Source organism: Myotis myotis, unplaced genomic scaffold (assembly GCF_014108235.1).
Source record: "Myotis myotis isolate mMyoMyo1 unplaced genomic scaffold, mMyoMyo1.p scaffold_m19_p_59, whole genome shotgun sequence".
Classification (NCBI taxonomy): Eukaryota; Metazoa; Chordata; class Mammalia; order Chiroptera; family Vespertilionidae; genus Myotis; species Myotis myotis.
In genome coordinates this window covers 312025-371289 of record NW_023416367.1, presented here as the reverse complement: position 1 = coordinate 371289, position 59265 = coordinate 312025, and the positions used below count along the sequence as shown (strand labels likewise).

Here is a 59265-nt window from a genome sequence, read left to right as displayed (position 1 = left end):
GAACAGCCAGACAAGGTCTCCAATATTCCTTTCTTTATTATTATTTTTACATTTTAATATATTTTTATTGATTTCAGAGAAGAAGGAGAGGGAGAGAGAGATAGAAACATCTATGATGAGATCGGCGGCCTCCTGCACACCCTCTACTGGGGATCGAGTCCGTAACCCAAGTATGTGCTCTGACCAGGAATCAAACCATGACCTCCTGGTTCATAGGTGGATGCTCCACCACTGAGCCATGCTAGCTGGGCAAGTCCTCTGATATTCTAATGGAGGAAGGCAGACAGGAAAGAAATAAATAAACCAATGTTATATGACGGTAAGTGCTACAGGGGAAATCAAAACCCGATGTTTCTGAGGAACACCGAGGTGGGTGCGTGTTGTAGGGAAAGTGGCCAGAGTAGGCCTCTCAGAGAAGGTGTCGTGGAGCTGAGAAGAAGAGGAACGTGTTCCAGGTGGAGGGAACAGCAATCTCGAAGGCTCCTGGGTGCATGCGGTTCTTCATGGTCTGAGGGTCACGTGGTTGGGGCATGACCTAGAGAGCAAAGGGCATCCGTGCGCTTTCCAGTTACCTCGGACTCTGCACCCCGGAACCTGCGCGACGCTGTCCTCAAGGCCAGATACTGTCCCCACCTCTGCAGGAAGACCCTGTGTTCTGAACCTTCTCCTTTTGGCCATTCAGAACCTGCTCTCTGGCTTCATGCCCCTGGACCCTGCCATCAGGGGAAGACAACCCAGAATCCTTAAAGCCATCTGGGTTGACACCTGGGGAAATAGAGGCCAGGGCTCTTTTGAGAGAATGGAAGTCCTGGCTGTTGTCCCCAGGTCTGCACTCTTGACACATCCCCTCTGCTCTCTAGGCCTCAGTCCAATAGTTGTAAAAGGGCCGACACTCCCTGCCCCACCTTAGATTAGAGGCAGGCCAACAAGAAATGATGAGCAAGCTATAAAACGCTTCCTGCCCTGAGTGCATGGAAAGAGGGCCCTGCGTGGGCACTGCCTTAGGGCATAGGGAAGCTAGGGGAGAGGCAGGCACGCCTGGTGCTGCCTTCGAAGGCGGCCGTCAAGCCTGTCTCTCCTGTGGAGAAGGATGGACGCGCTCACTCCTCACCCTTAAACATGTCCGGAGGGGTCTGCTGAGCCCTTCTCGGTCCCCTAACCCTGTCTCTGGGGCCTGGACTCAAGCCCTGAGTCCCTGTGCTCAGCCCACAGGCCTGAGGTCTGGCTGGGAGGTGCAGGGAGCGGGTGGAACCCCGTCCTGGGTGTTCCGGCCGACCGCAGGGACTTCCCACGCCTTCACTTCCTGCTCTTCAGCTGGGCTCACAGCAGCACGCAGGCCTCTGAGCCAGGCCGGGGACTTCTGAGGCAGCTTCTGTAGAGAAATGCCTGTTCCAATCAGGAACTAGATTTTGTAAACCTGGAAAGTTGGGCATTGGAGCAGCCAGGGCGCCTGCTAGCGAGACACCATGGTGTCTGTATCTGTTATCAGTCGGGAGGGCCACTCTGGGAGGCGGGTCTGGTGCCCAGAGGTTCACACTTAATGCCTCCTGTCTTCCAAGCAACGTCCGTTGGCCATCTCAGTCCTAAGCCACCCCACGAGGTGGGCACTGTCTGAACCTGGTTTCACAGATGTCCTCAGGGTCATACAGACGTGGTCCAGAATGAAACCCAGACGCAGACATGAGGGGGCGGTGGACAGACCATCATGGCTGCTTTGTGGCCCATGACCTTCCTGTTCCCAGTTACAGTCTCTCCTGAGATCCGCTGTGCTTCCTGTCACCATGTCCTGTTTCATAAACTCCCCTTTACAGTAGAAGCTCAAGCAAGTCTGTTTCCTGCAACCAGAGCCGTGCATGAGATAATCCTGTAAAAGCCAACGAGTGGTGCAAGCAGGACTGAGACGTCTGGTAAATGAAAATGAAAATGCAGAGGATGGGCTCCAGGCGGGCACAGCAGCTCCCGCATCTGAGTGCACAGGCCACCCCCAGCTCCCCGCAGGACCCCATCGGTCTGCCTGCACCTGCCTTGCTCTGGAGACCCGCTCCTCCTTTTCTCACTCCCCCTGCCCCCCCACCCCCCCATCCTCAGACAGTGCAGAACAGAACACAGAGCGAGGTCAGAACAATCGACCCTCCCGGTGTCTTGGGAGTTGAGGCTGAAGGAAAAGGTGTAGTGCCTCTGGCTTTCGCAGCAGCCGATGGCAGAGCTGTCAGCTGCAGGATAAGCAGGAGTCACCACAAAATCAATGTGCGCTGCTCCCCACGCACCTGCCAGGTGCGACATGAGACCCTGAGGGGACGGAGGTGAGCATGGTGGGCGTGTCCTTGTCCTCTGGGACTCAGGGTTCACACCTCCAGACACCTCATCACAGGGTGAGGTGGACGTGGATACAGGGCGCACAGAGCAGGAACCCCCAACCTACAAGGCTTGGGGTGGGGTCTCAGAAGGAGATGGGACAAGCCTGGCAAGAGGAAGTGAGAGGAAGCATGCCTGGGGTTCAGGCAGGCCTGAGTCCTCAGCACCAAGGGCATTGGTCAGATCGGAAGGCAACTTGAGGAGCCCACAGGGTGAGGGGCCTGGCCTGCTCACCCTTATCCAGTTACCCCTTCAAGAGCCCTGGACTTGGGGCAGAATAGGGGCACCAGGACTTCCCACAGGGAAGGTGTGGGAACAAGTTTAGCAGCTCTTCAGTTTGCGTTTTTCTGCTTATGTCGTATGCTTCTCTGGGGAGCTGGTCATGATTATGGCGTCTCATCCCCCTAAGAGCAACTGGAGCCATCAGGTGTCTCTGTTGGCTGTTTCGTGTCACAGGGGGATGCGTGTGGGAAGCCCTGCCCCAGATGTCGGTCACCTGGGAATGCTTCCTTTTCTGAGGCCAGGGGCTTTCAAGGGGAACGTCGAAACGTTCCCACCACAGGGTCTTGCGGTGCTTCAGATTCCTGGGCAGACGGCTAGCTACAAGCCTGTCTGTGCCGGGTGACAGGAACACTCTGTGCTGGGTGTCAGGGTTGCATCACTGGGGATAGGAGGCTGTGTCCGGAACGGAACAGCCAGGGGTTGGGCTTGCCCAGGCCAGGAGGCTGCCCCAGCTGCTGGGTCCCAGTGCGGTGCCGGGTCATGGACTTAGACGGGGGAGGGCCTTCCCATCTTGGTCTGTTGCAAGAACATAGATGCTTTTCACGGGACGGGACTCTGTGTGATGGTTCTATGCAAACTCACCCACTTTGTGGTTCCTGCCTGACCGGCAGAGGATGCTTTCAATAGGCGCGCAAGCCTACCATGCCGTGGAGATTAGCATGCAGGGCACTTACTCGGGGCTATTTTGGGATGTGAAGAAGGAATAACGGAGTAGATAGTGAGGTTGAGCTGTGATGCAGCCCAGACATAGACCTCCGTCCATCTGGAGGGAGGGTGGCCCTGGCGACGGGATCAGGCCTTTCCATCCCCACACTGACTGGTCATTGGATGCAGATTCCCTTGGAGGCACGTTCCCAGCAGTGGCCTGTGCCCATGGCCAGGGAGGAGGTCCAGGCGGCACGCTCGGCATCCACAGTAACAATGACCACAGCAGCCGTCATGCTGTCATGCACACACTCACTGAATCTCACGACAATCTTCAGATATATTTTTATTATCTCCCTTTTACAGTTGGGGAAACCGAGGCACGGGGCTGTTTGACTCAGAGCCCTTGTCACCACCATGACGACTCCTTCAGAATGAAGCGCTAGCAGTCAGGACACCTAGCTTTTCCAGTTACTCACCAACAGTGTCTCAGAAAAGCCCTATTCCTCTCTGACATTCAGCCCCCCAAGCTCTGAAATGGGGAAAAGAACACCTCACCTGCCTTTTATCTCCCGTGCAGCATCATTGCCAGGACCAATTAAAACAGGTCCATGAGGTGGGAGTGCTGGGTGAATGGCTAACCCTATACACGTACAAGATGGAATCCTTATTCCACAAGAAGGGCAACACGTGACCTAAAAGGTGGCAGCATAAGCCCACCCCAAACCTTTGAGGATGGCCCTGAGCCTAGACCTTTTGGAAACGTCAAGTGGCAGAGGCTAAATGCAAATGCTTCCACTTGGCAAATGGAGACATGGAGGCAAGAGACAGGGAAGCCTGTGGACAGAACTTAGGCTAAGAATCTGTTTCCAGATTCCATGTCCAACATGGCCTTGCTATGGCTCCGAAGCCACTATGGAAATAAGGCTAGCCCATCCCAGAGCCCGCGGACCTCCTGCGCAAGGTGGGAAAGAGGCAGCCTTTGTTGATGCCTACCTGCGCTCGGCACCCTGCCAGGTGCTTTCTGTGTGTGATGTTTGCCTCTCTTCAACAGCCAAAGGCACTGTGAACCAGCAAATCAGAGGTTTGGACATGGAGGTGACTTACTAAGAGCCCAGAGCCGGGAAGGGGCAGGGCCTTGGCCTTCTGCAGCACCCCTGGCTGCCACCTGCTAGGCGAGATGCTAGCTTCAGTGCTGCAGTCGAGGGGATGTTGGGAGCTTCGTGGGCTGGCCAGCGTGTGAACTGTTTCCATACAAGATCAAGCTGTGGGAGAGAGGGAGAGCCTTCAGCTCTTGCAGGAAGACCTGTTCTTTAATTTGGGGATTGGTGTGAGGCCCGTTCTGGAGCTAATATGCAGGGGCCTGATGTGGGTGATCAGAGCAAGTAGCAGGCTGCTGAGGTGAGGACTGGAGCCCCCGCGCTCAGGAAGAAAGCTCTGGGCCAGGGCCAGGGCACAGAGAGGAGGCTTTCCTATGGCCCCAGCATGGCAGTGGTTCCTTAAAGGGATTCCGAGGAGGACCACCATCAGGCCTGGAGAGGGCTGGGTGTGCCGTGTGCGTGTACCGTGTGCATGCCGTGACTGACCTGGGTAGGTATACCCCGGGGCCTCTTTATTCATTTGCAACCAGGGAAGGTCCACCCAGATCTATCTAAACCTGTTCCACGGTGACTGCGGCCCTATGGACAGTGCCAAGTTCTTCAAGGGAGCTGTGGGCTCAGTGAGGAGGGAACAGAGCCCAGAAGAAACCATGGCCCAGGTCTAACCCCGTCCTCTGTGGGGAAGGCTTCCCATCTGTAAAGTGGGAATGATGCTAGCACTTTGATGAACCCGCAAAGCTTTTAGTAGAGTCACGTGAACATAGTAAGCACGTGCCCCCTGGTGGCTATGGCTCTTCCAAAGTCTATATATGTTGAAGTTTTGGGATGTTTTGTTTTGTTCACAGTTGTACAAGTTCAGTGCCATCTATTGTGGTGAGTTAAATACTTGGTCACTACGAGGTGGCCATCTCCTTCCTGTTCTCAAAGAAATTCTGCTCTGAAGGAATGGATAGGCCCCGCCCCCTGCTAATCAGTGCTTGACTGTGTTCTTTCATCCTTACACTTTCAACTTTCCTGTTTAATATTTTGGGCATGTCTCTTGTAAACAGCATTGAGCCGGATTTTAAAATCCAACCTGATACTCTGACCCCTAAGTAGGAAGCTTAGTTCATGTCCACCTGTTATAATCTTTACTCTATTTGGACTTGCTATACTACTTACATTTTTTTAACCCTTTTCGATGTTTCTATTTCTCCTTTCTTGCCTTATTTGGTGGGGAGGGGGGCAGATGTTATTGTGTTTTTATTTCCCCTACTGGTTTAGAAGTTACATAATCTGTTTCTGCTTTTTTAGTGGTTACTATTGAAATTTTACCAGGAATATTTTACTTTTCATATTACTAAAGGTAATCAATATTTAGCCTTCTTTCCCCAAAAATTCATGGATCTATTTGCATTTTTAACTTCAATCATCTCCTGCTCAACCTGTAAGGCATTGTTGATGGCATTTTAGGTCTGTCCTTTTTCTGATTCCACATTTAGATTTTTTTTTTTTTTTTTGCAGGGTTTGTTTAGATTTTCCTACATGTTTACTAATTTCTTGGCTTACCGTTCTTGCTTTCATCCCAGATCGTGTGTGATAGGCCGAAGAATAGCCCCCAAACCCATCTACTTCCTAATCCCCAGATCTGTTAATGTGTCAGGTTACATGGAAAAGGGGGAATTAAGGTTACAGATGGAATGACTTTGCTAATCAGATGACTTAAAACAGGGGTGTTGTTCTGCATCATCAGATGGACCCAGTGGAATCACAGGACCCTTCAAAGTGGAGGAGGACAGGAGAGGAGTCAGAATGATGTGCGGGGAGGAGGACCTACCCCAGCTGCTGACTCTGAAGAAGAGGAAGGCCCAGTGATGACAGGAGGGAGCCACCAGATGGTAGAAAAAGCTTCTCCCAGAGCCCCCGGCAGCCCCGTTGACACCCCATTCCAGCCTGTGAGCCTTGTGTCAGAATCTGACCTGCAGAAAGGAAAGATAATAATTTTGTCTTGTTCTGAGCCACTAAGTTTGTGGCAGTGTGTTATAGCAGCTAATAAAAAAGGAATATACTTTCATTCTAGGATAATTTTCTTCTTTTTAAAAAACCCTTTAGACATTCTTTTAAGAAGGGCTTGTTGATAGCAAAGTCATTTATAATTTATCTGGAAACATCTTTATTATGTCCCTTCTCTTGACAGATAGTTTTGGTAGGTTCACAATTCTGTATCAACAGTTAATTTTCTCAGCACTTTGAAGGTGGCTTCCATTTCTATCGTGACGTCAGCCATCAGTCACTTCCAAAATAATCTCTTTAACTTCACTTACACATTCATTGCAGTCCATCTGTGCACAGATTTCTCTTTATCTTTCTGGGGATGAGCTACGTTTCCTGGAGCTGTGGATTCATTTATTTGCCAGTTCTGGAATATCCTAAGATGCTAACTCTTCGAACATTGTTTTCTCTCTGCTCTCTTCTTCCCGCTAAAGAGGCTGTGACTAGATTATGCTAGACCTTCTCACTCTGTCCTCACAGTGTCTAACACGTCTGCCCCATACTGACTTGCCCTGTTTCTTTGTTCTTCATGCTGAGTAATGTTTTTGGACTCTCCCAGGGCAATAATTCCTTTTGTAGCAATGCATTCCTTCTACTGTTGAAACCCATCCACTGAGCTTTTTATTTCAGAAACTGTATTTATTATTTCTAAAAGCTCAGTTTAATTCTTCCTCAAAACTGCCTGCTCATCTGTTATACTTTTCTCTTGCTTACTTTTTTATTCTTTTTTTTTTTCCACTTTTAGTTTTTCAAACACAGTAATTTAAAATTTTGAATCTGGTAAATCTTAGGTCTTTGGGGCCTCAATCTGTTATATTTGTTTCAGACTCAGAGGTTCCCATATCACTGAGCCCTTGTCACAACAGGAGTTGGAGGGACTTGGATTCCACATCATTGAGACTTTATCACACCTGGAGTTGAAAGTTTGAATGGTGAGGCCAAGTTCCCATCTGGGACATTGAAGTCCACCCAGCAATAACCTCAAAACTCTCAGGAAAAAAAATAATAAAGAAAGAAAGAAAAAGGAAAAAGAAATAAAGACTAGCCCTAGCCAGTTTTTTTCAATGGATAGAGCGTCGGCCTGTAGACTAAAGGGTTCCTGGTTTGATTCCGGTCAAGGGTACATGCCTGGCTTTTGGGTTCAACCCCTAGTGTGGGGCCTGAAGAAGGCAGCCAATCAATGATTCTCTCTCATCACTGATGTTTCTATTTCTCTCTTCCTCCTCCTTCCTCTCTGATATGAAAAAAAAAAAAAAGAAACCACAATCACATATGTGCGTGTGTGTATACACATATATAAAGAAATAAAGACTACATTGAATTATTTATAACATTAACCTTCTAACAAAACATAACAACTAAGATCTTTGCTCAGACTTGTAAAAAATAAGCATAATTAGCTTGGCTGATGTGACTCAGTGGTTGAAAATCAACTCATGAACCAGGAGGTCATGGTTCCATTCCCGGTCAGGGCACATGCCTGGGTTGTGGACTTGATCCCCAGTCAGTGGCTTGCAGGAGGCAGATGATCAATGATTCTCTCTCATCATTGATTTTTCTATCTCTCTCTCCCTCTCCCTTCCTCTCTGAAATCAATAAAAATATTTTTTTAAAAAATAAGCATAATTAAATGAACATTTTCGTTAAAGCAGTTATTATAGAACAAAGGACCTTGACTGAAAGGGATCTGTGGACAGGCCTCGGGGAGGTGGGGCGGTCCATGAACTCACTTAAATTCTATGCACTAGGTTAGGTTCATTTTGGGGATAAGGAGCCATATCTCAAAAGAATGTGTAGACTCATAAAAGGTTCAGAATCACTACTCTGGAGCTACTTCAAAAATGAAGACAAACTCTTAGCTCTTACTGTGTATGTTTCTTCACTACTCCTTTGCTGTTCTGGCTCCTGGTCCATCTTTATGTAGCTTCTATGAGGGCCTTTTGCCTATTTTCCCACATGGGATTTTGAACTCATACAATTTGAAAAGAAAAATATTAAAATTCTATTAGATCAGTGAGCAAAGGGAAATTTGCCAAAAGTTGAAATCAGGTGGAAAACAAATACAGAAAATGCTTAACTTCTGTAATTAACAAGGAAATCACAGTTAGAATAAGCATTTGCGCCTAATAAATTAGCAAAAATGAGGAAAGGCACATTTCCCAACATTGGTGAGGCTGCAGTGAAAGTTGATGCCAACGACAGGCTACAGTTCCAGCTTTTCAGAAGGTGATTGTGTGACATGTATCCAAACCCATAAAAATATGATGAATCTTTGACCCAATCATCCCACTTCAGAGAACCTTTCAACAGAAGATAACACAAAGTATAAAAGGCACACCATTGTTTCAGCAAAGATGAAAACAACAAAAGACCAAGAGAAACCTCAGCATTCAAGAAAAGGAATATTAATTAATAATGTTGTATTCGAAAACTAGGCAGGTATTTAAAATGTTTAATTGTGAAGACTGGGTAGCCCACTTGAGAAGTGCTTATTACGCACTGTGCCATGTCATCCTCTGGGGCTCAGAAGGAGAAGGAGGTCGCTGAGGTGCACAGTTCTCAGAGGAGATGGAATGAGGATGCAAATTTTCCTCCACTTAAAAACTTTGAGCAAATGGTTGTGCCTCATCACTGACATTGTATGAGTAACAAACCAAGAAGCCTGTGGCTACACGCATAGACTCTACAGTTCTGGGCAAACAAATCCCACCAAAAATGCTACAACATAGTGATCACGAAGCAGAATCCCCAAATGTTCGCCTTCTTGGTTCTGAGGAGGGCTCATCTGAAAGAGTTAAGGGTTTTCTTTTCACAGGATCTTCAGTCATCATCATGCCAATAGTGTCCCCTGAAGTCACGAGTTCTTGACTCATCATGATGGTCACTAATCTACTCACTCTTCCCAAACACGTCCACTATCTTCATGCCTTTGCCCATTTCTCCTTACTCAGAAGATCTTACTTCCGGCCAGAAACCCATTCATCCTGAACTCTAAGGCCAATTCCTCTGAGAGTTATGCCCATACATTCCCCATCAGTGTTAGAGCTTCCCCAGGGCTTCCATGCTCTTCCACTTCTTTCCACGTGGCTGAATGTGCTAGGATACATTTGAGCTTCATCTGCTTCCTCACGGCTACTTCAAGTTTCTTGAAATCAGAACCTTCTTTAATCCATAGAAAAATTGATCAAATATGAGATCTCAAGTTGGATAAACCTGGTTTTTGTTGTTGTTGTTGTTGTTTTAATTTGGGCCACACCACTGACTCTTTGTGACGTTGGACAAGTTATTGTGCTTCCTTGAACTTCTGTTTCTTTATTAGTTCAAAAAAGGTCAAGGAAAACCTGTTTCATAAAGCTATTAGGATATGCTAAGTGCCCAATAAATGTTAGCTATGCATGCAGGCTACGGGCCAAGGGAGAGGACCAAGACCAGGTTCTTTGCTCCCAACTCAGTGCCACACCAAGTGTGTTGGGGGAGGTGTATGAAGCACAGACACCCCAGCTCCCTGACAACAAGTGTCCAACTCTGAGTCTGGAAATTATCAGTTGTTTCTCCTGTCCCCTTGGAGCCCTCAGATGTTGGGGAAACCCCTTCACACACTTCCTCCTGTGCCCATGTTGAGGAGGCCCAGGAATAGATCCCTACAGGGGCAGGAGTCAGGTCCCCTAACCACTGCCCAGCCTTCCACTCCCTCCCTCTTCTGGAACAGCAGAAGGTGGGTGAGTCACTGCTATCATCACTGTGACACCCACTGGTCTGGGACCCTATGACCTCACAGCATGAAGAAACTTTCCTTCTGAGAAGCATTTCCTCTGGATTACCAAAGATCAGTCTCCTCTCCTATGGCCATTGCTCTTAGCTTTACTCACCTATAACTTCTCGAAGTGAGCCCTTAACCCTGACATTAACTGTGTCACGGGGACCTCATCTGTGTTCCTGAGAAGAATCAGGACATCTGTCAGGAACTGCATTGACTTCCTTCCTCAGAACTGCAGTGGAATGATAACATCATGAAATGATAAAAAATCACAGTCTAAAACCAGATTGGACGAGATGTGAACCTCGCTTCTGTCTGTTGCTAGCTGAGTAAGCTTGAGCACATGTCCTAATCCCTGGCCACTTACCTGGGTGGCTTTCCTGTGAAAATCAGACACATGTTGTTTCCCTGAGGGGCTTAGTCCTGAGCTGAGCCCTGAAGAGTGATTTCTTGCCAGGAGCAGCACATGCTATCACTGAGCTTGGGCGAGAGCACAGCGTCCTGGGGCACCCGCAGGAGACTGGCAGTGACTGTGGCATGTTGTGGGTACAGGGAGCCACAGGGTCCAGAATATGAAAGATCTTGTCTGCCAAAAGCAAGTGGAAACCATGGAAGAAGAAAAGGTAGAGGACCGCCCTGATAGAAGTGGACCAAAGTTTTGAACAAGGCAAATGCGGTAAGGAGGCTAGTTGGGGGTTGCCTAGGTAACCCACAGATGAGAAGAAAAGGTCTGAACTATGGAGATGACCATCAGGATGGACAGAAGGCCCTAGAAGTATTTAGGAGGTAAATTCAACAGGACTTAGTGAGAACTGAAGGTGGAGATCAAGGGTATTCTTGTTTATGGCTTAGATAAATGAGGGGTGGCAGCATTTATTGAGAAAGAAGACACAGAAGGATGAGGTTGCTCTGAGGGCAGTGGAGGAAGACAGTTCATTCAATTCAAGTCACGTGTTATTTGAGGTGTGGATGGGATACCCAGTCCAGGTGGCTGCTGAACCTACACACCTGGAATCTAGAAGAGAACATGGTTCAGAAGATGAAAGCTCTGTATGTGACGGGTGAAGCCTGAGGGAGAGAGGGCATGGGTGACATTTTAGTTTGTGCTGTTTTATAATCCTATATAATAAAAGACTAATATGCAAATTGACTGAGCGGCAGAAAGACCAGTAGCTATGACATGCACTGACCACCAGGGGCAGATGCTCAATGCAGAAGCTGGCTCCTGGTGGCCAGTGTGCTCCCACAGGGGGAGCGCAGCTCAACCAGAAGCCCTGAGCCAGGCTCACGGCTGGTGAGTACAGCGGTGGTGGCAGAACCGGTATAAGCCATCAGTCGGACATCTCCCAAGGGCTTCCAGACTGTGAGATGGCGCAGGCTGGGCTGAGAGACTTCCCCCACAAGTGCACAAATTTTGTGCACCAGGCCTCCAGTGTCATTTATAAAAACCATCAGTTCTCCCCACTGGACTATGAACTATCACATTTTAATCTTTGAGTTTATTTTCTACAACAGTATCATGAATAAAGGTAAGAGCTCAGAAAGTTGGAGTAAATCAATCAATAATGAATTAGTTTAGTCATTTAAAGGGAAAGGGCTCTCACTGCAGCCAAAAAACTGTATCTTCCTCATGATCACTGGGAGTAGCACAGGTGAGGAGAGAATGAGGGAATAGGACTGCAGGATGCAAGATGCAGGAGGATTGGGCTGGGGTCATGGGTCCTGCCCTAGTGGCATCTCCGATGCCCTGACCATCACAGCACCAGGCAGCATCACAGGAGCCCAAGCTGCTGATTTCAGGGTCACCCAAGGTGAGGACCCCTCCAAAGTCCCCAGTTCTCATTACCAGACAGTTACAGCTCTGTCCCAAGTATTATTGCTGGTCTCCCACTAACCTTAGCTCGAGTTCTACTAAGAAAGTAAATTTCCTATGCTTACCAACATCTGGTAAAGTAAAACTTCCTTTTCTTTGCCCTAAAAAGGTCTCCTCTAAGCCTCAAGGAGTGTCATGTCTGAAGTGCTAGCCACTTCCCTTTGCTCAACTTCGAGAACCACTGCTTCCTGCACTGCATGCAAGCTGCCCACGCGAGGCAGCAGCGTCTCCTCTGCTTTCCAGTGTGGGACAGTAGTGGCTGGGGTGGCAAGCATCTGTCATTGCCCTTGGGGTCAAGCCGGGTCATGCACGGGCAGCTTCCCTGGGGCCCACGCTGGGCAAGGGCTGCTGTAAAAACCCTGGCCGTTACTTTGCAAAAATCACCTGTCCCACAGCGATGGCTCGCAGCCCCCAACGTGCTTTCCTCCCACTGCGCCCCCGCTCCTGTGGGGACACCCTTTGTGACAAACGAATCCTCACTTCCTCCTCACACCCATCGCTCTCCATCTGAAAGCCCCATTGCTTTTCCTTCTCAGTCTGTATTACTATCCGAAATTATGTTGTGTGTGCATTTACCTGGGTGTTTATGCTCTGTCTCCTGCACCAGAATATCAATTCCTTTACTCTTATTTACAAATATACCCAAAGCACAAAACAGCATCATACACACAGCAGTGCACAATGGTTATTTCATAAATGAATGAATCTATCTTTCCATTCCCAAATATGCACCCCCCACCACCACCCCCTGCCGCCTCCCTGATTCTCAGGTTCTTGCCCTGGCTGGCTCCGGGCCCTCCTCTGGGGACATGCTTTCCCTGCAGCTTCCTCAGGGACAAAGACCTCCCGCCCCAGACGTTTCAGGACAGGAAGCTGGGACCAACACTGGGTCACCTGCCCCCTGGTATCAGACTGTGACCCTTCCCTGCAGCTTCCTCAGGGACAAAGACCTCCCGCCCCAGACGTTTCAGGACAGGAAGCTGGGACCAACACTGGGTCACCTGCCCCCTGGTATCAGACTGTGACCCCTATAAAAATGAACAGCCCATTAAAACAAACCAACAGAGGCCCGGCCCTTTGAAGTTTACACCTCCCTTGAAGCTTTCGCCTCCCGGCCTCCTGTCGCCCCCTCCATGAATTAGTATTTGGTACCCGGAACCACGGCTTCCTCTTTGTCCTAAACCCCAAAGGACCTCTCAGTCGCTTGTCTTTCTCACCTCCAGGGACTTCCACTCCTACCAGCTTTTTTCTCTCCATTCCCACAGCCACACCCTGCGCTTTGTCATCACTCAGAAGTTCTTTTGCTCTAAAAAGTTAAAAATTCTAGCCTGGCCCATGTGGCTCAGTTGGTTGGAGCATCCCATACACCAAAAGGTGGCGGGTTTGATTCCAGGTCGGGGCACATACCCAGGTTGTGGGTTCCATCCCAGGTCAGGAGGTTGGGTCATGTGCTGGAGGCAAATAATCCATGTTTCTCTCTCACATGGATGTATCTCTCTCTCTCAAAACAAAACAAAACAAAAAAATCAATAATAAATATATCCTCGGGTAAGAATTGAAAGAAACATTTTCTAAAAGTTCAAAATCCTACCCTCTGATCATAACAGCCCATCTTTATGGCCCGGACCCCCTCCATCTTCCCTCCCTCCGTTCCTCACTCTTTCTGCATTTCCCCATGTGGCTGTGTCCTGCACCACCAGGGACCCAGTCCTTTGACTTAATCAACTTTACTCTACCATCTCCCGCTGTCTCACTTCCTTCCATCCCCTCACCTGGGCTATCCTTTTGTCAATATTCCACTGCCTGGCCCCTCCACTCTCCCAGTGTCCTACCCGGCCTTGATATTGCTTAGCAATCCTTTCATGTATATTTTTTAAAAATATATTTTTATTGATTTCAGAGAGGAAGAAAGAGGGAGAGAGAGAGATAGAAACATCAATGCCTCCTGCACACCCCACACTGGGTATGGGGTCCAAAACCAAGGCATGTGCCCTGACCAGGAATCCAACCATGACTCCTTGGTTCATAGGTTGATGCTCAACCACTGAGCCACACTGGCTGGGCCCTTCCATGTATCTGTGATTTGCTGGTTGTCCCATCTTCATAGAAAATATTTGAAACGTTCCCAACTTTGTTCAGTCTCCTGTCCCCTCCCCTCTCCCCTCACTTACAGCAAAATAACGTAACTAGTAGAAGGAGACATCCTCAAGTCCCCATCAACCCACATGGAAACCTCCTAAACCTTTTCCTTCTTCCCTCTCACCCAACAGAAGCAGTAGCACACTCTTATCCAAGGTCCCATCTTGTTCAGCCTCTTTGAGGTTCGCACGTCCTGGGTCATTCTCAGTTCTTAGTGAGCATCCGTTGGGCCTGGGCCCCGCTCAGGGCTCTGCCAGCTTCGGCTTTCTCTGTCCTCCCCATAAAGCTGTGATGTGATGATAGCTGTAAGCACACCCCCTCCACTGGCCCAAGTTTACACCCGGTGGGAGAAGTACACTCTATGTGCCTTACCCTCTCCCCTGCGATAAAATGTGATTTCATCCTCTTCTCATTCCTGCGGGAAACATTACATGTAAAGGCCAGCCGTTTGCTTATCATAGGCATGCCATTGCCTGTCGTGCTAGTCTTCATAACGAGGGACAGGCAGTCTCGGCGATGCAGGAGCTATTCCCTCCCCTCTCCGCTCCAGCAGGAGAGATACGGGCCTGCCTCACAAACTGGATCAGACACTAGTTCACACAGACGTTTTGAGAAGCAATAAATTGAGAACGGCCACAAGACTATCGTTTTTCCCCTGTGCCTTATGAAAACCTGTATGGATATTCATTTCTATCCCCAGCTTTTCTGCTCTTAGATAAGATAAACATGCCCTTGCAAGTATTGTTTAAACAAGAAAGTCATAGAACACTGACGGCTTCGGGAGAACACCCTGAGGAAGCCTGTCATTGTGATGTTTTTGTCTACATTGGCAATATGTTGCTATTGTGGCTTTAAAACAAGCCCACACATTCTTTGAGGCTTTCTCACTGAGAGGTGGAGTCTGATTTCGCCCCTTTTGAAGGTGACTGAATTAGTGACGCGCTTCCAATGAACGGAGTGAGGAGAAGGCGATACTGAATCACTTCCCAAGTCAGGTCATCAAAATCCCACTGGCTCTCTCCCTGCAGACGTGCACTCTGGGAAGCCAGCCCCTGCGCTGTGGGGAAGCCCAGCTTCCTGGAGAGGACGAGGGTTGGTGTTGGGACCGACAGACCTCCCTGAGGTCCCAGCGCAGAGCCAGTGTCACCTGCAGGCCTGTGAGACAGCAGTGGCTAAGAGATGAGGTGACCCCACCAAGTCCCGGTCAACTGCAGACTCACAAACAGATATAGTTTAAAGCCGAGAGGTTTCAGGATGGTTTACTTCACAATAATAGTTGAATGAAACCGTTTCCTTGGAAATAATGCTGAGCCAGCACTTTCATATCCTTACATGGTACTGGCACTAAGTCTAAAGAAGGCCATTGGCTCTTTTTCCCCAAGTGCATCATGGAAAGATAAAAGCTTAAGACTCTGCTACACCTAGAATTCTTTAGTATTATTATTATTTATTATTATTGATTTCAAAGAGGAAGGGAGAGGGAGAGGGAGAGAGATAGAAACATCAATGATGGAACCATGACCTCCTGGTTCATAGGTCGGTTGATGCTCAGCCACTGAGCCACACTGGCTGGGCTAATTTTTAAATATATATATTAGTATTAATTGATTTCAGAGAGGAAGGGGGAGAGAGGGAGAGAAACATTAGTGATGAGAGGGAACCATTGATTGGTTGCCTCCTGCACTCCCCACACTGGGTATCAAGCCCACAACCCAGGCATGAGCCCTTGACCAGAATAAACCCAGGACCCTTCAGTCCGCAGGCTGACACTCTATCCACTGAGCCAAACCAGCTAGAATTCTAAAGGTAACTAGAGTGTGTCTATTTCATTCTATTTACTCAAATAAGAAATGGCAGAGTGGAAACTTAAGCTCAGATAACTTTTCTCCACAGCCCATGCACTTAACTTCGGACCCCTAGGGCAGCCCCCCTTTATCCCAACCTTCCCTCTGCTGCTTCCTTCCCATCAACTTTACACATGTTTAAACCGGTTACGTGTTGAAAAATTCTCCCCTAGCCTTGTGTCTCCCTCTAGCTACACTCATGTCTCTCCCCCGACCTTACAACCAAATTTATTGGAAAATGATCTACACTCAGTGTTCCATGTCCTCGCCTTCCAGGCACTCCTGAACACCCTTCATCTGGCCCAGCCGCTCCCCTGGAAACACTCCAGGGCCTCTCAGCTCCTGGATCCCACGGACACTCTGAACTTGGCCTGACTGGCACTGCGGTGTCCGCACGCTGACTCACTTTGAAGCCCTTGCCTCCCTAGACGTCCACACTCCACATCTGCTGGTCCTCCTTCTATGGCCCTGCTTTTCAGCCTCCACGGAAGGCCCAGCATCCTCTGCCCGACTCTCAAATACCTCTCCATCCTGGGCCATCTGCTCTTTCAAACAACTCGGTCTTCCCATTTCATCCACCCCACAAGCCCCATGCTGAAAACTCCAACACTGGTCGTCAACCCCATTCTGCATATAATCACCCAAATCTGCCAACTCTATCTTCGTCCTGTGCCTTGTGTCCACCTGCCTCTCCCAGCTCCCCTTCAGCGGCCACTAGACACTTGGTTCCATCGGCGCTGGAGGCGAGCAGACAGGGACCAGGGAGCCGCCAGAGGCTGTGCTGACACGCCTTCTCTGGGCAGCAGCCGGCGCCGCTAGTAGGAGGCTTATTGGACCTGTCACTGCCCTGCTTGAAATCACCCAGGGCCCCCACGTTGCCCTCCTGCTAAGGACCAGGCCGCTAACATGCCCGAATCTTCCTCGGAGCCACGTCTCTCCCTCACCCCCTTTCTTTGTTCGCTTTGCTCCAGCCACCTGTGGCCCCTGGGAGTGAGTCACAAAAGGCTTCCACTCCTAATTTTATTTTCATCGGCTAGAAAGTCATTAGACGTACTGGCTTGTTAGCACAGGGCCCTTGTTGCCAGCTGCCTGTCATATGTTGCCATAATACACATTCAAGTCTGAATCAAGACATGGCGGCCCCAGAACCCGGCAGTGGGACCTGCACGTTCACACGTGGATCCTGGCAGCGCTGTGCTCATGTGTGAGCAGCCGGTCTGCCCCTCATAACGCCATGAATGGGACGCTGATAAAAGGCCAGCGCCCTCTCTGCCGGCAGAGTCCGTGTGAACGGGGGCTTGGCCACCCCATGTTCTCTCCTCAGGGTCCCTTTAGAGCTCCCATCCCTTTGGCTTAGTGACTGGCCAGCCTGGGAAGTGCCCCCACAACAAGGTCAACACCATAGAGAGACACCCAACCTCCAGAACAAAACAGAGGTCACGTCACCTACGCCATGACCCTGCTGCCCACCAGCCAGCCCCGGCAAAGCCCTCCTGCCCATTGGAGTCTGCTCCAGGGGATTCCAAAAATGGAGCCCCTGGTTTTCCATGCGGTGACCCCTGTGCCCCCTCAGGGTGTGGGGATGTACCGCTGACAAGCAGCCTGTGAATGAGGGTGATGTTCCATGATCTTCGGTGACTAACAGGCCCAGCAGAGGTGACACGCTGGTCACATTTGCAGCACATGCTTTCTGTAGGAGGGTTATGTTTTGATTGTCAGCTTCCTGTTTTAGTGATTCCCTTTGTGTCATGGAAACAGGCATCCCAGCGTCACGTACACTGACTGGGCTCTCTTTGCCGTCGGCTGACCTGGAGGAGGTGGAGCTCAGCGCACACTGCGGTCAGAGTGTGTTAGCACGTGATCGTGCCATAGGGCACCCAGGGGTGCAGAGACGCGGAGAGGGGGGTGTGGGACATGTTAAGTGATCAGAGCAGCCTCATGGAGGAAGTGAGACTTCCAGACAGAAGGCTGATGTAAAGGCCTTGGGTAGCACCATGCCTGCAATCTCTGGGGAAAAGTTAGGAGCCTGGTGTGGCTGAAGCAAAGTAAACAGGTATGAGGGTCCCCCCAAGAATCAGCAGCAGGTGTGTGTGTGTGTGTGCGTGTGCGCTAAGATAGATAGGTAGGTAGGTAGGTAGATAGATAGATAGATAGATAGATGATGGATAGATAAAGTATAAGAAGTTGCTCACTGTTACAAGGTTATGGAAGCCAGAAGTCGCAAGGTCTGCTGTCTGAAAGCTGAAGGATCGGGAAAGCAGTGGTAGAACTCAGTCTGAGTCTGAACGCCCTGGAACCAGGGGCTTTGAAGTCTGAGGACGGGAACAAATGGACATCCCAGCTCAAGAAAAGAGACCAACCTCGCCCTTTCTCTGGCTTTTTGTTCTGCTGGGGCCCTCGATGGACTGGATGGTGCCCACCCACACTGGAAAGGTGTCTGCTTCACTCAGTCACTGATTCAAGTGTAAGCTCTTCCGGAGACACCCTGACAGACACACCTAGAGACAGTGTCTGGCAGCCACCTGGGCATCACTTAGCTGTCAAGTTGCTGCATAAAAATTAACCACCACAGTGACTCATTTTCCCCATTAACCCAGGAGCATTCCCTGGAACCCTGTTCCCTGGCGTCAGTGTGGGAAGTGCTTGATTAGGAGAAACCGAGTCTGCGGTCCTCTGAGCACATGGGTCATGTGACCAGCACTGCTCTCTGGAGCTCCAGAAAACGTCATGGGAGAGTTCCAGTGCAGAGCCTCCTTGGCCTCACCTGCTATCACAGGCCCTGGACCCATGTCCCAAACTCGTCGGAGGGGACAAGGGTGGGAGGACTCACTGCAGAGGATGTACTGCAGACTCACGGTCACAGGAGGAGGGGTCAGGCAGGTTTGCTCCTCCACATACAGGCAGGAATGTAAGAGAGTGTGTTTACATTTCTCTGCCCTCCCAGGCTCAGAGGTCTGCTCCTCCTGTGAGGGGTTGCTAGGAATCTGCTGCTGTGGGAAGGGAGGAGTTGTCGTGGGATTCAGATCTGCACAGCGTGAGATAGATGCTGCTACTGTGAGTGAGGTGGAGATATGGGGTAAGGGGCTGACCCCCGTGACACTAAATACAGAGGACTTCATCAAAATTGCTCCCCAAAATGCCGCAGAAGTTGATCTTTGTCGCCACCTGCAGACTGGAAGCAGAGCTGCAGGTTCCTGGCCTCAGAATAGTCTTTTAGGGGCAGAGAGTGGAATTTGCTTGGGGGTAAATAGACTCTGTTTTGGTCAAATACTAGCAAACCCTTTATTTAGTTACACAAATGTAAAATCCAACAGGAAGTGAGCTCAAGTAACAAACACCAGTGCTTCTGACCAAGACAAACTTCTCTGTTGGTGCCCATTTCGTTCATTTCTGTCATGTTCATTTCGGAAATGGTTGTATGTTTTCGCAGAATGGTATCCAGGAAAAGCTGGGTCCCATTAAGTTTTCTTTCTCACTTTCACTCTTCCTCCCTAAATCTGAGTGTGGACCTGCCTGGAGCTGCCCTGAGTTGTGCAGACAGTGGCCAACGTTTTGAGCAGTTGTGTGTAGGGCCTGCAGTACCGGTGGTGGGATCACGAGATAAAAATGTGCTCAAAGGGAATGTTGGAGTGACACCCGGGTTACAGGAGACCCTGAACACATCACCCTCTGTATGACGTTGCTCCAGAGCTTCCTGGAATAAAAACATGGGCTTTTATGTATCAACCACTGCCCATGTGCGGAACCCACAATACGTACACACACACCAGACACTCATGCACACACATAGTTCATGTGCACACAGGTGGACACAAGTACATGAACACATATACCCACACCCAGACACTCATGCACACACACAGCACATACACACACCCAGACACTCATGCATACACACAGTACACATGCACACAGGTAAGTTCATGCATACACACACACACACCATACACACATGTGCACACATACCTGCATGCACTAACACACACACGGCCACACACAGCACCTCCTTCAGGCCTATTTTGGGCCGTCTCCTCCGCCGGGACCATCCTGCCCTGCTCACGCCTCCCAGAACCTCAGGAGCGGTCACCATGCGCTCTGAGCACCAGCTTACTGTCTCGGCTCTGACCCTCCAGTTCACTCTGAGACGTGAATAGTGGGTAAGACCCCCAGTGAACCTCTCTCAGGAATGTCTGTGAGGATAGTGCTGAAGGGCTGGTTGTGGGATGAAGCCTCTGGTGTGGTCACCGGAGAGGAAAAGGCGTTTAAGGGACAGCTCAGGAGGTGGCACCTCTGAACTGCACCTGTCAGAAGGCACTTCAGGTCTCCCTCTGAAACCCCCAGGACCAGAGCCTCCATTGTTTCCCCAGAGCCCTGCAGGCTCCCATTGGCACTGTGTCTTTTAACTCTCACGGAGCCTCTCGCTCTCCTGAGCATGAACACAGAACCGGCATACGTTAGGTGCGCAAATGGTGTCTCACGTGAGTAGAGAACTTGATCCAATTCACTTGGCTGGCCCTTCTCTTCTGGGCTGTGCCCACAGCCACCAGGCATGCCACGTCCCCTGCCATGAGTGGGCTCTGCTCAGGTTGGGTCAGGTGAGTTACCGTGAGTGAAGGAGATGAGGGGCTGTGGCCAGAGATGGGTCAAGCCAGAGTGCCACACTGACCCCAGGGCAGTGCCCAGCAGAAGGCCTGTGGGTGCGGAGGGGAGAGCAGGAAACCGAACTGAGCTGAAGGGGCAGCAGCAGGTGGGTTTGGTGTGGACCTTCAGGGCCCAGGCTTAAGACCCAGGTCTGACTCCTCCAGGCCTCCTACATGAAGTCTAACCTCCCTCCAAGGCGCTCACAGTCAGGCCCCACCTGTCTCCTCAGCCACAAGCCCTGGGCCCCAGCCCACAGGTGACTCCACGCACCGGGTGGGCGCTCCATCATCACCTCCCTGAGTCATTCTCTCTGCCTGCAGTGCCCCTCCCCACATTCCCTGTTGGGAAAAGTCCATTTTCTCAGAGGCGCAGGTTAAAGGCCCTGCCCTCGCTAAGCCTGCCCCCACCGCCACCAGCTCCAGCTCCAGCTCCAGCTCTAGCTCCAGCTCCAGCTCCAGCTCCAGCTCCAGCTCCAGCTCCATCTCTAGCTCCAGCTGCAGCGGCACCATCCCCTTGCTGCCCCAGCTCCTCAGGCTGACCCGACAGGAACCAAGTGATCATCTACAAAGTTGTTGGAGATTTTGCATTTGCTCAGCACCTCCCACTGTACCAGCAGCTGCTCTGGGCACTGGTGAACCAAACTTAAACAGAACAAGCCCTCAAAAGGCACAGGGTAGTCCCAACCAGAAACACCAGGCCATGGACAGGCAAGGGAAGAACCTAGACAGGTCAGAGCCATGGAGCCCAGCATGACTATCCTCTGGCTTCCCTTTGCATCTGAAAATGAACCAAAGCTCTTACTCTGCCTTCGAGGCCCTCTGACCAGTCCTGTGGTCTTGCTCACCTCCTGACCCTCCGCATCACTCTCCATGCTGCAGCCCCCTGGCCTTCTGCTGCTAAATGAACACCACGCCCCCTGGGTCCCAGGGCCTCTGTGTTGGCTCCTCCTCCCCGGGATCACTCCTTGCCCACTCCTTCCTGTCCCTCAGTCTCAGCTCATGTGTCACCTTCTCAAAAAAGTCAGTCACCTCCCTGTCCACCTCACTGTTACCACCCTCTATCAGGTCAGTTGCCCTTGTTTGTTTTCTTATTTGTTTGTTTATTTGTTTGTTTAGTGTTTCTCACACTCAATTATCAGCTCCAAGGACCTTGGCTCTGTTCCTCATTCTACCCCAGCTCCTGGAATAAGAGTGGAATACACTGTGGATGGCCATTGGTGTCAGATGCTCCATGTGCAGCGCATTATTTCACTTCTCTCGGTACAGGCTCCTCGCCTGTCAGAAGGAGGTCAGGAGCCCCCCTGTGGGTCGCTCTGGGTGAAATCATAGTGCTCTGAAACTCCTTGGCCCATGGCACCTGTTGCACAGATGTGGAGCGGTTTTACAAGAGAGGCATGGTGCCAGCAGCCCACCTGCTCTGAGCCCGGCTCCCTGGGCTCTGGCTGGCGCCCTCCCACACATCCTCTATGAGTGGAGAGAGACCGAGCTCTGAGAATGAGTGTCAGTTCTGGCTGCAAACTCTCTAGCCTGTATCCCAGCTGTAACAAGTCACCTCAACCTAACAGTTCCACTGGAACCTTAAACTCATCCCATCCCGTAGAAACCCACTGCCCATCCTTCGCTGCCCCTCCTTGCTCCTCGCTCATCGGAACCAGCAGACAAAGGTTGAAGGAGTGATACATTGCGAAGTATCTCATAAGAAAGTTGTAAAACTTGAACTAAAACTGAAACCGTTAGCTGCCCAAGGCATTGTCCGTGAACAGAGGAGGACAGCTGGGTTCTCCCTGGAGCGTCTTGGCTGTTCTGGAAGCTCTGGAGCAGAGAGACTAGAGGAGCAGCCATGGCCAGCCTTCTGGGGACTCCTCAAGGTTCCCCTGGCATTGGACACAGCACCGGGGCCTGAGGCCCTGTATCAGTTTCCTGCAGCTGCTGTAACAAACCACCGTACACGTGGAGCTGAAAACAGCACACATTTAATATTTCGCAGCTCTGGATGGCAGGTGCGGGAAATGGCATCATGGGATTAAAATCAGGTAGTCGCAGGGCTGTCTCCTTCTGGAGGTTTTAGGGGAGAATCGTTCCCTTGCCTCGTCCAGCTTCTGGACCACGTGCATGCCTGCCACAGCCCCTTTCCATCTTTAAAGTTAGCAGCACCGCCTCTTCCCATCTCTCTCTGACTCTTGCCCTCCTGCCTCCCTCTTATGAGGACCCCGTGAGACATTGCCCATCCACCCCCCCGCCCCATAATCCAGGATGGTCTCCCTATCTCAAGACCTTTAACTTACTCCCAGTCCCTTTGCCTTGTAAGGTAACATATTCCCAGGTGCTGGGGGTCAGGAGGTGACATCGCTGAAGAGCATCGCTCTGCCTACCACTGGCCCCGAGCAGATGGGCCTGCTTTGGGGGCCCCAGGCTGGACCTCTGCCTGCTGCCTTCCTACCGACTCTGTTCAAAGTAGAACTCAGTGCGGGCGGAGGGTTCAGTCTCCTCGGCCAGTCGAACCGGCTGCTGGGGCTCAGCTGGGCCACAGAGAAACCAGCCCGGCCAGGCTGCAGCCTCGAGCCTGAAGGCGGAGCCCAGGCTTCTCTGGAAGAAGGTGAAGTGTGTGGCCTGCTCGCCGGCCTTGTACAGGTCCTCGATGCTCACATCCTGTGGGGGAAAGCAGCCGGCTGTAGGGTGAGGCTGTGGAGGAGGCCAGGGCGGGACTGGGCAGGGAGGGTCTTTACTGGGAACGGCCTCCTGAGGGCTATGGGGGTTAAGGGTCTTGGCACTGGGTGCAGAGGGAGATGGCAGAAACCTGCTGGAGAGGGACATGTGGACCTGGCAGGGCACCCACAGGTGGGAGCAGAGATGCCAGAGTGACCTGGAGGACAGGCGGCTTTGCAGGGTCCCCTAGAACAGGACGTGTCTCACCTCCAGCTTCAGGGCAGGCCCCTCCCCTGTCTCCACACAGGCCAGGCAGCGCCTGCCTCCCTGGATCCCCAGGAAGATGGGAAGTTGGGTGCGGTCCAGGCCTCTGTTGGGAAGTATGCAGATCTTCTCTGGGAAGGAAGAGAGGAGAGTGCCAGGGCTTGAGCCGACCCACATCACAAGCTCTGGATGAGCCTCGTTTGGGCAGGAACTGGACCAGGGCCCAGCAGGATGAACTGGGACGACTTCAGGGTTATGCCCTCTTACTAGGAGGGGTCTCAGTTGTTCCCTGTCTCTTCTCACTGTCTCCAGAGGCAGGAGGGCAGGGAGAACATGTGGCAGATGGAGCCTGGGCGGGTTCCAGCAGCGGAGGCTCAGGGCTCACCTGCACAGCAGTTGTCCGCATCAGGGTCTCCCACCAGGAGCTGGTCGCCTCTTATGTACAGAGCCTTCTGGTCGGCATCCTTAATTCTGGAACAGATGGCAATGCTGATGGCACCGCTGAGCCCCAACCCTACAATCTGATTACATACTAAGTATCTGGGGGTTTTCTCCTCCTACAGGTGAGAAGGGGCAGATAAGGACCAGGTCATCTTAAGGCAGAAAGGCCTTCTGGATCTCGTCAGAGGCTGCACCTCCTCCCTTTACAAGGCTTGGGCTCTGTCAGGCCTTCAGGGCATTGAGGAGAGCGGGTGCCATCTCACTGTGCGGGTAGAGAAGTTTCTGGACGATGTAGCCCTTTTCCCCTGCCTTCTGGAGAAATCTCCTCAGGTGTCTCTTGAATACAGTGAGTCTTCTCCTGGGTTTTCTGGGCCTGCCTCAGTTCTTCACAGAGGTTTATTCTCTTATTGAAGGAATCAATTGAGTGTATATTGAAGTTGATTTGCTTTTCAAATATTTAAACACTTTTTAATAGAAGAAAATCCATAAATTGGGGAAATAATTTTCTATGTGATGGTAAATAAGGTCCCCTGTACCGAGCAGGTGAACTCTGGGGCACCCATGTTACGGGTGCCAAGTAAGGAGGTCAGCAGAAAGCTGGAGCGGCCTGATGACAGCCACTGGGCTTGGCCGTGGTGGCGATGCTGGGCCTGGGCGGGTGACTGTGCCTGGGGCTGAGAAACTGCGCTGAGCGAGCGTGTGCAACCTCAAAGCCGTGCGGCCATTAGCTCAGTCGCCTGGCTGGTTTCAGAGACGTTTGTCAGCCACTCTCAGGCCGGAGCAGCCTCCTTACTTTCCAGGGCAGAGGCTCAGGGCCAACGCCGCTGCCTCCAGGAGAGCTTCCTTTCTCAGTAACAGCTCATCACAACACCCTTAGCTAATGACTGTGTTTAAGGCAAGTTCACTTACACAATAAAAAAATAAGCATCTGAGGATCCTGGGCTTGCCAACTGGTCCTCCAAGGCAGTATGCAATGCGCCCGCCGGCAAGAGTCTATTTGGAGACCTGAACCCAAGCCAGATACCCCAAGGTAGGCACCTGTCTTGTCATTTGCATGTTTTGTGCATGTGTCTCGCCTTCCAGCCGCGCCGTGACTTCCTGGGGCCCTGACTGGCTCATGTCGGGACAGGATGGCCATGCGGGAGCTGAGGACAGGCACCCCAGCGGCCAGTGTATTTTATTCATTACATCCCATCACCTTCCCTAAGGGCCGGAGGTAATTTACATAAAAAGTCATGGACAGTAAAGAGTAAAGTGTAAGTGAACACCCAAATGTCAAACAAGATAAAATGCAAGCAAGATACAGAAACCCGGGTTAGGAGTGAGGCCACAGAGGCCAGCATAGAGCGGTGTTGTCCCTGAGACGCAGAATGGTCCCTGAGCTTTCAGAGGGAGGATGGAGCAGCACAGAGAGTGTGCAGTCTGGGCCCTGGCTCTGGGTGACATCCAGGAATTTGTTTAACTTCTGAGCTTGTTTCTCGATCTGTAAAATGGGCTTAGTAACAACCTCTCATCGATTTCTTAGGATGGAGACAAGGCAGTACATGGCTGGCATCTTGCAGATGCTCAGGAAAGAGACTGTTGTTATCGGGGTGGCGATCACACTTAATTACAGGGCATTTGAGGTTTCTAGGGTAAGAAGGAGGCTTGCCCTTCTGCTTCGGCCTCTTTCCTCTCCCGCGTCATCCCCAGGCTCCTGACAAAGAAAGGGAGGACTTACATGTAGTATCTTGCCATGGGGAGGGAGCACATTCCTGCAATCCCAGGTGAATGGTCCTTGTTAAGGGAAAAGAGAGAAGGGCTGTCAGAGGAGGCAGTGGAGCTGGGGGCAGACACCCCATGAGCCCCAAATCCCCAGTCACAGGGTGGAAGGTCCCACCAGGCCGCTGTTCCGTAACTGGCCCCCCGAGTCCACCGAGGTCTCCCTAGCCCTGTACACTCCAGGCAGCACTGGCCCCTCTCATTTGGGCATCTGGGAACAGGTCGAGCTGGCTGGGGTGTGAGCTTGAGAACGTGCCCTGGTGCCAGCCCTGCGAAATCAGAGAATACGCTCCCCAAATGGTTTCTCCAGGAGCACTTCCCATGGCTGAGCCTGGGGGGGGGGGGGGGGGGTGGGAAGAGGGCTGGAGCGTCAGAGCTTGAGGATGGGCTCCCTGGAACCTTGCCCCACTTCCCAAGGACATAGTCACCACAGCTGCCCTCCCCCACCGAGCAGGAGGTGCGGACCCCGCCCTGCAGAGTGAGACAGCTTGTTCCCAGGGACTGGTCGCCTTACCCAGACTGTGGAAGAGAGACCATCCAAACCCTGACCTGACCAGCTCCCGCAACGACACCACGTGGAAACAGGACAGGCTCGAGGTAGAGACACTTGTGTTTTTGAGGATGAGTGATCGAAACTGAAGCCAGTGTCCCCATATAAACCCCAGACCACAAAGCCTCTCCTTTCAGCCAGGTTATCTGCCCCAGAACTTTGCCCTAACGTGACCTTCCAAAGGGCTGGTCTGGAATCTAGCTTGAAAAGAACCAGAGCAAATCAGGTCCTGAGTGTGGTAAGAGTTAGAAAATAGCCCAGAAAAGCAAAATGCAAGGATGGCTAGGGCTGAGGTGTACCGAGCAGGTAAGATTCTCACCAAGAAGGGGAAAGGGAAGAAATAAGGTAGGAGAGCAGAAAATAGAGGGGGTGGGAGAAGAAAGGCGGTAGAAAGGAGCAAGGCTCAGAGAGGGAGAGGGAGGCACTGAGGCTGCGTGGAGGCAGATGAGAGGACAGGTTGATGCTGATGGCGGGCTCAGCCAAATCAGCAGCACCGAGCTCCTAGGCCTGCATGTTAGAAGGAGGTGGGGCCGAGACAGCTTTAGTGCTGGATCTGCCTCAGTCCATTGGACAGCCCATTTCCTGTCTCTGGGCTTTGCAGTCAGAGTGAGGGTTGGTGGGAGTAAAGGATAAGAGGGCACTGGGCAGGACTGCAAATTCTGGGTGATATTGGTGATGTGATCAAAGCATTAAAGAAGTCTTCGTGCTTGGCAAGTTCATCCATTGCTCTTATTCTAATGAAACATAAGAGATTGCCCAAACATGCAATCACAAAGATCTTCACTACATCACTTTTCACAATAGCAGGAAGTTAGAAATACTCTAAATCTATACTAATAAAGAATAATATGCTAATTGGACCAGGTCGACTGGACGTCTAACTTCCGGACAAAGCCATGGTGGTGGGGGCTGAGGCAGAGGTGGTTAGGGGCGATCAGGCCAGCAGGGGAGCAGTTAGGGGGTGACCAGGCCAGCAGGGGGGCAGTTAGGGGGCAATCAGGCTGGCAAGCAGAGGCAGTTAGGGGTGATCAGGCTGGCAAGCAGAGGCAGTTAGGGGCAATCAGGCAGGCAGGCAGGAGAGCAGTTAGGAGCCAGCAGTCCCAGATTGTGAGAGGGATGTCCAACTGCCAGTTTAGGCCCCATCCCCCTAACTGCTCCCCCCCCTCCCGTGCATGAATTTCATGCACTGGGCCTCTAGTGTTCAATAATAGGCCATTGGTTTAAAAATTATGGCAATCTAGTAAATAAGAAAGTATGTGTACATTAAATACGATATTGTAGGAGATTTTATTACATAAAAATGTTCCAAATATACCAAGTGAAAAGTGCAGAATAAAAATAATGCATAAGTTATGATTCCACTGAAATCCACAAGCATTCAAAGACACAGAAGCAAAGGAGCCCACATCACTATAGCACTGACCTGCAGTAGCATGAGTGATTTTTATTTTTTTAAGATGTTAACATTCTTCCTATATAAATATGAATTTTAGTTTTAATATAAAGTAAGTTTTAAATTTTTTTTAATCCTCACCCTAGGATTTTTTTCATTGATATTTTTAGAGAGAGTGGAAGGGAAGGGGAGAGACAGAGAGAGAGACAGAAACATTGATTGGTTGGACCCCAACCTGGGTCCAGGGATTGAGCCTGCAACCAAGGTTCGTGCCCTTGACCAGAATCTAACCTGGGACCCTTCAGTCCAATGTTTTAATTTTTTTAAGTGAGGCGTTCAGATAAAGTCACTGGCTCCCAAAAGTGCCTGCCCATTGAGTCACCTGGGGGTTCTTGATGAGTCTTTCCTGAGCTTGGCGTGATCCCAGTGATCAGCCAGGCTTGGACCGCTAGGCTAGCTCAGTTCTCTCTCTGGTGAACATGTAATTCATTTGCAGCTATTGCTAAAAGCAGATTCTGATTCCCTTGGTCTGGGGTGGGACCTAAGACTCTGCATTTCAAACTCACAACCAAGGGACAATGCTGCTGGTCCCTAAGCCACACTTTGAGTAGCAAAGACGGGAAGATCCCCCAGCCTAGAGAGGCCCACAGCAGCATGGCCTCGACGAAGCCCACCTGACGCTGTGCTCTCTCAGCCAAACTCCGGGGGATCCTTTGGTTATGGCAGCAGAAGTATGCGCATCCAGGTAGCTGTGCCGTGGTCTGGCTGAGGCAGACCCAGTGGAAGGCCCTATGTGAAGCTGGACCAGCAAGACTCCCACAGTCAGTATCAGCTCAAAGAATGGGCAGAAATTCAGGGCAGCTGAATCTCCTGAAGCCCCAGAAGCCTCCAGGCCTGGCATAGCCCCAAATCCCAGTGTCTCCCCTACAGGCTCCCACATCAGCCCCTGCCTGAGTCCTGGCTACACTGTGATGGAGTGAGGAGGAGGGAGAAGTTCATGTCTAGTCCATCAGGGAGCCCAGGGGCTCGGTCCCTCCCAGTGTGCCACACACTCCATCCCCAGAGCCTTTCCTTCTCTTTTGCCCCCAAGTGGCCTTTCACTGGACTTTGTCCTGTACCCCTCCCTGAACACCATCTCTGGCTGTCACAGAGCTCATCAGTCCTCCTGTCCTGGATCACATACCAACACCAAATAGACCCTGACATCCTCCACGCTATTTGCACACCATTCCCATCCTATCTGCTCCTCCGTCTCCTACACATGAATATGTTTTCTAAGACGCACATTAGCTTCTGTGGCACCAAATCTAGACTCTTTCTCAATCCTCTGATAGTTAGCTACTGCCCCTGGGGACCCTTGGTGTTGACTGCCTCCCTTCACACCTCTCCACGTCCTCTTCTCAGACGTTGTAGAGTCTCCCTTCCTTCAGGAGTGTCCCTAACACTGGAAGCCACAGTCAAAGTCCTAAGCCCTTCTCTTTCATTTCCCAGAGAGTTTCAATTCACCCGTTTCCATAACTGCAATGATCATGTTAGTTTACACCCCCAAGTCCAGGCTGAACACCCCAGTTTATCTCCAGCAGCTACAGGACACCCCCTTCTGGACATCTTGCCATCACATCCAACCAAATATCTCTAAGGTCAAATTGATCATCTCCTGCCCACCACTCCCAGCCATTCTCCCTCCCAATTTCATTTCTCCCACCTACAAAATCTTCCTCCAACTAGTGAGATTCAAAAACCTGAGGGTCATTGACCATTTCTCCCACATCTCCTGACTCTATGTTTGATTTATCAACAAATTCTGATAGATTATTCTTTAAAATGTAACTTTGTTTTCTTAACAGCCATTAGACCTTGCCTGTATTCCTGGTTTTTCAATCCAGGAATCAAGACCAACATAGACCAACAATCCAGACCAACATAGACTCATCTTTTAAGCACTGCTCTCACACATCCCCACCCAGCTCTGCAATCCACAGTGGCTGCCCTTTCACCACCCTCTGGCCCAGATCTACTTGTATGAGCATGTCTCACTTCTCCGTGGACACTGAGCCATCCCTCCAAGCATATGACTTCTTCCTACCTCCCAATGGGCACACTCAGGGCTGTCTTTGCTTCCCCTGCCTCAAAAGTCATTCCTCCTCACTGCTGTCCACTATGACCTATGGCATTAGGGTCACTGAACATGGAATCATTATCTATAGGTTAAATGTCTAGTTCTGCCAAATTAACTGGCAGCTAAAGTCATACAAGTTCACTTAACCGCAACCCTCAGTTTCAGCATCTATAAAATCATGAAGTTAGAGTATGTGGTTATTAAGAATCAGATCAAACTATCTATGATGCCATGACTCAGAGTTTAATAAATCTTTCCTTTACCATCGCACCCTACTCTGCATCCTATTAAATTTCACTATATTGTTTATTGTTCTAGCTACAGACATTTGTTTCCATTATAAAAATTAACACGATCTTGCAGCCATAAAGCATAGCTTATAGCTCCCTCCAACCTCCTCCTGACACAAATGGTGCTCATGGGCAGGACACAGAACCATGCAGCGAATTTAAATGACAAGGTGGGCTCAAGATCTAGTGCTGTTGCTCATTCGTATTCAACCTTGGGTAGTCCCCTTTGTCCTGGGCCTCCAACTTACTATCATTGGAATGAGAGGCTGGCCCAGGCAGTACTTTTAAAAACTAAGTTTTACACTGAATTTTTACACAGAAACTTGAAAGTAAAATGGGTAAAGGGGGCCTGCTTTTGCTGAGTCAAGGTGTGATGAAGACACCAGAACATGCGAGCATTGCCCTTGAGCACTAGAGTAGGCACTGGGGTATCTCTAAAGAGCCCAAACCTCACCAAGCACTACTGAACACCACTGGCCTAGAAAATTCCTCTGGCATTACATTCTAAAGTCTATAGTTCTAAATAATAGCATTACCTTGATTCAACTTAACCTATAGTTTCTCTTCCAATTCCTTCTATATTCCCTGGGACTTACCCAGCATCCCATGGTGTTCTGTGGATAGAACATCTTGTCATCCAGAGAGTTGCCAGGAGCAGTTAAGGAAGGGGCCAGATTGGGGATATGGATAGAAGGGAGAAGAAAATAGAGAGAACACTGCCTGCCCACCACTGACCTTCAGATCCTCGGTGCCTGGAACCACCAACTGACTTCTCCAGGGCACCTGCCTGGCTTTATACTGTCTGATCTGGTGGGTTGGGCCTTCAGCATCTTTAAAATTGGCTCCAGGATGGAGAAGAAGAACCTGGGGATTTCACAATGTCTACAGCAAGTATGGGTAATGAGAAGGTGGGGGGATTAATGAATGTTTGCAGAAGCCCAGCGCTGGGCCCCTGCTCATAGCTACTGTCATTGACACTGTTATTGGTGGTTTGGGCCACTAGATAAACAATGCTGGAGTCAGATGTCCTCATGTTGCCTTCCCTTTGGTACCCATGGGCTCCATTCCAGGCTTAAAGGTGGCAGAGGCAAGAGGAGTGAGTGCAAGGGGCCTAAGGGCAGAACGACCTCTGATGGCTGGATAGCTATCCACTCACAAGGTGCAGAACACTTAAGTGTAGTGTTCTCTGGGGACCAATGCCTTATTGTACTTCTTCATCTCAGGACATTTGCAAAGTTCCATGCAGGGCTCGGGGAGGAAGTGGGAGAGGTCAGTCTAACACCCAGATGCCTGCAGAATGAGACATAAGAGAAGATGGGCAGGAACAGGACCAGATTTCTGTTTTCTAAAGCCAGCAGTCATTCTTGACCCCCTCTCTCAATCTCGTGCCCCTCTGTGTAAATGGCCAGAGCATGGGGTATGATTCCAGGCAATCAGTGAATTCACACTGCTATGTGACAGACATTCATTACATGGTCCCTGTTAAGTAACTTTACAGTCCAGCTGAGGAGCTAAGTCATAAACACTTGAAAAGACAATTAAGAAGACCAGACTCCAATCTGTGGGGCAAGGGCATATTGTGTTGGAGACAATACAAATAAACAGTTTCCTTGAGTGAAAAACCAAATTTATTACATAATTTTAAGAGTCTTAGACATGACATAAGGGGTGCTACAGCATCCCTGAGTAATAAGCTAAGCAGGCTCTACTTCAATACCTCCAGGGCCAGAGACATCACAACCTCTTGGAGAAACTATAACAGTGTGTGTTGTCCTTATGGTTAAAATTTTCAGGCAAAATAGCTCTATCCATTCACTGGTCCTACTTGTGTGTTCTGGGATCACATAGAATGAGTGTGTTCTCCTACTGACAGGTCTTGGAGTGCTTGAGGAGGGCTCTTCCTGTACATCTTCTTCAGGATATGAGCCCTCAGCACCTCTGCTGCTCCCCTGAGACATGGTCTGGGACCCTCTCTGCTCTTCAGGACACACTATTGTCCTCAGTGATGACAACTGGCACAGACTACATATGTCATGGGTATATACCGCTGTAAATACTGGCCGAGTCTAGAGGGCTTGTGCTGAAATGGAAAAAATCTAAAACCATGAGACCTGTTTCATTTGAAAGTCATGATGCCAGGGCCTTTTCAATCAACATGTCAGCTTGTAACCAAAACCAAGGTTTGGCTATTTGGTGCCATGAAAGCCAAACTCGTGAAACAAGTGCTGGTGAAAAAGGAAAGAGGTTTATTCAAGTGCTAGTCACCTGAGAAGATGAGGGACTCTTGTCCATAGCCCATCCCAACATCTCAGTGCAGACAGCATTTGTATAAGGAGGGAGAAGGAAAGTAGAACAAAGAGATCAAGGAGATGGTGTTGAAAAGTCCTCTACATGCAGACCAGTACAGTCCATTCCAATAAGGATCTTGGTCAAGTGATGGTCTGGTGTGCATCATCCTGGTTTTGCATCATCCTGGTTTTACAGTTGAAGGTCAGGAACAACTGAAGGTTGGAGTCTGTATCTTCTAAAGTTAGTTCCTAGGATTCTTATACAAACATGCTGTTTATCTACAAGCAACATACTAGAGTCAGCATTTACAGAAACAATGTCAAAAGAATGGTGGGGTGGTTATAATTCCCCTGCTACATGCTCATCCCTGTTAAATCCCTCTTGAGTTTTATCATCCTACAAATGATAAAGAGCCACTTCAGGCTGTAGAAGCTTGAAGGGATTTCAGCTGCTCCCTGAGGGTGGAGCAGCTGAAATTTAGATGGAGGAGGAAAGAGAATGTGCCAGAGTAAGAAATGGCTTCCACATCCCACTCACTGGATTCCAATTGCCAAAGATTATGCAAGATACTTGGAAACAAGCTGATGCAGCCTTGACTTTGAGGTCAAATTAGGGACCAGAGACCCCAAGTCAGCTTACTACAATGAGGGGGAGGTCACATAGAGGAACACGTAAGACAATGTCAGAACAGATGACCAGGGGTCTCAATTCAGCAGAAGCTCCTCAGAAGAGGTGACAATTAGGGACCATGGCTGGGCCTGTGGGCACAGAGTGTGAGCTGGATCTACAGAAATAGCCTGGTGCCTGGAGCCATGTTCTCAGCACTCAGGCCTGGGAGGCTGTGGCTGAAGGTCTAGGAGGCAGACCCTCTGGCCTGGTCACCCCTTGTTAGTCCTCAGTGAAACCATGCTGGTCTGACAGGTGAGGAGCAGGTGCAACACCTGGCTCAGATTTGAACCCCTCCCTGGCCTCTGCTCTCATCCCCAGGGTTTAGGTGGGAACACTGGGGTCACAGTCCTGGCACGCATGGCTGGAGGTACAAAGGTAGTCAAGGAAGAACTAAAACTTGCAGAAACAGAATATTTGGCAAATTTTATACGATCAACTTTTAAATAGAACGTTTAAGGATGTAAAGGGGCCAACATTCACTTTGAGAAGGAAAATGAAAATATTGGAGAAAATCGCAATCATAGTAAAATAAATGCATTTACTTCTCTTCCCTGTGTATTAGTCATCTATTGCTGCCTGACAAGTGACCCCCAAAACGTAGTCACTTAAAGCACCAGATATTTATCTTCTTGCTTGGTCTTGGGGGAGGGGGGGGTGCCTACAGCAGCTTGGCTGTGTCACTATCCTCCCAGGTTGCAGTCAGCAGCGTCATGGCTGCCTGACCAGGGCTGGAGGGGCCATTTCCACGCTCCACGTAGCTCTTGGCAAGAGGCTTCATTTTTCACCACTCGGGTCTCTATTGGCTGCTTACAACATGCAGCTGCTTCCCCAGCTCAAGGGAACAAGGAAATGAGAGAGAACAACGTAGAAGCGGTGGGAGTTTCAGAAGTGGCACCGCGTTCCTTCTGCCATATTCTACTGGTCACAGAGAGGGCTGGTGCAATGTGGGAGGGGACGCAGTGTGTGGACCCCAGGAGACTGGACTGTTCATTCTCCAGGGCTGCCATGACCAATTGCCACAGACTTGGTGGCTTAAAACACCAGGGAAGTGCTCTCTCTCAGCTGGGGAGACTGGCAGGACAATACCTCCTCCTTGTGGGTGCCTCGGCCAAGGCGCTCCTGCCTTATTGTAGCTCAACTCCAGTCTCTGCCTCAGTCTCCACACGGCCTTCTTCCCTGGGCCTCCTGTTCTTACCAGGACAGCAGGCATATTGGGTGAGGGGCCCATCCAATACAGCATGGCCTCAACCAATTGCACCTGCAAAGGCCCTATCTCCAAATAAGGGCACAGTCTGAGGTTCCCAGAAGGACACGAATTTAGGGGGACATACTCAACCAGCACTGGAGACCCTGGGAGGCTGAATCCCATACCCTGAAATCTCAGGGACTGTGGCCACTCCCGGTCAAAGTGCAGGGTGTTCTCTCTGTCGGTTCCCTCCCCAGGAGACTCCAGCCACAGGCACCCACCAGGCCCTCCTTCCCAGCCTGCCGAGATCTGACTCTCACTGCTGCCGACCAAAGCAGCAGAGGGCAACCACCCGATCTCACTCCCGGGAAGTGGGAGCCGAGGACAACTAGAAATGATGTCTGCTCTGCTCACCTCGAAATTAATTCTTCTGATCATGACACAGATAATCCATCTTCAGTGTAGAACAATTAGAATATACAAATAAACAAAAGAACAACAACAAGAGTGTCACTTAATACCAACAGCCTGACATTGCTAAAATTGAAGTAAATTCTTGAAGACTTTTTCCTATATTTTTAATTAAATATGTATTTTTAATTAAAATGGAATTATAAGCTACGCCACTGTGTAACTTGCTCTTCTCGCTTACTGTGTCGAGAGCATCTCCATGTGAACAGATACCAGCATCTTGGATTTTAATTGTACCTTGGGTTTCAAAAGTAGTGACTGCCTGCCCATCCTCAGTCTTCCGAGCTGGAGCCACGCCCTTGGGCACCACCACCCTGCTAGGCCCATGGTGAGAGCGTGATGGTGGGGATGGAGAAGGCATATATGATGGCAGCTCAATTAAGGGAAGGGGAAGGAACTGGGCCTTGGGTCCCTAACCCTTGACCCTGCACAGGGGTGGTGATGGGACCCCATGTGGGCAGCTGGTGGCCCTAATAGGCTCAAGTTGGGACGGGGCTGGCCTGTGGGGTTCAGGGGCACTGGGAAGCATGAGGATTCCCACCACTCCCCTTTTTTACCTCGTGTCATTTTTGAAAGGTTCCACACCTGGAGCGCCACCCAGCGGGGAAAGAAATGGAACTAATCGCCAAATCTAGAAGGATTTACCCAAACTGGGAACTAGGAGAAGGGAGAGTGGCCATGTGCCGAGTCAATCAAGTGGGGGCCCAAGAACAGAGGAGCGGGGTCGCCTGGCCCTCCTCCTCCTCCTCCACTCACCCCTGCGGGCTCTGCCCCGGGGTCCTGGGAGGTGGGTTGCCCTAGTCACATTGCTGGAAGTAGAAGTCCATGATGGGGTGGTCCCAGCTGGCATCTCCCGGGAGCTGGCTGAGCCTAAGAGGCTGGTCCGCTTCCGGCACCGTGCAGAGGAACCAGCCCGGGAAGGCAGCCGATTCGAACCTGGAGGTGAGCCCCGTGTCCCGCCTGTAGAAGGTGAAGCCTCTGGAATCCTTGGGGCTGCGGTAGAGCTCCATAATGTCCACTGGCTGCAGGCAGAGGGCACGGCAGGCGAGGGGTGTGAGTGGAGCGACCAGGAGGACTGGGACAAGGGCTTGGGACACAGGGCAATAACAGAACCTGGTGGGAGAGGCGCTCAGGAGCCCAGCTCCAGGGGTCCAGCATCGGCTGCTCAGGGGAGCCCACAGGACTCACCTCTAGTTTCAGAGTCGGTTCCTGCCCCATCCCACATGACAGGCACTGGCTCCCTCCCTGGACGCCCAGGATGACTGGAGAAAGGCTGTCGTCCAGAAACCGATTGGGGACAACACTGATCTCCTCTCCTAGAGGAAGGAAGCCAGATGCAGAGGCCTTGCCTACCTTCCCTCCCACTTCCCCTCCCACGTCGTGGACTTTGGGGAGCAGGTCTCTGTGAGGCGTGCTGTCCCCAGGCTCAGCAGCTGTCCTGTGGGGAAAGGTGCTCGCCTGCCAGCTGGCCTGAAGACATCAAGGTACACAGCACATCCCATACCAACACCCACCCTCTTGCCCACGATCAAATCCTCAAGCCTCCACCAGCCCTCACAGGACATCTGACCTCCCCCTTTAATGCCCTTCCACACTCAGCCTCTCCTCAGTGACTTGGGCATCTTTCTACCCCCAGTGAGATTCCCAAGAACAGGAGAGGGTCTCAGTCCTCTGTGCCATTCCCCCCACATGCACACACGTGTGCACACAGGCACTCAGAGATACATGTGCATGCACACACACAGCCTCGCAGAGGGTCTGCCTGGCCCCAGGCCCAGGGAGTGTGTCCCAGGCTGGCAGGTGAGGGCTGTTGCAGAGAGAAGGGCCTGCTGCTCGCAGTGTGTGGCACAGAATGAGTAAGCACCAAGCCAGGGGTGCCACCAGCTCTCAGGGTCTTGCCACTCTGAGTGACCAGGGGTCCCCTGGCACAGAGAGCACCCAGGGCAAAGGGACAGAAACCCACCCCCTACGGGAATGAAGGCCCAGGGAGCCCTCCTGGTCCTCCCAGCACTGCTCCCAGGGAAAGGATGTGTGGCCTAAGTCCAGCTGTGAGGGCAGGACAAAGCATTCGTCTTGGAAAACAGTCCCACCTTTGCACAGCGGTGCCCAGTGGCACTGGGACACGTGTCTGGCGTTGCAGGGAGGTGGCACTCTTTTTGTCCTTGCGAGGAGCCTGGCTTCAGGATGCCCTGGCTACTGTGTCAGGCCTGGGTCTCACAAGGCCATTCTAAGCCTTCCCAGCCCCTCCCCTCAGAGCAGAGCCCTAGGGAAGAAGGGTCTGTGGCCACCCACCTTTCACGGCCTTCCCTGCATGCACCCCACCGGCCAGCAGCTGGTTATCCTGCAGATAAAGCACCTTCAATGCTGCATCCTTCATTCTGGAACATCAGGACAATGACACTCAGTCAGGGAAGGGGGGGGGGGGTTGTCCAGCTTGCCTGGCTCCAGAGTCCCCCAGTGCCAGGCACTGTCCCTCTCTGCCCACTGTGCCAAAGGAATGGCACGACCTTCTTCCAACCCCACTGGCCCCACAGCCTCCCACTGAGTCTGGGGTTCTCTCCTTCACCCTATTCAGTCTTTCCTACACCAAGCAGCCCCTCGTGTGTCATGTTGGAAAGTCAGAGTCCCGGGTCCCCATCCTGCTCCTGCTCCACCACCACGGTTGCTGATTCACAGCAGACAAGCCGCTCGCCCTTGGGTCCGGTCTGCCCATCACAAGCTAAGACGGTGAGTTAGACATGCCCGGGTTCTCCCAGATGAAATCCCGACCTCAGTCATCACTGAAGACATCAGGGGCTTCTGCTCAGACACAGATGCCCTGCTACCGTCAGAATGTCTTTACATGTAAAATGCTTTCCTTTTCCTTTTCACATGTGGTTCTCATCTGTGAGCTCAGCTGATTATCTGGTGTCCTGGGAAGTGAAGGTGTGTCCAGCAGGGGTTCCCCAGACATCACGTGGAATAAAGTGCAGCGTGTACACCTGGCTCGGTATCGGCTAAATATGGACAAATCTCTGCCTCAAAGTTCCTCAGGTGCTTCCCCTCATAAGGAACCATAAGGAGCATGTCCCACCCTCACTTTACGGGGGAGCCCCCCGTGTACAGCGGCTCGCAGGACTGGGCTCCACGGAACACACTTTGGGAAAAGCTGTCGAGGCTCTGAGTGCAGTGAGAGCGAGGACAAGTGTCATTCACGCTCCGATGTCCAGAGCATGGCCGAAGGCCCGGTCAGCGCACCCCCGAGGGCAGACAGGCTGCCTGACAGTCGTCTTGTTGCTGTGGTTGTTTTGTCCTGAAAGCAGCAGGGACAGTGGGGCAGGGGCCAGGGATGCCAGGCCACGCACTGGGCATGACAGCAGGGCTCAGGCGGTCTCCTGATTTCCTCTCAATATGGACGCAGGAGGCTGCAGCTCCACACAGGGAGCCCCCTGTCCCTCTGCCCACAGAGGAGCCCCCTGAGGGACTGCCCGATGTGTCTTAGGCAGCGGGGCGCTGTTCCCAATGGCCCACTGCCCACCTCACGTGGGGAGCTGGAGCTCCACTGGGCCAGGCCCGTCTCTCCCGGAAAAGGCTGGACAGCAGGCACCTGCGCTGTCCCCTAGGACACGGCCAGCCCCGAGGCTCAGATACTCACCGGAAGCACAGGGCCCCGCTCAGAACCATCCTGCCCTTCAGCGTGCAGAGCAGACGTCCTGTCGTGAAATAACTGGTGTTAGGAGGAGACAGGCTGAGCTGGCAGGGGCCTGGGGAGCAGGCAGCCTCCGACCTCCAGCATGTGAGCAGCCCCCACAGAGCAGGGGATCCTGGTCTGGGGTCAGGAGAGAACCCCAGTCCTGCTGGGAGGATGGACTGGGCTCCCGAGGACACCTGAGAGCACTCCCTTCTCCCGCGGAGCCACCGTGTCTGCCTGCTCTTGTGGGGACCAGGGCAGCACGGATGCCTTGCCTTTAATAACATGCCAGGGAGGGGCCTGAAACTGCCCCAGACAGGATGAGCAGGGTTCCCCACATGGCTTCACACCCCCCTCTCTCTCCCAGGGAAGGAAAGTTCTGGAGACCGTCTTCCTCCCAGCAATTCTGAACATTTCCGGGGTTTCCGGCTCCCCCTGAACACTGGGTTCCTGGACCTCAGGCCCTTCCAGACCCAAAGGTGTTAGTGCAGAAGCAGCTCAGGGAAAGTAGACTAACAATCCCCCCCTCCCTCCCTCCCTCCCTGCCTCCCTCCCTCCCTCCCTCTCTCCCTTCCTTCCCTCCTCCCTCAATCCCCCAGGCCTATGGAAGGTGCTGGAGGTGGGGCTCTCCTGCTTAGATGTTTAAGTCTGCATATTCATTGTAGAAAAACTTGAAAATCCAGGTCAACAAAGAAGAAAAACGTGTGCCTCGTCTTGGCTACCAGAGCACGACCAGAAACCCCATGCGCACAGCTTTTCCCCTGCACATGGGGAGCTGTCCACAGCCTTCACATGCCTGTGTCACAGGCCCTACCCTCCTTTCAACCTGCTGCTCATGTAGCAAAACCCCAGAGTACCTTGCTATACCCAACGCAAATAATGATGTCATCGCATTAAACAACTCTTTAGTACTTCATTGTATAGATGCAGCATCACGTACTTATAGTAATCAATCATTATTAGTCCTTTGTATTGTTGTTATTGTCATTTGCTATTGGAAATCATGTTGTGACAAACATATTTGTATCAGCTTCTTGGCTCATTTGTCTGATGACTTCCTTAGGAAATAAAATCTATCTCATGCTCTCTGTGATTGATCTTTCTTCAGTCCCTAACCGGTAAAATAATATGTGATTGTGTAATGATTCAGGCAGTGTTCACTCATCCATACACTCTCTGTGATCGATCTGAATGAAAGGTAAGGGTCCGAGCATAATAATAAACAGTTTAATTATGTCTTGAGTACCAGTGATAATCACTGACTGTTAAGGCATAATTTTTTAAAATTGTGTTCAGGCTTATGGGCTAAATGATCCTTAAAGTACAGTATTCAAGGATAAATAAAACATGAAGTCGTTCAAAAGTTAGAAAGTAATCTTCTATCATTCATGTAGGACCCCTAATGTGATAAACCCCTTTCAGAAAAATAACAGGTATAGAGGTTACCTTATTACAAAATTATTAAACTGACCAAACCAAAATGACGCTGAAATAGTGCAAAAAGTAATAAAACCAGAGAGAAATTCCAGAAGGCTTTGGTCTACAGGCAAAGTGACTTGAAGCAAACAGGCTTTTGTTTGCAAAGTGACTATAGAGAAGTGAACATTATTTCACCTAAAAAGGTAAAATGCCATCTGCCCAGGCTGCCTGCTCTAAGCCCGGGCCCCAGTGAATGGCACCGTGTGCCCAGGACACGCCATGGCTTCACTCTCTTCCCTCCTCTTGCCTAGAAAGGAATGATGCCAGTGCTGGCCTTGCCTGCAGAGGGGGCTCCCCAAGGGCTCCCTGAGGGCACCACAGGACACAGGATCTCTGCCCCCCACTGTCTACCCTGCAGCGCGACTCCATGGAGACAAATACAACAAATGGATGAGCTAAGAAGGTGGAGGTGAGGAAGATAAAACAAACCCTCTGTTAAGAAAAGTTCTCCAAACCTGAAAAAAGACAAAGTGATGGCTGCACGTGCCTTCAGTGTCGTACTGGAGTGTGGTCAGGCGGCCTCACCAGAAATCACTCAGCTCTCGAGGAAGCACGCACCTTTGTTTGACTTGATACTTTGGATTAGCTTCCAGATTCTGTGACGTTAGATTTGAACTAAGAGAAGATTGACCATTTGCACATTATTGTTGCCTGATAGAAAGATAGCCCCAAAGGGTGCAGTTTTACTGCCTTGCAATTTAAGCAGGTTGTGTGTTTTTTAACCTAAGTTAGCTAAACTATTCTCTCCCTCTGTTCCTGACTTATCTTTTTTTAAAAAAAAATATATGTTTTTATTGATTTCAGAGAGAAAGGGAGAGGGAGAGAGAGGAACATCAACAATGAGAGAGAATCATGGATTGGCCACCTCCTACATGCCCCACATTGAGAATCAAGCCCGCAACCTGGGTACATGCCCGGGCTGAGAATCGAGCCATGACCTCCAGGTTCATAGGTTAACGCTCAACCACTGAGCCAGGCTGGCCAGACTTGACTTATCTTTTAAATTGGCTTTATCACCCTTCATTTATTAATCATGATAAATCTTTGACACGTGCTCACTATGTGCTTGCATGGGCATCACGTTTTAGACTTCATGAAAATTAAACTGGCACTACCTACGACAATGTTGTTTTGCCCCAAATTCACACACCCTGCGTGGTGGTTTTAAAATGTGTCCACACATTCTAGGATACTCTACCTTCAAGAGGTGGAGCTTGCGTCCCTTCCCCTGAGCGTAGGGAGCTTGGCGACTCGCTTCTGAAGAACATGCTGATCATGTTCATAAAGGCACTGCAGCCACCTTCTTGCTCTTTCTGAGATCACAAAATCAGGCTCTTGTTACCTCATCCTTTGGCCACCTGTGCAGGACCCCCAGACCACGAAGGCCTTTGCTCCCCCCTCAGAGCCTTTGCACTGGCTGTTCCTCTGCCTGGAAAGCTCTTCTCCAAGATACACACAGGTCTCACCTCTTCCCTCCTTAAAGTCTTGGCTGAAATGTCACCTTCTCAGTGAGACCGACCCGCCTTCCCATGCCTCTCCTCCTGCTCCCACATCCCTCACTGAGCTCTACTTCTCTCCAGACCTCACTATTCGCACATGTATAACTTAGCTGTGTATTGTGTGAACTCGTGATAAATATTATTCACCAGCTCCCAGCCCGGCTGTGCTGGAAGTAAGCTCACAGGTGAGGGCCTTGGCGGCGGGGGGGTTCCAGTCTGTTTCGTTCAAGTGTAGAAGGTAGTGCCTGGTGTGAAGTCTGTCTTCAATAAACAATGTTGCATTGACCTGAATGAACTGTACACTGTCACATGGACAAGGCCAGAGAACTGTCAACATTTTGTTCACAATTATGATTTTATTTCTCAGACAGCTTTGGTGCTTTTGGGTCCTCACCCTCTTAATGTAGAATTAAGACCATGAGTGGACACACGGTGGCTTGTAGGCTAAGACGGACCCACTGTTTTATAAATGAAGTTTCATTGGAACACAGCTAACACAGCCTTGCTCATTTGCTTACATAGTCTATGGCTGCATCGGTGCGACAATGGCAGGGTTGATGTTTGTGACAGAAACTGCATCGTTGGCAAAGCCTACGGTAGTTAGTACACAGCCCTTTAAAGAAAAAGTCTGCTGAATGCTGGTCAAGACTATCCTGGTTCAAGTCCTAAGTCTGTCACTTATTAGCTTGTGTCTTGGGTCAAGTAATTTAGCCTTTCTGTGCTTTGCAGTTGTCTGTAAAATGGGGAGAGAATAGTATTTCCTCAGGGGTTGTTGTTAAGATTAAGTGAGTTGCCCTGGCTGATTTTTCTCAGTGGTTGGAGCCTTGGCTATTTTTTTTTTCATATTATTACTTTATTTTCCTTAAAATGCAACATTAAAGTCATCCAACATACAGAAATTCCTATGGCTCTTTACACATTTTGTTCTCTAAAGTTAGGAATTTTAGCTTTGAGATGAAGAAAATCATCCCGTTTAAAATGGCAACATTTCTGAGAAACAGGTTTCCTATTTGTGATGGGAAACTGACTTCCCATCTACTTCCCCCAAAACCCCCCCAGTCCAGAGCTACAGGAAGACAGTTCACAACCCTGGCTAACATGTGGTGCCCATGCCGAGAGAGGGCCCTGAAGCAATAAGCACTGTTAACTTTAGAAACAAGCATCTTCTTTATTGTACAGCATAAGAATACTGGAGAAAAGCATCATTTCCCTTTTAACCCTTTTACTGTTTTGCCTCCACCCAGGTTACTAAAGGGTCACGGGTTCAATTCTGGTCAAGGGCACATGCCTGGGTTGCAGGTTCAATCCCCGGCCCTGGTGGGGGCATGTGCGGGAGGCAACCAGTTAATGTGTCTCTCTCACATCGATCTTTCTCTCACTCTGACTTTCCCCCTCTATTCCACTCTCTCAAAAAAAGAAAAAAATCAAGGGAAAAACTATCCTCAGGTGATGATTAATAATAAAAAAAGATTAAGTGGGCTGTGTGAAGTGTGTAGAGCAGTGCCTGGCACATAGTAGGGGTTTAAATGTCAGCTAGAGCATCATCGTTGTCACCATCAGCTGGGTGGCTTGGGAAACGTGCTTCATCTCTCTGATTTGATGATTTCTCTTGCCTTGTTTTTGTTTCTCCCTAAAGAGGACAGTACTGTCCCACTCACTGGGCTGTCATGAGGCCAGGATGAGTCAGAGGCGGTAAAAGGCAGGGTCAACACTTAGCACAAACCCACAGACACCTGCTCCCTGCACCCCATGTGTCCCCTCCTCCTGCACCCCTCCCAGGTGTGTCCAGAGGACACTGAGAACGTGGCAGAGACCAGGTTCACATTGACCTAAATCTGAGGCTGGTTCAAGACCAAACACTTGCTAACACATCTCGCCAGCCCCAGAGGGGGAGGAGGTCGGCCCGCTGGCTGCAGGACTGAGGCATATGTGGTGGAGCTTTCAAATTACTATCGTGTGCGCACACTCACTGGCAGGCACTGGCTCAAAAGTGGTGCCGACGCTGTGCCACACACAAAGTGCGAGGTATTCTATTCTCGTCCCATTTCACTGATGAGACAAAACGAGACATGGAGAGGGTAAGTCACCCAAGATACAAACGAGTAACAGATGGAGCTGGTGTTGGAGGCCTAGCAGTTAAATTCCCACTGAGTCACCCCACTCCCCACTGCGAACAAATACACCATGGCAAGCTTAGAGATTCAAGCAGCAGAGGGTGAGGGCAGACCGGCCGACCTCCCTGCCTGGAGTCTGTGTGCAGGAAGGACCAATGGCTCCCTGAGGACAGGCTTCAAGAAAGACCATGGAACCAACAGAATTGGGCCAGAGACGCAGGCTCCACCAAGACAGAGAGGCCACCTCAGGGCACAGAGAATTCTCTGCTCCTTGCGGAGACTTTGTTGGTGGGCATGGGAGAGATGGCGGTGATGCAAGGACACATGGCCTCCAGGGAGCCGTCAGCAGACAGGGACTTCCCCCTCCCCAGTCCTAGCCCCAGACACAGACTGGGTCACTGTGGGGAGCGACAGAGGAGGGGTGCCACTTTGCTCACAGCACATTTGCGAAACACGGGATCCTTGTGAAATTACAGGGAGCTGTGGGTCAGGGCTGAGGGCTGAGCCCAGATGTGTTTGCTTAGTACCATGGCATCTTCCTGGGTGGGGACTGGGGAGGGCTGCTCTACAGGCTGGGATGGGGAGCTGTGTGGGTAACCCACAAGGCGGGGCGAGGCTCCCGTGTGTCACACCCACAGGCAGTTGCTCCCAGCTGAGTCATTGAGGGCAGGGCCAGAGCCACCCACAACCTCCTCACCTCAGACTCAGGTGAGAGACCCTCCAGGGCAGGTCCAGGGGTTCCCTTGGCTGTTCCTCAGAGGCCTCCAGAGCCCAAGGACTTGCCTCTCAGAGTTATGAGGTTTGGCTGGACCTCAAGAGAGGACTTGAGCATCTCCTGGAGCTGGGCATGACATCAGAACAAGCCCAACATGGAAGGTCAGCGGGCTGGTCAGACTGCACTCTCCCTTCCTCTCCACCAGTGCAGGTTCTGTGTGCCCGGCTGTGACCCACCAGAGAGGGTGCTCTCCGCCAGCCTCCAGGGGGCGGGCCACACAGAATGCATGTCTTCCTAACAGCTACCAGGTCTTTCCTCCTGCTTCCCATCTCTTTCTGCGAAAGAGCAGGGAGCCCCACTCCACCCCCCCCACCCCCCCCACCCCCCCACCCCCGACAGCAGCACCACACAGGCACAGAGAGCTGCACAGGCTCCCCCAGGGGGCCCAGCCCTCCTTCCTCTGTGGGCAATGCTGGCACCGAGAGGTGAGACCATCCTCTTTCATGAGCTCCTCCAGATCAGGGACTGTTCATTCTTTTAAAATTAATAGTGTGTGTGTGTGTGTGTGTGTGTGTGTGTGTGTGTGTGTGTGTGTTTGATAACAATTATCACAAAGGTGTTTGTACATATGTATTTTCTAATTTATTATTATTACTAGAGGCCCAGTGCATGAAATCATGCATGTACAGTCCCCAGCCTAGCCTGTGATCAGGGCCATCTTCCCCAGCTGCAGGCAGCCGGCCCTGCCCACCACCGCCACCCACCCTGGTTCCCCGTTGGCCATTCAGTGATGGGAGCCTGACGGCCAGGGGAACGACCGAGAGGTCGGCCTTTCCCACCCACTCGCTGGCCCCAACCCCGCCACTGGTAGCCCTCTGTGTGTAGGGTGACCACTGGGGTAGGGGTCTTGGCCTGGCACCGCCCGCATCCCCTGCCACCCAACCCGGTTCCCTGCTCGCCATCGGCAGCAATCGGAGCCTGTGGGCGGGGGGAAGGGGGAGGGAGCAAGAGGTCAGCCCATTCCGCCCACTCACCAGCCCCACCCCCACTGCCAGTCGCCCTCTGTGTGTGGGGCAACCAGCGGGGCAGGGGCCTTGCCCTGGCTCTACCTGCATCCCCTGCCACCCACCCCGGGTCCCCATTCGTCATTGGCGATGGGAGCCTGCCAGCCAGGGAAAGAGACCAAGAGGTGGTCAGTGCACCTCATAGTGACTGGTTGAGCAGTCGTTCTGGTCGTTCTGCCATTGTGGTCTCTGGGCTTTTATTATATAGGATATTTGGAGTAAAATAAACATAACATTATTTGCCGTCTTAACCATAGAGTTCAGTGGTATTAAGTACATTCACACTGTTGTGCAACCATCACCACCATCCATCTCCAGAAGCTTTTATCTTGCAAAACTGAACCTCTGAGCCCAGTCCCTGGCACCCACCATTCCACCTCTGTCTCTGAATTCTACTACTCTAAGTACCTCATATAAGTGGAATAATTCAGCCTTGGGTGTACGTGTGACTAGCTTTTTTCACTCAACAAAGTGTCCTCACCCACGTGGTAGCCAGGTAGCATGTATGGGAATTTTTTTCCTCTTTAAGGCTGAATAATATTCCATTGTATGGATAGACCACACCTTATTTTCCCTTTTTTTATGTACTTATTTTCTTTGTTTTCGTTTCTTTTTTTCTCCTTTTATTTATTGATGGATACTTGAGTTGCCTCTACCTTTTAGCTGTTGTGAGTCATGCTGATATGAGCATAGATATTCTAATATCTGTTTGAGTTCCTGCTTTCTATATTTTGGGGTATATATACCCAGAATTGGGATTGCCAGATCATATAGTAATTCTATTTGTAATATTTTTAAGAACCATTACACTGCTTTCCACAGTGACTATATTTTACAATCTCACCAACCATGTACAAGGGCCCCATTTTTTCCACATTCTCAACAATGCTTATTTTTTTTTGTTTTGTTGTTTTTAATACCCATCCTGACAAGTTGAGATTGTGTCTCATTGTGGTTTTGATTTGCATTTCCCTAATGACTTGTGTGTTGAGCACTGATTCAAGTTTTTATTGGCCATTTGTATATCTTCTTTGTTGAAATTCAAAGGACTATTCAAGCCCTTTGCCGGTTTTTGAATATGGTTATTTTGTTGTTGCTAAGTTATAGGAATTCTTTATATATTCTGGATATTAACCTCTTATCAGATATAAAAAAGACGCCCCATCAGTGGAAACTTTTTCATTCTTTCATGTAAAAGAAATTTAATAGTGTCTTTTGATGTACAGAATTTTTTATTTTGATGTAGTCCAAAAATTATTTTTATTGTCCTTTGGTGTCATATCCAAGAAATCATTGCCAAATCCCATGACACGAAGCTCTTCCCCTATGTCTTCTTCTAAAAGTCTTATGGGGTGGCTCTTACATTCTGGTCTTTGATCCATGTTGAGTTAATTTTTGTAAATGGTGTTAGGTAAGGGTCCAACTTTATTCTTTTACATGTTGATAGCCAGTTTTCCCAATACTGTTTGTTGAAAAGATTGTCCTTTTCCTATTGAATGGTCTTGACACTCTTTTGAAAATCATTTGACCATATGTGTGGGTTTATTTCAGGGCCCTGTATTCTATTCCACTGGCCTATATGTTTATATACGACAGTACCGCGGCATTTTTGGTTACTACACCTTTGTAGTAAGCTTTGAAATGTTATTGATTTCTAGTTAATTCACTTACGGCCTGAGAATACACTTTGTGTCATCTCCATTCTGTTGAGATTTATTGAGATTAGTTTTACTGCCCAGAATATGATCTACCTTGGTGAATATACTGTGTGTACTGAAAAAGAAAGTGTATTCAGCTGTTTGGGAGTGGACTGTTCTATAAATGTCAATTAGGTCAAGTTGGTTGACAGTGTTTTTCAGGTCTTTTATATCTGATTTTCTGTCTACTTGTTCTAGCAATCATGAAGAAAGGAGTGTTGAATTCTCCAACTACCATTGGAGGCAAGTCTCTTTTTCCTTTCAATCCCATCAGAATCAGTTTTTGCTGCATTCTGAAGACCTGCTATTAGGAGCACACACATTTGAGATTATTATGTCTTTTTGGAAAACTGACCTCTTTATTCACACACACACACACACACACACACACACACACACACACACACACAGGTTTGTTTGCAATGCTACCACCCTGTAGTTTTGTACAACCTCCATGCAATCTTAATACAGAAATATTCCATCATACAAGTCCCCCTTTATAGCCAAATCGGGCCTCCACCCAACCCCTAATCCCTACCAACCACTGTCATCATTTTAATATGTCCCAGTTTGCTGGGAACAGTTTAGTCTCACTCCTGTTATTTCAGCATAAGAATTAAGAGTGTGTCTTCACATGTGCTTTTTAAAAGTGTGCCACTTTGAATAATAAATTTAATCCATTTTCTTGTTTGGGGATTATTAGCATATTTGGGCTTATCCTATCATTTTATTTTCGGTTTTCTGCATATACTCGCCTTTTCCACTGGGTATCTATCTGGTTCCCAGTCCAAGTGGCACAACTTTGATGTCATTTTTCTCAGAATGTGGGGTGGGGGTTTGAGGGATGTTGTTTTGGCTCTGAGGAAGGTGTCCCCTTCTTGATACCAGGCCAGATGTTGGGGACAAAACTCGAGGAGAGGAGAGGCAGAGTTCTTAGGGGCTGTGGTGAGGATCCGCACTCTCTGGGGCATGCTGGTCCCTCTGATTTCAGGAGGTGGGTGTGTAGCTGTTGAGCAGTGTGTGACCACCAGTGTTACTTGCCTCTCCTGTCACCAAGCGCCCCCAAGGGGCCTGCGTTGTGCCCAAACTCTTTCCAGGTTGAATGTCTCATCACTTAACCCACTGATCCCTTGGAGCAAAACGCCATGGTCCAAGCATTCTGCCCACCTCAGGCTTCTCCACGTGGAGTCACCAGAACCTTGGGGGTTCTCTCCCACCGACCCTGAGCATAGCAGTGCTCTGAGTGGGGTGGGAATCTCCATTCACTGCTTCCCAGGATGGCACCCACACTCCATTTAATCTCTGCTGGTGGAGGGAATGCTGGAGCCTCTATCTTCATAAACCTCCAGGACACCCCACACTTTCCAGGCACTGGGGATGTGGAAAGCTGCAGGCCAGGCTTCTGCCCTGGAGAACATGCCTCTCTCTTCTGGATCCCTAGCTGAGGGCTGAGTCCGCCTTCAAGAGCCCCGAGGAGCCAGGACCAGAAGGTGGAACACCTTCACCAGACACCTTCATCCAGCCCTCAGATCACTCCCTCTCCCCTGCCCCCCTCCACCCCTGGCCCCAGGCAGCTGCCAGGACCAGACAGCACAGGGCCCAGGACCTGACTCAGGACGGCCCTACAAATCCTCCCTGTCATTTCCTACCTTTGTGTTTACTGTTGGGAATTTCTTCCTTGAGTAGTTCTAAGGAGTCTGACCTGTGCTGCACGGTCACTGCCCCACCCAAAGCCCCACCAGGAAGCCACTTTCCAGAAAGAGGAGCTTCCACATGCTTTTGTGGCTAAAGGCTCAGAAGCCAACCCTGAGCCATTCAGAGCACAGGGGTCCATGTCCCCGGGAGCCGAAGACGCTGATCCACACCAGGGTCTGGCCCTCTGAGCCCAAGCTCTGCTGTGCCTTTGACCTGTGCCAGCATCGAAGGGATGGATGCTTCTCACTGGGCAGTGGATTGCTGGGACTGTATGTGCTCCTCACAGCAGGGCTAGAGACAGAGAAGATGGGCATCGAAAGAATTTGGCTCTGAAGTGGCCTTGGGCCCTCTGGGAGCAGACAGGCCCGGAGACACTGAGCTCTGAGAGAGGACAATGCCATCCCCCTACTTGTCGCTTGCTGTCCTGAGTGGGACAGGGAGGTGCTCATCCAGGGCAGGGACAAGGCAAGTTCTAAGCACGTGGACCCACTCACCTTTTGTGATGCTCGCCTCCCTGTGGTTGAGTCCAAGGAGCTGGTGATTGGAAATGCCTTGGGGTCCTTCCCTGGTCTTGCAGGCTGAGAGAGCCCATGACTGCTGGTGGGTCTGCTTTCCATGTGTGTGCTCTCCCAGGCCCCTTAGGTCTTCCTGAGCTTCATGTTCCACTCGGGAATAAGAGGAGAGCTCCACTGAGAGACGTCGTGGGCAGTGAGAGCATAAACCCTCCCAGCCGTTCATGGGCTAGTTGGCAAGACACAGACACAGCCAGCAGCACATGAACAGGAAGCGAGGCTTCTCCCAAGAACGGGCCAGACGCGCCACAACATCTCCCTTCTTTGAGTGTCTGCTACTTTCTCAGTTTCTAAGAGACTTTGTTCTTTAAAACCATGGACTCTCTGAAATGTGGTGTTTGAATTATATCAGCAAAAATGAAACATTCATTTTTGGCTGAAGAATGTGAGTCCCATGGACACATAAGAGCAGCCTTGATTCCACCCTGAGCACAGGTCCAGGCCTCGGTCTGGGCACAGCCTTCTATGTCTACCTTGCTTTGTGCCTTCAGAGAACAGACCTGGGTCCTTTCACACTCTGACCTGACACCACCCCTTTCCACACATCCCCTCTGCTTTGGGCCCATTGAAACACTGCTTTAAATTGTGCCTAAACATTACTGTTGCCCCAGTTCTGACAATAACTCTCTCTTCCTTTGTCTGGTGAAACACCCTCTTGGCAACAGTCTCCCTTATGGCAACCTGACGCTGCTGACCTGCGGAGCTCTTCCTGGTGGTTTAGGCGGAGGGGGCAGGGACAGGTGAGAATCAGTCATGGGACCTTGACAGTTGACCCTGACAGCAGATCCAAGCAGATGTCATGATATTCCAGATGCGTGCTCAGTGTTCGTGTGGCTGCCTGGCTTATGTCCAGCCTCCCCTTCACCAGTGTTGCCCTTTCAGGCTGGCCCCAATGCAAGGTCTCTCTGGAGTGGGACACCCATTGATACCAATGACCTTGGCAGTGAAGCAAAAACAGTTTTTTGTCCATTTTAGTTGTTTAAGAGGAGGGGTAATAAATACACCGTCTTTCCCACTTGAGTTATGAACCAATTGAGGATTAAGACAAAGTCTTGGGGGAAGGGGACCAAAGGGGGACATCTGTAATACTTTCAATGATAAAGATAAATTGTTTTTTAAAAGACAAAGCCTAATGTTTATTGTTGAATGGTAAGTTTACCATTGATAAAGCTGATATTGGAGAGTGTGGATTCTTTTCTGCAAACCAGTGAAGCACAGAGTAAGACCATGAGACTCGCTCACACCCAGTGACAGGCAGCGGGGCTGTCACAGCCTCCTCGTGCAAGGATGAGCCTTGAGAACCTGGGTCGCAGAGGAGCAGAGCACGATGCACACTTTCTTCAGTTCCGTCGGCTCCCAGCGGAAGGCAGGTAAGAAGCAGCTGGGCCACACCACCCCAGGTTCTAATAAGTAGGATGAGCACATAATTTATCACCAAGTGTGGCACCTGTGAGAGGGGAAGGACGATAGGTGTGCACCAGGATGTGTGGTCTCCCTTGCACTAGGTCGATGGGTGAGGGCGGGGAAGGAGGCCAGGTGTGTAACAGAGGGGAACATGAAGAGTGGGAAAGCACTCTTCTCCCTCTTTGGCAGTTTCTGTCAGAGGAGAACGGACATTAAAGAGGGCCACAAGAGCCCTGGCCGGTGTTGCTCAGTGATTAGAGCATCAGCCCACATACCTAGGCATCCCAGAGCAGGCAGAGAGAGATAGCTGCTGCAGCAGAGATGACTTCTCAAAGCACAGCAGTGACTGAGGAAAAGGAGGGTAGCAGGATGTAAGGTGAGGTTCAAGGGTTATCCCCAACAATCCTGAGCAGTGAAGCAACAGGAGGTAATGCCAGAAGGACAGGTCTTGGAACAGATTATGCTTGGCTGAGAAATGCAAACTTAGTTATCAATGATCACACTTGTCATGTACAAAGAAGGGCAGGGTCTCCTGAGAGGAGAGCCCATTACACGCACATTCATGTCCAGGATATTATAGTAAATTGCAACTTATATGTGATGGGTGTCATGAATTTCATTGCAGGCTTTAACTAAAGTCACCCTCACAAAATGGACAATGGACTTAAAAACATCCCAATAAAGAAACTGTGATTGAAGGTTTTAGTAAAATTCCAAAAAATAACAAGAAAGTGTCATGGCTGACCTACTTCCAGACACTTTAAAAAGTAACAACAAAGACAATACAATGAGTTTCAAGACCTTGCTGGAAAAATAATTCCAACTGATATAAGTGATTCTTTGAAACATGGATTGATTTGCATTTATATTGTTAATTTGCATTCATATGTTAACAATTCACCTTTAACCAAAATATATACTATGTGTCAAATTATTAACTAACTAGAGGCCCAGTGAGCGAAATCATGCAAGACCCAGACCTACCACGCCATGAGAGCCATCAATGCACCTCCTGGTGACCAGTCATTTGGTCATTGCAGCGTTGCCGTCACTGGCTTTTTATAATATAGACTAGAGTCCCGGTGCACAAAAATTTGTGCACTCGGGGGGGGGGGGGGTCCCTCAGCCCAGCCTGTGCACTCTCGCAATCTGGGACCCCTCGGGAGATAACAACCTGCTGGCTTAGGCCTGCTACTGGGTGGCAGAGAGCAGGCCCAATCCCTAGGTGCAGCCCCTGGTCAGACTCAGAGCAGGGTCGATTGGGGAGTTGGGGCACCTTCCCCTGTCATGCACAGAGCAGGGGAGATTGGGAGGTTGCGATGCCACCCTCAGTCACGCTCAGGGTAGGGCCGATTGGGGGGTTGGGGCACCGCCCCCTGTCACACTCAAGGCAGGGTCAATAGGGAGGTTGCGGCGCCACCCCCTGACACGCACAGAGCAGGGCCAATCAGGGGGTTGGGGCTCTGTACCCTGTCAAGCACAGAGCAGGGCCGATCAGGGGGTTGAGGAGCTCCCCCCTGTCACTCACAGAGTAGGGCTGATAGGGGAGTTGGGGCATCGCCCCCTGTCACACACAGAGCAGGGCCGATCAGGGGGTTGGGGCACCGCCACTGTCACACTCAGGGCAGGGCCAATGGGGAGGTTATGGCTCTATTCCATCACACACAGAGAGGGCCCATGGCAGGGTTGGGGAGCCATACCCTGTCACACACAGAGCTGCAGGGTGATCAGGGGGTTGGGGAGCTCCCCCCCTATCAGTCACAGAGCAGGGGTGATCAGGGGGTTGGAGCGCCTTCCCCTGTCACGAACAGAGCAGGGTGGATAGGGAGGTTGTGGCCCCGCCCCCTGTCACACACAGAGCCGCAGGGCTATCAGGGGGTTTGGGCTCTGCCCCCTGTCATGCTGATCCTGGTGCCGGGAGGCCTTTCGGCTCCGCTGATCCCAGTGCTGGGAGGCATATTACCCTTTTACTATATAGGATAGAGGCCTGGTGCATGGGTGGGCGCTGGCTGGTTTGCCCTGAAGGGTGTCCTGGATCAGGGTGGGGGTCCCCACTGGGGTGCCTGGCCAGTCTGGGTGAGGGGCTGAGGGCTGTTTTCAGGCTGGCAGGTGACTGAAGCTCCCAACTGGTCCTTTTTTTCTTTTTTTTCTTTTTTATTCTGGGCCAGTTTTAGCTCTGGCTCCAGCTCTGAGGCCTCTGCTGCTGAAAGCAGGTATCTGGTTTGTTTGGGTTCTATAATCGAAACATTGTATCAACTCCAGCTCTGAGATCCCGGCTGGCTGAAAGCAGGTTTCTGGGGTTTTGTTTAGCTACTATATTTGTAACAATGTTTCAAACTTCAAGCTCAGAGGCCAGCAAGGCAGGCAGGGAATGTTGGTTTCCTCCGTCACTGAAGCAAGCAAGCCTCATGTTAGCTTCAAGCTGCCTGGCTGCTGGCCGCCATCGTGGTTGGCAGTTAATTTGCATATCGCCCTGATTAGCCAATGGGAAGGGTAGCGGATGTACGGCTAATTACCAAGTTTCCCTTTTATTGGATAGGATGGTATTACGAATTCATAATGAGTATGAACATGTAAAATTTTTATTTCATATTTATCCTATCCTTTACATTTTTCTTTGGGAGTAAGTTTCCAATATTTATAAAGAACATGCATAAAATTAATAAATAGTATTTATATTGAAAGAGTGGTAAGAAAAAAAATGTTTGCAATTCACATCTTTAGGCCATGGGTTGGCGGGAGGAATAGGAGATGGTTGTCTACAAGGAGCATGTGTGATGTGGACTTAACTAGACTTGAGAGCAAAGTGGAGAATAGGACAAGATCAGGAAACAATAAAAAGTGACTCTAGGGTTTGATACTGGAACAACATTCCAGTGGGAGGAGTGTTGTGCCAGTGCATGTCTAGAGGAGGTGGCTTTGGGTGCTGAGCATGAGGTGGGCTGTGGATGGACAGCAGTGTGCAGTGGTCTCTTACCATGACCTATAGGTTCTCTGTCCCAGAATCAGCCACCCCCAGCTCAGGCTGCAAAGAACTGAAATAGAAGTTGGTGTTGTAAGTTTTGCCCCTGTCGTTGGTGAGGGTGACAGGCTGTCCCACCTGCGAGGAAGTGGCGATGAACCAGCCGAGGCAGGCGACGGACTGGAAGGTGGAGGTGGAGCCCTCTATGCCACGCAGAAAGAGAAAGGACTTCTGCGCCTTCTTCTCCTTGTACAGTTTCATTATGCTTTCCTTCTAGGAGCAGAAAGAGGCCTATCAGAGAGGATTACTGGGAGGAGGGAGCTCAACTAACTCAGCCTCAGCAGTGATTGCTTTCCCAACAGGGAGGAGCATGGCTGATGAGAGGAGGATGCCAGGTGTCAGCACAGGCAACGCTTCGGTTCCCAATAGCTTGGCTGCCCCTGAGATCCCACAAAACCAGGCACTTCTGATTCTTTGAGACAACACCATCTTTCCCAGAACAGAGTGGGGCTCATTGTGTCATGGGTGCTCCTGCTAGGCATCCATCCACAGGTTCAGATCATTCTCACGAGATTCACAGTCTCCAGTGGGTTTGCACATTGCAGCGTCTGTCACAGCAGAAGGATGAGCTTCATGACTGTAAATGCTGCTTTCAGTGCAGGGACCACTGACATGAAATCTGCAGCATCCAGACTCACAACCTGCCCTTCCCTGCTCTGTGTGCAGTGGCCTGAGCTCACATGGGAGTGCCCCACATCTCAGAGGGTTTCTGGGAGGCAGTCGAAGAGGACGAGGAATGGAGAAGCTGCAGTCCTGGCCTTCCTGAAATGCCTTTGTGGTGTCCTTTCTGGCATTCAGAGGATGCTCTGACATTAAAGTAAGTGTTGCACCCATTCCAAAGGGAGCAGGTATTGATTTGGGGACTATCTAGGTCAATTTTCCTAACAATGAATAATCTAGGGTTGAAAAATGTTGTTTTTACTCAGTAATATATTAAATTAAATTAAAAGTCACAGTACTTCTCTCATTAGCTGCACAACCACTCACCTTAAGCTGCAAAGTAGGCCGGCCCTCAATTTCTGCACAGAACAGACAGAGATCTTCCTTGACTCCCAGATATATTGGACTGCCTTTTTCATTAGAGATGTCGGGGTCTGTGCATGGCACTGAGAAAATAGTAGCTGGAAATAGGGAAATGGGGACAGGCATCAGCTCCAGGAGGCAGCAAGGCCGGTCCTGTCGTCAACACTCTGTTGCTCCTCCCAGCCCCATGCTGACCAGCCAGGTCTGCCCAGAAGGCTCCCCCAATTAGCCAGGGGGTAGAACTGCTCCATCAGAGATGGGTGGTGGAAACCCATTTCCTTTTTCCTTCCTTCCTATCAGAGCCCAGTTTCCCCAAAATAAAAATAAAATTCGCCACCACACTTGCAGCGAACTTTGACCAGACCTTAAGTTGTAGCCCATGAGCTCTAAGTGGAAGTGTAGTGTGGGATTTCCAAGAATGACCTTTAAGGGGCGCTCACTCAGCTGGAAGGAGCACCTTTTTTTGTTAATTCTCACCCAAGGGTATTTTCCCATTGATTTTTAGAGAGGGTGGGAGGGAGGAGAGACACAGATAGAGAAACATTGATATAAGAGAGACACAGATTGTGTGCCTCCCACACATGCCCTGACCAAGGCCGGAGATCGAGCCTGCAACTGCGGTACATGCCCTTGACCTGAATCGAACCTGGAAACCTTCAGTGAGTACACGGACTCTCTATCCACTGAGCCAAACGGGCTAGGACTGAGCTCCTTCAATATATCATGTGGCTTCCTTCACTTAGGTGACATTTGGCATAACCTTGAGATTCATAAGGCAATATGGGCTCATCACACTGGCCTCTGGTTGGCATATAGCATGGTGTGTTGTATATAGGAAAACAGAACGATGGTAGGAATGAAATGTGAGCATCAAGAAGAGCTTTTTAGTATTAAGCTTGGAAATATTATATCAGAGCATGTTTGTCAGTGACAGAAAAGACCCAATAGATAGACAAAGGTGGGATATGCAGGGGACAGAGGGATGGGATCAAACACTGAATCCTAGGGGAGGGAAAGAGCTGAGTTGCACTGACTTCTTCCCACAGCCTCATGAAGCATGGTTGACCCTTGATAGGAGGAAGACATATTCTCCTGTTACTAGAAGAGAGGACACCAAGTCAGAAGAGTGTGCAGGTTTGGTGGTGGAAGGTGAAGTAATTTAATCTGAGGACATGGATAGCAATGGATGAAATTTAAGGGAGAGAAGCTCTGAGGAAAAGGTTGGGTGCTGACTGAATGGACAACCCCATCTCCTCGAAGACATTTTCTTTGGTCAAGGAGAACTGCCTATCCCTCACTCCTCATTTCTAGGTACAGGGTTTCCTTTGCAGGAGGGAACCGCCTTGTCCTTCTTGCCCTCCTGTGGACATGAGCTGGTACCCAGAAGTAGGAGAGGCCACAGCTGAGCTCTTACAAGGTCAGCCCCATCCCCAGTGGAGGTGGTATCCCTTTAAGAGGCAAACATTGTCACTCACCAGGTTTGACATTGTTGCTAGAAGGAACTGCAATTAAAGACTCTCCCTCCAGCACCCACACCATCTGTAGAGTATCACGAATACTAAAGGTTCCTGGATGTCCCACCCCTGCCAGGTGACGGGGGGAAAGCACAAAGCACATGGGAGGTTACTGTCAACATTCAGGACTTGGGCTGCATCCTGTAATACAGTGGTTTCCCCACCCTCCCCTTCCTATTCACTGTTTTACTTCCCTCGATTTCAGTTACCCACAGTCAACTGTGGTCAGAAAATATTAAAAGGAAAATTGCAGAAATAAATAATTCTTAAGTTTTAAAATGCATACCTTTCTAAAGTTGTGATGGGACCTCACATCACCCACTCCATCCCACCCGGGATGTGATTTGTCCCTTTGTCCAGCGTGTCCTCACTTTATACAGTCCCCACCCAGGAATCACTCAATAACCGTCTGAGTTATCAGATCTACTCTTGTGGTATCACAGTGCTTGTGTTTCAGCCACCCTTATTTTACTTAACAATGACCTCAAAGCTTAAGAGTAGTGATGCTGGCAATTTGGATGTGTCAAAGAGCAGCTGTAAAGTGCTGATGTGATGTGTAGGAAAAAACTTAATATATGTATAAGGGGTTTGGTACTATCTGTGGGTTCAGGCATCTGCTGAGGATCTCAAAACATATCTCTCTGAGATTGGGGGGTGGGAGCCACAGTTCTAGCTTATAAATTTCTAGGGTAGATTTACTGTTCTAAGAGTGGCTTTAAGGAGAAAGGGAGGGGACCTAAGACAGGGGCTGGTTTGTGAATCAAAGCATCTGAAATCATGGTCCACAAAGATTTTCAAGGGCTGTGAATAACTTGTCCTTTTTTGATTGACAGTCTCTGAGTACAAAAAAAAACCACAAAAATGTTAAAATTGGTCATCAGTATGTTTTTTGTCTTTTTCTTTGCCCTCTTTATCAAAATAAGTAAACAATTCTAAACACACATAAGATGAGAACTAAATGCTCTGAGATTTTCAAGTGCAGCTTTCATGATGTGAGTATTTTAGCAAATACATCTGTAGCTGAGCAAATGAGAGAACCTGGTGCCCTATTGTCCTTGGTGAGGCCCAGTGGAGACCGCCATGCTGGTTTGTAATTTGCCACTTACTTAGTGGGGTTTCCGCCTTGTCTTTAGGTTTTCTGTGAAGAGCATAAGGCAGATCAGATGGTGGCGAGGAGGTTGTCATCATCTGGCCTTGTGAAGGAAGGAGGGAAGAAAAACACATTATTCATTGCCCTGCCCTTCCCCTGGAAATGGATGGAAAACTTGTTTGGAGGAAGCTGCCCTGAGATCCTGTCCCAGCTGCACATGTGAGACTGAGGATGGGAAGAGCATGTTCCCTGGCCAGACAACCTCAAGTGGAAGCTCCCATCTCTTTCGGGACTGTTTGGTCCTGGCTCTCCAGGCAGTGATGGGCCTGGGGTACTCTCTACCTACCACATCTGGGGTTGCTAGGAGGTTCCAGAGTACCCCCAGGCACCTTCTAAGGATGAGTTTCTGGGTTTAGAGAGGGTGTGTTCATCTCTGTTTAGTCCTGCACAGCTGGTAAGTCACCAGTTCTCCTGACTTCAAGTCTGAGCATCCTAAGTAAGTGGCAGCAAGCCTGTCTCTCTGCCCCCAGCTCCCCTGTTCCCCACCCAAACAGGCATCTCTAAGGACCCTGCTGTGGACATCCACAGGCTCCAGGTCACAGGAAACATATCTCTGGGCTTCTGGTCCGGGCAGCAGTCAGCTCCCTGAGAAGACCACAGACTCCCCACAGTGAGAAGCAGTTGTTCACCACCCTCCTTGCCTCAGGACCCCCGGTGCCTGATTCTACAGTTATCCCTAGAGAGGGAGTAGGCAGCCACCCACACTCGTGGAAGCAGCCCAGCTCCTCTGATGCCCGGAGCTTTTGACCCCGGGCCCCTCAGCCCCAGAGGCTCCTCAAGGCTAGACACAGGGCCCTGAGAGAGCTGCCCACCACATGGCTTCTGAGCCTCAGAAGTTACCTTTGCTCAAAGAGATGCTCTTGTCCCTGGACCAACACAACCATAGGCTCCACCACATGCAAGGGCTCCTCAAGAAAACAGATTAGGACTCCCAGCCTTCTAATAGCATTTAAGATCTGGGTCATTTCCTGGTCTGGGTGTGCCCACGTTGTCAAGAAGGCTGGTCTGGCACAGAGGTCCTGTGAGTGTCACTGGGTGACTGGGAGGCAACACAGGTGTGGCCGTTCTGGGGTCCCAGTGAGACAAAAGCTGGTCAGAAGCCAGGGAACAATGGTGAAGAAACACGGATGAGGCCAGTGCTTTGTAATCAAAAATTCCTTGGGACCGCCTTGGGGACAGAGGTGTGACATGTCACTGACAGAGCCACACCTCGTTCACACCTTTCAGGAGTTTTACACAAGCAATATCCAGAGTTTATTCCATGTTGATAAGCTAAGGGAAGTACCTGATTAATCTTTTAATCCTCACAACAACCCTTGAGTGGCCATTAATCTTTACTTCTTATGCAAAAAACAGAGACCCTGAGAGATGACAAGACTTACCCAAAATCACATCATCAAGTTACAAGCCCGATGTGTCTGTTCTTAACCACTGGGGGGTACTTTCAGCAGCTGAGACGTGTGCCTGTGGCCCATGGTGGGTGCTGAAACCTGCACTATGTCCAACGCAGGGGACTGACTCGTGGGCCGGAGGGACCTGGGAGGCCTGTGGCTTCCCAGATCTGACGGGATCAGACTCGGCCTCAGCAATGGCATGGAAGGGAATCATTACCCTTCAAGCCCGATATTGTCGGTCAGCCCTAAATGTTAAAAAATACTACTCCTTCTCTGTCAAAATGTGCCTCCATGTAAATTCACAACCATGGGCTTCAGTTCTGTTCTCTGAAATCCACTGTTAAATCTCTCCCCAGAGTACTGCCATAGCGCCTCCCTGGTCTCCCTGCCTCTGTTCTCACCCGAGGAGTGAAATGTCCACCGGCCAACATCAGGGTCAAAGGTGTAGTGTGGTCATAGCACTCCCCTGTCAGAACTCTCCAATGGCTTCATCACACCCAGAGTAGTA

The 59265-nt window shown here is 50.3% G+C and overlaps 3 protein-coding genes across 11 annotated transcripts; all 3 read right to left on the bottom strand.

Annotated features, from left to right (window-relative positions):
• Positions 1-22623: 22623 nt before the first annotated feature.
• On the bottom strand, positions 22624-30914 carry IL1F10 (interleukin 1 family member 10). The gene is made up of 5 exons (XM_036311672.1): positions 30866-30914; positions 25738-25793; positions 23962-24047; positions 23580-23707; positions 22624-23315 (listed from the first exon to the last, which is right to left on the bottom strand). The coding sequence occupies exons 2-5, from the start codon at positions 25767-25769 to the stop codon at positions 23103-23105; spliced, it is 459 nt and encodes a 152-aa protein (XP_036167565.1). The 5' UTR covers positions 25770-25793; positions 30866-30914; the 3' UTR covers positions 22624-23102.
• Positions 30915-32353: 1439 nt separating this feature from the next.
• On the bottom strand, positions 32354-38677 carry IL36RN (interleukin 36 receptor antagonist). Of its 3 annotated transcripts, XR_004968037.1 has the most exons (7): positions 38613-38676; positions 38380-38437; positions 37038-37123; positions 35934-36061; positions 35502-35767; positions 34689-34728; positions 32354-32697 (listed from the first exon to the last, which is right to left on the bottom strand). XR_004968037.1 is itself a non-coding variant. In XM_036311661.1 (6 exons), the coding sequence occupies exons 2-5, from the start codon at positions 38406-38408 to the stop codon at positions 35543-35545; spliced, it is 468 nt and encodes a 155-aa protein (XP_036167554.1). In that variant the 5' UTR covers positions 38409-38437; positions 38613-38677; the 3' UTR covers positions 32354-32697; positions 35502-35542. The 3 variants fall into 3 exon arrangements, 2 of the variants coding, with proteins under 2 accessions (XP_036167554.1, XP_036167553.1); XM_036311661.1 differs by lacking the exon at positions 34689-34728 and having other exon boundaries at positions 38613-38677; XM_036311660.1 differs by lacking the exons at positions 32354-32697; positions 34689-34728 and having other exon boundaries at positions 34836-35767.
• Positions 38678-50281: 11604 nt separating this feature from the next.
• Positions 50282-58448, bottom strand: LOC118657542 (interleukin-36 beta-like). 7 transcript variants are annotated; one of them, XM_036311651.1, is made up of 7 exons: positions 58204-58251; positions 57320-57406; positions 56500-57049; positions 56175-56282; positions 54664-54797; positions 53755-53889; positions 50360-50697 (listed from the first exon to the last, which is right to left on the bottom strand). In XM_036311651.1, the coding sequence occupies exons 4-7, from the start codon at positions 56236-56238 to the stop codon at positions 50380-50382; spliced, it is 651 nt and encodes a 216-aa protein (XP_036167544.1). In that variant the 5' UTR covers positions 56239-56282; positions 56500-57049; positions 57320-57406; positions 58204-58251; the 3' UTR covers positions 50360-50379. The 7 variants fall into 7 exon arrangements, with proteins under 7 accessions (XP_036167545.1, XP_036167542.1, XP_036167543.1 ...); XM_036311649.1 differs by lacking the exon at positions 56500-57049 and having other exon boundaries at positions 50292-50697; positions 53755-53886; positions 58204-58444; XM_036311648.1 differs by lacking the exon at positions 56500-57049 and having other exon boundaries at positions 50362-50697; positions 58204-58431.
• Positions 58449-59265: the final 817 nt, after the last annotated feature.

Bases quoted from the DNA above. Each gene is read 5' to 3' on its own strand.
- LOC118657542 (XM_036311648.1), bottom strand. From the start codon at position 58,261: ATGTGGTGGAGCCTATGGTTGTGTTGGTCCAGGGACAAGAGCATCTCT. The intron at 57,407-58,203 runs GTAACTTCTGAG...TTCCTTCACAAG, and splicing joins GAGCATCTCTTTGAGCAAAG to GCCAGATGATGACAACCTCC. The intron at 53,890-54,663 runs GTGAGTGGTTGT...TTCTGCTCCTAG, and splicing joins GGCCTACTTTGCAGCTTAAG to AAGGAAAGCATAATGAAACT.
- IL36RN (XM_036311661.1), bottom strand. From the start codon at position 38,408: ATGGTTCTGAGCGGGGCCCTGTGCTTCCG. The intron at 36,062-37,037 runs GTGGGTGGCCAC...TCCTTCCTCTAG, and splicing joins TGCAGGGAAGGCCGTGAAAG to GAGAGGAGATCAGTGTTGTC. The intron at 35,768-35,933 runs GTGAGTCCTGTG...CTCTGCCTGCAG, and splicing joins AACCGACTCTGAAACTAGAG to CCAGTGGACATTATGGAGCT.
- IL1F10 (XM_036311672.1), bottom strand. From the start codon at position 25,769: ATGTGCTCCCTCCCCATGGCAAGATACTACAT. The intron at 24,048-25,737 runs GTAAGTCCTCCC...CATCTGTTCCAG, and splicing joins CCCATGGCAAGATACTACAT to AATTAAGGATGCCGACCAGA. The intron at 23,316-23,579 runs GTGAGACACGTC...TTTCCCCCACAG, and splicing joins GGCCTGCCCTGAAGCTGGAG to GATGTGAGCATCGAGGACCT.